General features: G+C 46.9%; 1 protein-coding gene across 4 annotated transcripts; it reads right to left on the bottom strand.

Annotated features, from left to right (window-relative positions):
- Nucleotides 1-44,675: 44,675 nt before the first annotated feature.
- Nucleotides 44,676-67,196, bottom strand: nup35 (nucleoporin 35). Of its 4 annotated transcripts, none has more exons than XM_072477711.1 (9): nt 67,047-67,196; nt 62,009-62,176; nt 61,278-61,405; nt 60,079-60,139; nt 57,412-57,553; nt 50,674-50,743; nt 47,630-47,758; nt 46,682-46,843; nt 44,676-46,588 (listed from the first exon to the last, which is right to left on the bottom strand). In XM_072477711.1, the coding sequence occupies exons 2-9, from the start codon at nt 62,163-62,165 to the stop codon at nt 46,511-46,513; spliced, it is 927 nt and encodes a 308-aa protein (XP_072333812.1). In that variant the 5' UTR covers nt 62,166-62,176; nt 67,047-67,196; the 3' UTR covers nt 44,676-46,510. The 4 variants fall into 4 exon arrangements, with proteins under 4 accessions (XP_072333812.1, XP_072333807.1, XP_072333802.1 ...); XM_072477706.1 differs by lacking the exon at nt 67,047-67,196 and adding an exon at nt 66,742-66,910; XM_072477701.1 differs by lacking the exon at nt 67,047-67,196 and adding an exon at nt 66,680-66,697.
- Nucleotides 67,197-72,089: the final 4,893 nt, after the last annotated feature.

Raw genomic sequence — 72,089 nt, 5'->3', positions numbered from 1 at the left:
TGGGATGTAGGCATTTCTGTCAAGGCCAGCATTTGTTGCCCATCCCTAATTTCCCTTGAACTGAGTGGCTTGAGAGGGCATTTCAGAGGACAGGCGAGAGTCAACTATATTGCTGTGGGTCAGATGTAGGCCAGACCAGATTAGTGACTAACTTGGTTTTTCGAACAATTGATGGCAGTTTTGTGGAATCATTAACTGCGATTATTTTATTGTAGATTTGTTAATTGAATTTAAATTTGATCAGCTGCCATGGTGGGATTTGAACCCAGAGCATTTGTCTGGGCCTCTGGATTGCTAGTCAAGTGATATTACCACTATACCATCATATTCCACTGTGTGAGGTTAAGGGAAGGCATTAGTTGAGTGTGCAGCTCTAAAATGTAAGCACTGATATCAAATCAGTATTAAATGCTGACTGGCTTCAGGATCTCACACGCTGAGGGCAGCACGGTGATGCAGTGGATTAGCCCTGCTGACTCGTGGCGCTGAGGTCCCAGGTTTGCTCCCGGTTCTGGGTCACTGTATGTGTGGAGTTTGCACATTCTCCCTGTGTTTGCGTGAGTTTCGCCCCCACAACCCAAAGATGTGTAGGTGGATTGGCCACACTAAATTGCCCCTTAATTGGAAAAAATGAATTGGGTACTCTATATTTATTTTAAAAAAGGATCTCACACACTGCATACTTTCAACAAACACTGACTGTGCACATGCAAATGACCTCAGCAAAATGGCTTTTGGTATAATCTGCCATTTTGGACCTCAAAGGCCACCCACAGCCACCAAAAAGTCCCATTTTGTGACTTCAGTGTTTTCTTTTCTTCCTGCACTATTGTTCCGGCCTAGGGAGAAAATTATTCTATGAAAAGCCAATATTGTTTGTTAAGACCTTGTTAATAGGCCTTTAGTGAAAGGTGCAGTAATTATCCACTGAGGGAAATTAAAAAGACCAGGTGGGCGGGATTCTCCGACCCCCCGCCGGGTCGGTGAATCGCCGGGGGCTGGCGTGAATCCCGCCCCCGCCGGTAGCCGAGTTCTCCGGCACCGGATATTCGGCGGGGGAGGGAATCGTGCCGCGCTGGTCGGCGGGCAACCCCCGGCAATTCTCCGGCCCGCGATGGGCCGAGATCCCGCTGCTGGAATGCCTGTCCCGCTGGCGAGGATCAAACCACCTCTCTTACCGGCGGGACCTGGCGGCGCAGGCAGGCTCCGGGGTCCTGGGGGGGGCGCGGGACGATCTTGCTCCGGGGGGTGCCCCCACGGTGGCCTGGCCCGCGATCGGGGCCCACCGATCGGCGGGCGGGCCTGTGCCATTGGGGCACTCTTTTGCTTCCGCCTCGGCCACAGCATTTACCATGGCCAACGCGGAAGAGACACCCCGCTGCGCATGGATGACGTCAGCAGCCGCTGACGCTCCCGCGCATGCGCGGACTCGCGCCGGCTGGCAAAGTCCTTTCGGCCCTGGCTGCCATGGCGCCAAAGGCCTTCCACGCCAGCCGGGGGAGCAGAAACCACTCCGCCGCGGGCCTAGCCCCTTAAGACGCCTAAAGGTCCGCACCTTTGGGGCGGCCCAACGCCGGAGTGGTTCCTGCCACTCTATCCCGCCGGGACCCCCCGCCCCGCCGGGTAGGGGAGAATCCCGCCCCCAGGTCTGAATCAGTTCACTAAGCTGGAGTTAATTTGACAATGAAGCTGCTAAACTCTTTGACGGAGTATATGTTCAATAAGGATTTTTCTGCAATTATTACATTAATTTTATTCCGCTGACAGTGGGAGAAGATGGCCAAGGATTTTCTGGTCCCTTCAGAAATGAAGCACTGATATCACCAACTGCTATCAAATGTTTAGAAAGTCTACTGCATTGAGTTCAGTGGCATTCATTAAGTTGAGCAATGTTGCGTTCTATTGTATTTTCAGTTGAGAGCAGTGAATTACTGAGAAGTGTGAACAAATTATTCAGCTTTACATTCAGTCTCCTTCATGAGACAAACAAAACTGACTCCCAAATAAATTATTATATGTACAGGAAATATAAAAACTAGGAGCAGGAGTAGGCCATTCGGCCCTTTGAGAGCCAACAACAACTAGCAAATTAATACAAATCAGTTCAAACTGTTAGCTTTTACAACTTAAAATGTATTCTACTTTTCTTCTAATTTCAAAATTTATTAAGACAATTCCACACAAAAAAGGACAAGTTGGACATGCATGAGATGCTGATGTGGCCATCAGCAACAGCAAAATTATATATCGTCACAATCTCTCAACTTATGTCCTGGCACATCACCGCATTCCTCGCTTAACATCAAGAAAGAGACTGACACTGGTTCAATTTGGATTGCAGAATGGTGTGCCAAGGAAAGCACAGGGCTTGCTTTGGAGTGACATGACAGCTCAAAGAGTCGAAAGGGTCTGAATTCTGAATACCAAAAGCAATACGTTATAGACAGAGCTAAACAACATCACAACCAAATTTTCAGGAAAAAGTTCTGTAGCCCTAACATATACAGTGCAAAATGGTGCCAGGCATTCATGAAGAGGTTGGTTTCATAAACATTCCCATCCACAAACATTGTAGAATGGGAGTAGCAATGCCTCGGGAACACCATCACCTCTGAAATCCTCAACAGCCTGATTTGGACATATGTTGCTATAGTTCTTTCATCATTACGAGGTCGATAACTTGCAAATTCCTACTGAACATCACTGTGGCAGCATCACCGCCAACACTTTAAGGAGCAGGCCCACCACAATTTTCTCAAGGCAATTAGCATTGGTAATAAAATAAAGCCCTACCAGCATCGTCACATTCCAAAACAATCTTTTCAAAATTGGTTCTAATGTCATGGATGTATAAATTAGTAATTCAAAATCTCGAAACTGCTGGATCAGCAAAATGGTTGTATAATATTTCTGCAGAATTTCAAAAGGTTTATTCTCACTCAAGCTAGATTAACAACATTGTTCATTACTTGACAATTTAACTTGCTGTTAGACCACTTGAAACATCAGTTGAGTGTCCTGATTGGCACTATTTATGTCATTATGTCTAACAAAACCCTACAGTACAAAAGGACTCAGCAGGAAACTGAAGTAATTAGCATTTCCGTTGATTGCCAGTAAGATAAATAGAAAGTACCAGGAAGGACGCTCAGATATCTAACAGGAGGCAGTATTCTCCAAATGTCCTCCAGGGTATTTAGGATTCGCTGAACAGGTAAATGGATAAAAAAAATAGTCAGAGAAAGTTATAAGCAGCTGCAAAATCAAAAACACAAAATTCCAAAAACACTCCGCAGGACAGTCAGCAATTTTGTCGAGAACAGACAAGTTAATGTTTTACGTATGGACTCAGCATCCAGAATAGAAAGACATTGCAGAGAATCCTCATTTAAAAAGCAACACAACGAAAAGAAGCGGCAAAACATAAACACACTACATTGGCCTTTAAAATCTTTAAATAAAAATTGGGTAACAGCCTGCAGTAATAATAACATGATACATAATGGGAGCAATTCAAAACAGTGAGGGCATTTGCAAAAGGAAGAGACTCTACATAAAGCTGAGGCAATGGGGTGTAAGGTAAATAGAGAACGAAGCAGAATAAACCAGCAAAGCAGAGCACGCTCCGGAGGCTCAGAAGGCCCACCATCTTCAGTGAAGTGTACATTTAAGCAAAGACTCAGCTTCTCACAATTTATGATTGTTTTGTTAATTAATATTTTTGGTGATCCTTTGGTATTCATTTGAGTATTTTTTATCATACTAAATAAAATGATCATGACTGATAGGGTCTAAGCTCAAAAGTTGCATCCTCGTGATTAACATCCTGCCTCAGAGGATTTTTCTTTGTTCATTCATGGGATGTGGGCGTTACTGGCTGAGCCAGCATTTGTTGCCCATTCCTAATTGCCCTTGAACTGAGTGGTTTGCTCGGCCATTTCAGAGCCAACCGCATTGTTGTGGGTCTGGAGTCATTTGTAGGCCAAACCAGGAAAGGACGGCAGATTTCCATCCCTAAAGAACATTAGTGAACTAGATGGCTTTTTATGACAATTGACAATGGTTTCATGTTCATCATTAGTCTCTTCATTTTCGATTAATTCATGTTTCACCATCTGCCATGGTGGGATTCGAACACGAGTCTCTGGATCCTATGATATGATTGTATGATATGATCCCTGGATTACTAGTCCAGTGACAATACACCAGCCCCAGGATCATGATCGAGCAGCTGACTAGATTTATTTATACAAATCTTTCCCCTGAATCTGTCATTCCTTCACATTATTCAGAGTAAAGAATTAATACTGGCTCTGACCATCAGGAAATATTTGAATAGCTACCAGTATCAGGAATTTAGCAACCCTAAATTTGCAGAACTGAAATGTTACATTGTGTACACTACTCTGCATGATTTTTCTCACAGCTTCGAAACATAAACTTTGTTTCTGAATGTTTATTTTGTAATAAAATTGTAACTAAGAAAAGAAATATAAGTATTCATTTCCAATTAACTTATATTTACATGGTGCCTTTCATGTAATAACACATCCCAAGATGCTTCACAGGAGCATTCATAATTAAGCAAAATTTGACACTGAGCCATGAGGATTAGAATTTTAACATCAAAGTGTTGCCAGTCATGAGTGAATGTAAGTCAGCAAGCACAGGGGTGATAGGTCAGCAGAACATGGTATAAGGAAGGGCACAAGAAGCAGAGATTTTGATGACCTCAAGTTTATCAAGGTTAAAATGTAAGAATGTAACGAAAAAAAACAGAGTCCTGTTTTGAGCACGAATATCAGGGGGCGGGGTTCTCTGCTGGCTGATGGCGAAATCGAGGAATATGATTGGGCGGAGAATAGACTCCGATGCTAAAATCGCGGCGGGTCCCAATTTGACACTAAATCGCAATTCTCTGTCACCTCGACAGCAGCATCAATGGGGTCTGGAACATACGTACAGTACACAATTTGCATGTCATGAGCGGGGCCGATATTCTCCGGGGCCTCTGCGATGCTCCGCTTCCGATGGGCCAAGTTCCCAACGGTTCACTTGTGCTTTTAAAAATCGTGAAACCAAGTGGGGATTGAGTGGCTGGGGGACCTGTTTGTTGAGGGGAGCATTCCATGTTTGGAGGATTTGGAGGAGGAGTTTGAACTGCCAGGTGGGAATGGGTTTCGTTATCTGCAGGTGAGGGACTTTGTACAGAGGCAGGTTTCATCCTTTCTGCTTCTACTGCCCCAGGGGATACAGGATAATGTAGTTTTGAAAACGGGAGTGGGGGAGGGGAAGGTCTCGGAAATTTATGAAGAGCTTATGGAGTGAGAGGAAACCCAGATAGGGGAGGTAAAGCGTAAGTGGGAAGATGAGCTGGGTAAGGAGCTAGAGGCTGGTCTGTGGGAGGATGCCCTGAGTGGAGTCAACACGTCATCATCATGTGCCTAGTTCAGCCTGATACAATTTAAGGTGGTTCATCGGGCACACATGACGGTGGCCCAGCTGAGCAGGATTTTTGAACGGGTGGAGGACAGGTATGGGCGGTATGCGGGAGGGCCCGCAAATCATGTAACATGTTTTGGGCAAGTCCAAAGCTTAGGGGATTCTGGCAGTGATTTACTGATGTTATGTCTACGGTATTAAAGACAAGGGTGGCACCAAGTCCAGAGAAGGCGAATTTTGGAGCGTTGGAAGACCCGGGAGTCCAGGGGACAAGAGAGGCTGACGTTTTGGCCTTTGCCTCCTTTGTAGCCCGGAGACGGATCTTATTGGCGTGGAGGGACTTGAAGCCGCCAAAATCTGGGGTTTGGGTTCGTGACATGGCTGGGTTTCTCAGGCTTGAGAAAATCAAGTTCGCCCTGAGGGGATCGACAGTAGGGTTCGTCCGGAGGTGGCAGCCGTTTATCAACTTCTTCGGGGAAAATTATATTGTTAGCAGACACAATAAGGTGGGAGGTGGGGGGGTTAGGGAATGAGGGGGGTAGGGGGAGATTGTTTAGTTTCGGCGAGATCAGCAAGTGGAGGAGGAGGGACTGGGAACTGTGTGTGTAGGCCATGTTGGCTGGGTACGGTTGTTGGATGTTATTTACTGAATTATGTTTACATTTGTTATTGTTGTTATAAAATCATGAACGCCTTAATAAAATATTTTCAAGGAAAACATTGTGAAACCAGCGGAGTTGCTGCTGAGGGAGAGGGGGTATGGAAAGTCTCCAACATCGCCATAGTTTGCTGACAGTTGTGCTGTTGGCCAGGCGGCTTCTGCCGGGGTTGAGGTGAGTAGCGGGGGGTGAGCAGGAGATTGAGCTGTGGGGTCGGGGTAGACAGGCATGAAACACCATTGCAGCAGCCAGCAAGGCAGCCATGCAGCTGCACAAGGCACTAACAGCCCACTGTGTGCTTAGAACCACGGATCGCCTAGGTGTCCCTCCCAGGCCATCTCCCTAGGTACCCTCTGGCCCCAGCCAACCATCATGCTCCAGCACAACCAGTGTCATCTTGTTGGCTGGGATGAGTGTGTGTGGGGATCTATGTGTACATGCTTGTCCCGAGTGTCAATCATGGACCCGGCGGTCCAACACCATTTTTCATTGGAATCGATTGTGTTCCATATGGCGCCGGTGCTATCCCCATAACAGTAGCAGAATCGATCCAGGTTCAGCATCGGTTTTGCTGTCGTTAAAGTCCACAAATTCTGCATTGGCGTCAACACTTAGTCTCAGAAACAGGGAATCCTGCCCAGGGTATGTCTCAGAGCCCACAGCACCAAGAACGACCCCACTATTAAATGGGTCTTCATTTTTTTTGGAAGTGCCTCTGCAAGGAATGCCCCGCCGAGGTCGCACTTATCTTCAGTTCCTCCACTGACAAGATGAGTTCATCAGCGCAGGAAAAGATCAGGCGCCATTTTTAAATGCAGTCCTGATCTCTCAACATTCCCCCTCTGGTTCCCTCCCCCAGCACCTCAACTTACTTGTTAGGGGATCCTCAGATCCCACTTCATAAGGGCAGGGCACGCCCGGTCCATGATTATGCAGACCAGTGTTAAACAGCGCCCTGGCGAAATCTTCCAGGCACGGGCGTTTCATCCCGGACCTTGGGATACTCCAGCGTAGACATATTTCAGTGAAGCAAACTGGTCTCTTAAATATGCAAATTAGACCCCGCCCAGTGAGGGCGAGATCTGGATTGCGACATCTTGTAAGATCTTATTAGATCTCGCGAGGCATCCCAAGCGTCGTAAATCCCATGAGAGGCCTCTTGCCAAGTTTAAAGGCCTCGTCGCATTACCAAGTTGAGTGAGACGAGGCAGTTCGATTGTGTCTGAAAAGTTTAAATGGCAAGAGTGTACTGGAATAGTCAATTCTGGAGATAACAAAGACGTGATGAGGTTTACAGCAGCTGAGGAAAGGGCAAGGACAGCAGATATTACACAGGTGGAAAAAGGCAGTCTTAATGATGGTGTGGGCATGTGGCCGGAAGCTGATAGTGGTGTTAGACATGACACCACATTTGCATTCAATCTGGTTCAGCCTCACACAGTTGTCAGGGTGAGGATGGAGTCTGAAGCTTGGGAGGGGGGTTTAGACCAGGGTTCAAAGGCAATGGGCTGGATTCTCCAATTTTTAGGCTCTGTCCGGAGGATCCATGGTGTTTTACGTAGGAAAAATCGGCGGCGCCCAGCACCGATCCTCCGACCGATGAGGGGCTAGCAGCCGCACCTGGTAAAATACCCGGCCTCCACAAAATTAACGGCCAGAGAATTGCCGAGTCCGTGGCCACGTATGTGCATGGCGATGACCTGCAGTGGTCACGCCATACAACATGGTGCAGGCCATGCACGGACCTAACCTGCCAGATAGTGCCCCGTTAAAGACCCCCTCGCCACCCCCTGGCCATCCCCCAGCCCTCACTGAAGCCCCCAAGGCCAGCAGCACGGCACCCGCCCAACTGTGGTGGCACTGGACACAATCTGCAGCCGCCACGCCAGGTTCCCAACCGCTAAGACCACACGTCAACTGCGCAGTCGGGAACTCGGCCCATCAGGGTGGAGCATCGGGGAGGGTCTTCAGGTGACGTCCTAAGGCCGTCCCAACGGCGTGCATTATGCGTCACGATGATGCCGTTTTGCAGGGGGCAGAGCATGTGCAACTGCGTAAAACAGGCACCGCCCCCAATTCAGTCGTAAAAATGAATTCTCTGCCCGGTTGGCAATTACGAAATCGGCCTCGGGAAACGGAAAATCCCGCCCAATGACTTCCGTCTTCCCAATATTTAATTGAAGGAACTGGATGTCAGATCAGCAGTCGCATAATTTAGTCACAATGAAAGAGCCGAGAAGGGTGACAGTGAGGTAGGGCTGGATGCCATCAGCGTACATGTGAAAACTAACACTACACCTTCAAATGGTGTTGCCAAGGGATACATGTAGATGACAAATAGGAGATGGCCAAGGATAGGATTGGTGTCCCTATAGGACACCAAATGTAATTGTGCAGGAAGAAGAGAAGCCATGGCAAGTGATTTTCTGGCCATGATTAGATAGATAAGAATGGAACTAGATAAGAGCAGTCCCACCCAACTGGACAACAGTGGAAGTCATTGAGGAGAATGTTGTGATCAACCGTGTCAAAGGTTACCAACAGGTTGATAAGGAGGGACAGTCTGTAATACCTCTCTCCTGGGGCTGAGTACTTAGGCCCCAATTGGGTTAAGCACAGAGACAGATGGGTGTGGAATTTCATGTTACTGGTTGGGTCGCTTGTTCCCTGGCTCCATTCTGCCTTTGCCATTTTCCCAGAGGTGGAATTGAAATAAGGTTTCTAGTTGGCCTCCAGGACGGGGAGCCAATGGGGACCAATGTAGCTACCTGGTGATGACAAGGTCATTGCCCTACATTTGGGCAGCACGGTAGCATTGTGGATAGCACAATTGCTTCACAGCTCCAGGGTCCCAGGTTCAATTCCGGCTTGGGTCACTGTCTGTGCGGAGTCTGCACATCCTCCCCGTGTGTGCGTGGGTTCCCTCCGGGTGCTCCGGTTTCCTCCCACAGTCCAAAGATGTGCAGGTTAGGTGGATTGGCCATGATAAATTGCCCTTAGTGTTGGGTGGGGGTTACTGAGTTATGGGGATAGGGTGGAGGTGTTGACCTTGGGTAGGGTGCTCTTTCCAAGAGCCGGTGCAGACTCGATGGGCCGAATGGCCTCCTTCTGCACTGTAAATTCTATGATAATCGATGATGACAAATCATGGTTTCCTGCATAGCAGGCAGGCTTTAAGGCCTTGCTGCCTGATCATCTCTCTAACTGCAGCCATAGACTGCCTGTGGAGAGGGTGCCTCTCCAAAACAGTGGACTGGCTGTACAGTCTATTTTTTTATTTTAAATGAAAAAATATTGAAGTGAGGGAACCTCCATCTTGGGTACCCTCTCTCTCTCACTTACTCTGAAAGGCCAGCTTCTGTTTCTTCCAAGCTGGAGGGATTCCTATTGTGCAATATGTCTTTTAGAGATATCAACGTAACACCACTGTCATGATATTCAAACACACATCTCAACACACATCATGATAGACAGACCAACAGACCAATTAGCACACATAACACGACAGCCAATCACAGACAAGAGCAGTCACAGTATAAGACAAGAAACACGACACCTGCTGGCCAGTCCATCTGGAGACAGGACACGGCCAGGACCTCATTAACAAGACACTCACACAGTCACCACGTGCTGAGTACCAAGTCAGATGTGTAAATAACTAGTTGGAATAAAACTGCGTTGTACCAATCGCAACCGTGTTGGTTCGTCTGTACCTCAGAGCACCCAACACCACATGGTACCAGTGAGTGAATCGATACTTACGGGCAAATCTGCCATCCTGAGCCATGGACACCCACAACAAACCGCAGCCGTTGCAAGTCGCTGGGAACCTGGGCACCAATTGGAAGCTCTTCAAGCAGCGATTCGAACTGTTCATGCGAGCCAACGAAAAACAGGGCGCCTCGGACGAAACAAAGATTGCCATGCTCCTCACTACCGCAGGTCAGCACGCCATCGATGTATACAACTCCTTGGTGTTCGCGGAAGGCGAGAACAAATCTAAATATGACACGGTCTTCCTTAAGCTCGACCAGCACTTCAACGTTGAGGTCAATGAAAGCTTTGAGAGGTATATCTTTCATCAGCGCCTACAAGGTAAGGATGAGCTCTTTCAGTCCTTCCTGACGCACCTCCGCATACCCGCGCAGTCCTGCGGTTACGGCACCACCTCTGAGTCCATGATCCGGGACCAGATCGTTTTTGGCGTTGCCTCCTGTGGCTTATGCCAGCAGCTTCTAAAAATTAAAGGCCTGACCTTAGCTTCTGCAGTTGAAGCCTGTGTCCTGCATGAAAATGCGACCAGCCGCTACGCCCAATTTCAGGCGACCGAACCGGCACGGAGGGGGTCCCAAGCGATCGAATCGGCAAGCCAGGCCGCCCACGAGGCCGAACGCATCCAGGCAATCGAGTTTCTCCCGGCTCGCGGCCCGGACGAGGGCGGCCGTTTCGCACGCTTTTTGAGGCCTCCCGCATTTGTGCGCGCCAAAACCTACGGCAACACTGAGGGACGTGCTGCGCAGGCGCCACCGACGCAAGACCGAACTGCGCATGCGCAGTGGCGTAGCGAACGCCATGACGTCATGACGTGCGGTAACTGTGGAGCTGCACATTTAAAAGGGGAATGTCCTGCAAAAACCCGACAATGCCTACGCTGTGGCAAGATGGGCCACTACGCTGCCTACTGTCGAGTGGCTCAACCTGTGGATCTTCCACATCTCCGACAACCTCGCAGACACGTGCGGACCATCCAGCCTCCACATCACAACATCCAAACCGACGACACAGATGACCAAGACGCCTTCCGGGTTGCGGTCATTGATGTGAACCGGGTCAACACCATCAATCCGGCCGATGAATGGAGTGCCACCCTGACGGTCAACCGATCGCCGATCACTTTCCGCCTGGACACTGGCGCCTCCGCCAACCTCATAGCATGGTCAGCATTCTATGCCATGAAGGTCAGACCACCAATCCAGCCATCCCGGTGCAAGATGGTGGACTACAACGGGAACGTTATCCCGGCCATGGGATCCTGCCAGCTCCAGGTGACACACACGGCCACACTCTCGTTCGAGATAGTTGGCTCATCGAAGGGCTCCCTGCTGGGCGCACAGGCATGTAAGGCTCTCCACCTTGTGCAACAAATTCTCTCTCTCTCTCCAGACGGCACGTCTGACTTCCCGGATGCAGAGTTCAACGCACAGCTCCAATCGCTCCTGGCCCACAACCAGGAGGCATTCGAAGGCATGGGAACACTGCCATACACCTACCGAATTCGCCTCAAACCGGACGCCATCCCGGTCGTTCACGCACCTCGCAGGGTTCCTGCGCCACTTAAAGACCGCCTCAAGCTGCAGCTGCAGGATCTCCAGGACCAAGGGGTCCTATCCAGGGTCACGGAGCCCACGCCATGGGTCAGCTCCATGGTGTGTGTCAAGAGGCCCTCTGGCGAGCTCCGCATCTGTATAGACCCCAAAGACCTCAATAATAACATTATGCGGGAACATTATCCCATACCCAAACGGGAGGAGATCACCAGTGAAATGGCCCAAGCAAAGATATTCATGAAACTGGATGCTTCTAAAGGATTTTGGCAGATCCAACTGGACCCGTCCAGCCGAAAGCTATGTACCTTCAACACCCCTTTCGGCAGATTCTGCTATAACCGGATGCCATTTGGCATCATCTCGGCATCCGAGGTCTTCCACAGAATCATGGAGCAGATGATGGAAGGCATCGAAGGGGTGCGCGTATATGTGGACGATGTCATCATCTGGTCCACCACACCGCAGGAGCACATACATCGTCTCCAGCGCGTTTTTGCCCGCATACGGGAAAACGGCCTGCGCCTCAACCGAGCCAAGTGCGCCTTTGGTCAGACCGAATTGAAGTTCCTGGGGGACCATATCTCCCGGTCAGGGGTCCGTCCGGATGCAGACAAGGTGAGCGCCATCACAGCCATGCCGCAGCCGGCCGACAAGAAGGCTGTCCTACGCTTCCTTGGAATGGTCAACTTCCTAGGGAAATTCATTCCCAACCTTGCCTCCCACACAACGACTCTGTGCCACCTCGTTAAAAAATTTACAGAGTTCCAGTGGCAACACACACACCAGCTGGAATGGGAGGAGCTCAAACGCAAACGCACCACGGCACCAGTGTTGGCGTTCTTCGACATGTCTCGTCCCACCAAAATCTCAACTGATGCCAGCCAATCCGGCATTGGAGCAGTGCTCCTGCAGAGGGATGACACGTCGTCATGGGCCCCGGTTGCCTATGCATCGCGGGCCATGACCCCCACAGAGCAGCGCTACGCGCAAATCGAAAAAGAATGCCTGGGCTTGCTAACCGGTTTAGACAAGTTCCACGATTACGTCTATGGTCTTCCACGGTTCACAGTCGAAACTGACCACCGCCCCCTGGCCAGCATAATAAACAAGGACCTGAACGAGATGGCCCCTCGCCTCCAGCGCATCCTACTTAAACTCAGGAGGTACGACTTCCAACTGGTCTATACTCCAGGGAAGGACCTCATCGTGGCGGATGCCCTATCCAGAGCAGTGAGCACGCCGCCAGATGCGGAGGGGTTCGTATGTCAGGTCGAGGCACAGGTGGCCTTGACAGTGGCAAATCTGCCGGCTGATGACTCCAGTCTGGCCCGCATCCGCCGAGAGACAGCGGCCGACACCCTTTTACAGCAAGTGATGCGCCACATGATGGGAGGATGGCTCAAAGGGCAGTGCCCGCAGCTCTATAATGTACGAGACGACCTAGCCATCATTGATGTGATCCTTCTGAAGCTGGACCGGATTGTGATTCCGCACAGTATGCGCCAGCTGGTTCGCGATCAAATACACGAAGGCCACTTGGGGGTCGAGAAGTGCAGACGGAGGGCCCGAGGGGCGGTATACTGGCCGGGCATCAGTGACGATATTGCCAACATGGTGATCAACTGTACAACCTGCCAAAGGTTTCAGCCGGCGCAACCTCCTGAGACGCTTCTGCCTCATGAGCTGGTGACGTCTCCCTGGGCGAAGGTGGGTGTCGACCTATTTCACGCGCTTGGCATGGACTATGTTATCATAGTAGACTACTTCTCCAATTACCCAGAAGTCATACGCCTGCACGATCTCACGTCGTCTGTTGTCATCAGGGCCTGCAAAGACACCTTTGCTCGCCACGGCATTCCGATGACTGTCATGTCGGACAATGGGCCCTGTTTTGCCAGCCAGGAATGGTCGTCCTTTGCGGCCTCGTATGGCTTCACACACGTGACGTCCAGCCTTCTGCATCCCCAGTCCAATGGAAAGACGGAGAAGGGCGTTTACATTGCCAAGCGGCTCCTCTGCAAGGCTGCTGCTGCCAGATCGGACTTCTACCTCGCCCTGCTGGTCTATCGCTCGGCCCCACTAGCCACGGGTCTCTCGCCTGCACAGCTGCTGATGGGTTGCGCCCTCAGAACCACTGTGCCTTCCATCCTGGCACCAACAATAGACCATGCTCCGGTACTGCATAGGATGCAACTGCAGCACGATCGAAGAAGAGATCATACGACACAAGGGCAACTGATCTTCCCTCCCTGGCCCCTGGAGACAACGTCCGCATTCACCTACCAGACGGTGGCTGGTCAGCACCTGCCGAAGTTCTCCGACGCGTGGCTCCCCGCTCGTTCCTGGTACGCATGCCGGATGGATCCGTGCGTAGGCGCAATCGCCGAGCCCTTCGCCTACTTCCACGCTCGCAACGGAACCATACACAGACGCCATGTCCTCCACTGGTTCCTGATAGCGACTTTGTGGAGCTGCCATATATCATGCCCCTTCTGTCGCCACCCGTGGCCAGGCTCGCACCTCAGCCGGTGGTTCTCGACCCACCCTTGAGGCGGTCAACCCGAATTCGTCGCCCACCTACTAGACTGGACTTATGAGACTGTTCACACGTCACATTTTAGTAACTACTGTATTGTAACATGTCACTGTTTTATCGTTCCAGGCCTCGTTTGATCGGTCCAAATTTCAACGTTCTTCTTCTTTTGTTATGGTACAACCTCGTTAGCATGTCACACCTGACATCGCCACTTGTATATAGTTACGCCACATGTACATGCTGTAAATATCACGCACACACACCTTTAGCTGCACTCAGGACACATTATTTATAACCACGTAGGCACATAATCTTGTAAAAAAGGGGGATGTCATGATATTCAAACACACATCACAACACACACATCATGATAGACAGACCAACAGACCAATTAGCACACATAACACGACAGCCAATCACAGACAAGAGCAGACACAGTATAAGACAAGAAACACGACACCTGCTGGCCAGTCCATCTGGAGACAGGACAAGGCCAGGACCTCATTAACAAGACACTCACACAGTCACCACGTGCTGAGTACCAAGTCAGATGTGTAAATAACTAGTTGGAATAAAACTGCGTTGTACCAATCGCAACCGTGTTGGTTCGTCTGTACCTCAGAGCACCCAACACCACAACCACTAGAAGGAAAATGTGTCATGTGATGCAGTCATGGTTTCACTTACATAGAATCCATACAGCGCAGAAGGCCCATCGAGCCTGCACCAAATCTCCGATCCCGTGGGAGGAAACCGCAGCACCTGGAGGAAATCAACGGAGACAAGGGGGGAAAGTGCAAACTCCACACAGACAGTAACCCAAGGCAGGAAATCCAAGAAGGGCAGAAGGAAGTTTTATGTGCAAAAGTGAGGCATTCCCAGTGAACCCAAGTGGGGAGGGGCAGAGCTGGAGGGGCTCCCGTTTAAAACGGCCCAGAACAGATTCCGTTACCTGAGGATCCAGAGACTGGACACAGATCCACAAGTGGAACCTGACCAGCCTGGTGGAGGAAGTAAAAAAGGACCTACAAAGGTGGGGCTCATTCCCACTCTCCCTGGTGAGGAGAGTGCAGACAATCAAGATGAACGTACTGCCGAGGTTCCTCTTTCCTCTTTAGATCCATACCGATCTTCATCCCCAAGGCCTTTTTCCAAAATATAAACTGTCTAATCATGGCGTTTGTGCAGAAGGGGGGGTGGTTAAGAAGCCAAGAATTCCCAAACCGACACTGCAAAGAAGGAAAATCAAAGGGGGCTTGGCTTTACCGAACCTACAATGCAACCACTGGGCAGCAACGGCAGAAAGAGGGAGGGGATGGGTACACGAACCCGGCACAGAGTGGGTACCGATGGCGGGGGCCTCCTGTAAAGGAATCGACCCTCCGGGCCCTGACTACAGCAGCACTCCCATCCCCCTCAACAAGATACACAACGAGGCCAGTGGTAGCGGCCACACTGAGAACATGGGCCCAATTGAGACAACACTTTGGGCTAACTAAAATAACCCTCATGGCCCCCATCTGCGGCAATCACAAATTCCCCCCAGCCACGCTAGACACCACCTTCAAAAGATAGAGGCGGGACGGGGCAAGGACGGGATGGCCAGAGACTTTTAAGTAGGGCACAGACTGGCGACATTGGACGAACTGATGAGAAGGTGGAAACTAACAAAAGGACAGGAAATGAGACACCTCCAAATAAAACACTTCCGACGCAAGGAGACAGTGGGTACCCCGAGCCTCCAGAAAAAATACTATTAGAGGTCCTGATAGGCTCAAGCAGCAAGGAGGGAGGATTATGTGGGAAAATCTACAGTCACTGGACAGAGTTCGAACACCACTGGATGAGAGCGGACAAAAATGGGAAAACGAACTGGGGACAGAGGTAGGGTGGGGACTCTAGAGCGAGGCACTGAGCAGGGCCAACTCCACCTCCTCCTGCGCAAGGCTCAGCCTCATGCAGCTCAAAGTGATGCACAGAGCGCACCTGACCAGAACCCGAATGAGCAAGTTCTTCCCGGAGGTGGAGGACAAATGTGAACGGTGCCAGAGGGGCCCAGCTAACCACACCCACATGTTCTGGGTTTATCCCAAACTTGCTGGGTTCTGGACAACCTTCTCCGAGGCATTGTCCAAGGTTGTGGGGGTGAGGGTGAAGCCATGCCCAATTGTGGCAATCTTCGGGGTATCGGTGCAGCCAGAGTTACACATGGGGAATGGGGCCAATGCCCCAGCTTTCACTTCTCTAATCGCACGCCGAAAAATCCTGCTCAGCTGGCGATCAGCAGCACCGCTCACAGCTGCAGACTGCTCGCTGACCTTTTGGAATTTCTTCACCTGGAGAAGATCAAGTATGCCATCCGAGGGTCGGAGGAAGGCTTCCTAGATACATGGGCGCAGTTCGTCAGTCTGTCCAAAAACCTGTTCAAGGCCAGCAACGAGGAGTAAGTTAAGAATAAAAAAAAACAAGATAGATGAGGAACCAAAGGAATGCGCAACCCGGGGGGTGGGGGGGGGAGAAGACGGAAGGAAGGTGTGAAAGCCACAAAAGAGGAGAAGAGGAGAGGGGGTAAACATAAAAGCAAAGCACAGCCAAAGCCAAGGGGGAGGGGTGGGGGGGGAGTATGGAAGGGGGGGCAAGGGGGGGCAGGAGGGGTGAAGGAGACGGGAGGGACCATAGACCGAACCAGAGGGCGGCGAAATGTATTTACGGTCAACTAAAAGGACAGGGTAAACTTGTCTGCACAATAAAGTAAGTTAACGCGGGTAAGAAAAATGTGATGTATATGAGAGGTTGAATAAACTCGGTTTGTTCTCACTGGAACGAAGGAGGTTGAGGGGTGACCTGATAGAGGTCTACAAAATTATGCGGGGCATAGACAGAGTGGATAGTCAGAGGCTTTTCCCCGGGGTAGAGGGGTCAATTACTAGGGGGCATAGGTTTAAAGTGTGAGGGGCAAGGTTTAGAGGAGAGGTACGAGGCAGGTTTTTTACACAGAGGGTAGTGGGTGCCTGGAACTCGCTGCCGGAGGAAGTGGTGGAAGCAGGGACGATAGTGATGTTTAAGGGGCATCTTGACAAATACACGAATAGGATGGGAATAGAGGGATACGGACCCCGGAAGTGTAGAAGATTTTAGTTTAGATGGGCAGCATGGTCGGCGCAGGCTTGGAGGGCTGAAGGGCCTGGTCCTGTGCTGTTACTTTTCTTTGTTCTTTGTTATATATAAAATTGTTTGTAAATATGCAAAATGCAAAACTGATTATACAGCAGACATTTAGAAACACAAAAACCTGATAGTAAATGGGAAATAGATAGGAGACAATGGGGGGAATCCAGAGTTCACGCTTGGTAGATAACACTGACGTAGGTAGGTATGAGCAGCTTGGAGCATTGATGGACTGTTTCTTGAGTTTAGAGACAGATGTGGTGACGTGTAGTATTATCAGTAAATTATCAGAGGAAGCACTGCTGAAGGGCAGTGTAGTGGGCATGTAGATCCATAAAATGTACCGAATTTGACAATGGGATGTTACCAAAGTTGGAGGTCACCATAAATCCATAAATGGAGATCTTTACTTCGGCTGAAGGCAAAAGAGTTTCTGATCAGGGACAGGATGAAGCGCAGTAAAACCAGTATCATCAGTGACCAATCACAGGCTCAGCAGGAGATTGGAGTCTCTCAGTGACAGCAGTGGGAGGGGGGGGGGGGGTCAGGGGCGGGGGCGGGGTGTCTGTAAACTCATCAAAGTTGCATTAAGACACAGAGATGGAACCACAGATCAGGGACAGAAGCTGAGTATTATGGTGCAGCCAATGTAGCCAAGTGCAGAAGGGTAGTCTTGAGATCTAGAGTTGTCAAGGAATTTGGAAGCCAAATGCATAGATCGAGATTGTTACCAGATCTTTTGCAGAAGTCACAAAGTATAAGAGAACAGTAGATCAGAGACAGGAGCTGGGCCTTATTTCAATATAGTTCAGTGTAGGCGTGTGGCCAGAGAAGTCCAGGAATTTGAAACTCATAAGAAAAGTCTACGTTATTAACTTAGTTTCTGTAAAATACTAACTCAGGCTATGGAGTTTAAAACAGGGAATTGACTGGTTAATAGATCAGTGACATTAGCTTTCTGGCAGTTCCAGAGATCAAAAGCAATCATGAAAGGTTCCTATCTGGAGACATTGACTCAGCAATGCTGATATTCGCAGCATGGCTATGAAATTGGGTCACAAGCAGACAGAAAGAGGATTACAAAGAGTAACACAGTAAATTATTGGAGAGAATTCTCAGGGACAGGATTTATACCCATTTGGAAACAAATGGACTCATTAGCGTTAAACAGCATGGTTTTGTGAAGGAGAGGTTGTGCCTCACTAACTTGATCGAGTTTTTTGAGGAGGTGAGAAAGATGATTGATGAGGGAAGGGCGGGGGATGGTGTTTAAATGGACTTCAGTAAAGTCTTTGACAAGGTGCCTCATGGCAGACTGGTACAAAAGATGAAGTCACACAGGATCAGAGCTGAGGTGGCAAGATGGATACAGATCTGGCTCAGCCACAGAAGGCAGAGGGTAGCAGAAGAAGGGTGTATTTTTGAATGGAAGGTTTTGACTAGTGGTGTTCCACAGGGATAGGTGCTGAGGCCTCTGTTGTTTGTAGTGTACATAACCACACCAAGGTTGGTGGAGTGGCAGATAATATTGAGGATTGTCAGAGGATACAGCAGGACATAGATAGGTTGGAGACTTGGGCAGAGAAATGGCAAATGGAGTTTAATCTGGACAAATGTGACGTAATGCATTTTGGTAGGTCTAACATATAGGGGAAATATACAGTAAATGGCAAAACTCTTAGGAATATAGAAAGTCAGAGAGATATGGGTGTACAGGTCCATAGATTTTTGAAAGTGGCAACACAAGTGGACAAGGTAGTCAAGAAATCATACAGAATGCTTGCCTTCATTGGACGGGGCATCGAATATAAAAACTAGCAAATCGTGCAACAGTTGTATAGAACCTTGGTATGGCCACACTGGTCGCCACGCTACCAGAAGGATGTGGAGGCTTTGGAGAGGGTGCAGAGGAGGTTTACCAGGATGTTGCCTCGTCCGGAGAGTGTAGCTATGTGGAGAGGCTGAATAGACTCAGACTGTTTTCATTAGAAAGACGGAGTTTGAGGGGTGACCTGATAGAGGTCTACAAGGTTATGAGGGACATGGATAGAGTGGATCGGCAGGCACTCTTTCCCAGGGTGGAGGGGTCAGTCACTAGGGGCCACAGGGTTAAGGTCCGTGGGGCAAATTTTAGAGCAGATGTGCGAGGGCAGGATTTTTACACAGAGGGTGGTGAGTGCTTGGAAGGCGTTGCCAGAGGAGGTTGTGGAAGCAGATACATTAACGGCGTCCAAAAGGCAGCTCAACAAATACATGGATAGGATGGGTATCGAGGGATACGGCACTTGGAAGTGCTGAGGGTTTTGGCCAAGGGTGGGATCATGACCAGTACAGGCTTGGAGGGCTGAAGGACCTGTTTCTGTGCTGTATTGTTCTTTGTATTAATTTGAATATAGCCTTTTTATAACACTCTTTGAAACTGCGTTGTATCTGAGGTTATTCACTTTGGTCCTAAGCATAAAACAGTAATTTCTTTTTTAAGTGTGAATTTTTAAGTGTAAATGTTCAGAGGGACTGCATGTCTGACGAGAGGTCATAACCTGAAATGTTAACTCTGTTTTTCTCTCGCCAGATACTGCTAGTGCGGCACACAGTGGTTAGCACTGCTGCCTCATAGGGCCAGGGACCCGGGTTCGATTCTGACCTCGGGTGACTGTCTGTGTGGAGTATGCACATTCTCCTCATGTCTGCATCGGTTTCCTCGGGCACTCCGGTTTCCTCCCATAATCCAAAAATGTGCAGGTTAGGTGGATGGGCTATGCTAAATTGCCCTTAGGGTGGAGTTGCAGGAATAGGGTGGGGGATTGGGCCTAGGTAGGGTGGTCTTTTGAAGGATTGATACGGACTAGATGGACCGAATGGCCTCCTTCTGCACAGTACGAATTCTATGACCTGTTGAATATATTCTGCTTTTTGCCGTTTATATTTCAGGAGACTTGGGTGTACTTATACAAAGAACACAGAAAATTAGCATGCAAGTACAGCATCTAATTGGGAAAACAAACTAACATATTGCATGGGTTTTGGAGTACAAGAAAATGAACTCCTGCTACATCCTAAAGAACTTTGATGAGACAATACCTGCCATACTGTGGACAGTTTTCTGTCTCCATGGGCGCGGTTCTCTGCTCCCGCGCCGTTTCAGAGAATCGCCTGGGTCGCCAAATTTTCCCGCGACGCTGGTCCGACGCCCTCCCGCGATTCGCGGAAGCGGCCAGATCGGCACAATCGCGTTTTGCGCGGCGCGGTCCAGTGAATCGCCCGAGACAGCCAAAATGGCGGTTCACCGGTACCCCCGCGATTCTCAGTGCCGGATGGGCCGAGCAAAAACGGCGGGTTCCCCCCGGGGCTGTCCACACCTGGTCGCTGCTGGCGGGAACAGCGCGGGAACGCTGGGGGGGGGCGGGGGGGGGGGGGGGCGGCCTGCGGGGGGGAAGGTGGGATCCTGCACTGGGGGGGGGGGGGCTCAAATGGGGTCTGGCCTGCGATCGGTGCCCACCGATTGTTGGGCCTGCCTCTCTGAAGGAGGACCTCCTTTCTTCCACAGCCCCGCAAGATCCATCGGACATCTTCTTGTGGGGGGGACTCGGGGAGGACGGCAACCATGCAGGCGCGGGTTGGTGCCAGTTATACGGCGCCGGCTGCGTCATGTATGCGGCACCGCCTTTATGCGGCGCCAAGGCCTGGCGCACGTAAATGATGCGCCGCCGTTCCCAGCCCATTTTCGGGCCCTGAATCGGTCGGGATAGGAGCCGTTTCGCTCCGTCGTGAACCTCGACGGCGTTCACGACGGCGCAAACACTCTGTCTCCATTTCAGAGAATCGCGCCCCATATCTCAGGGAGGAGATAATGGGCGGAATTCTCCCCCCCCCCCACGCCAGGTGGGAGAATCGCTCAGGCGCCGCGTGAGTCCCGCCACGCCGTCCCGACGCCCGCACGCAATTCTCCCACCCCCCCCAAACCGGCGCGCGCGAATCACGGCTGGACGCAGGGAGAATCGCCGCTTGCCGTTGGTAATGGGCGAGCGGCAATTCTCCGGCCCAGACGGGCCGAGCGGCCTGCCCAACACGACAGGTTCCCGCCGGCGCCATCCACACCTGGTTGCTGCCGGCGGGAACAGCACGGGAACGCTGGGGGGGGGGTGGCCTGTGGGGAGGCGAGGGGGGTTCCTGCACCGGGGAGGGAGCTCCGGTTTTCACTCCGGCGTCGGGACTTAGTCTCCCGATGGGAGAATTGCGTCTATAATCTCCCATGTTACTCTTCTTTTGGCCACTGGTATTTGACCTTTGACATCACTGGAGAAAGAAGCATTACAGATTCAGGGGAGACAGACAGCTGACATGATCAGAAGTGATGGTCAAGGATGTGGTAGTTTGTCAGACCCATTGTAAAATTGCAGTCATCATGGCTTGTAGATGAGGCAGTCATTCAACAAACTGACATCATGCAAGTATATTGATAAGACTTCCACTATTTAGCCTAAACTTCTAATATCTTTCCCTTTAAATTCCTTCTCAAATAAATCACAACATGGAGGTAATCAAGAGGTAAGAAGCAATTGAAATTGGGCAGTTGAAGTCTTCTACCTTCTATCCCTTATTCACCCATTCTCTCTTACCCACCAGTCCATTCAGGCGCTCTAGACAATTGTGCTGAGTGTGGTCACCAGATGTATTAGTGCATGACGTGCCAGTGGAATTTGGCAGTGGAGATGCCGCAAAGTCAGCCAGCCCTGGTCCAGAGCCTCAGAACTCATATCTCAAAGATCCTGCTTCATAAAGATTGAGGACTGCACTTATGTGCAAGAGTACCTGGGACAGGTGACTTCCAGGTGCGGCAATGCGGAGCTAAGCCGCGCGATTCGGCAGCTCTCGCTACCACGGACCTTCGGGCTCGCTAGAGGAGCCCAAAAGGAACTTTTTTTGACAAAAACCCGTGGGGAAGGGAAGAGAGAGGTCCCCCTCCAACGCCTATGAAACGGACCCGAAGTGCAACGTCCAGAAAAGCGGCACTGGAGCAACGGGAGAAGCGAGGTAAAAAAAAAATGTTGGCAGCCAGGAACAAAGGGGAGCTGCAGGAGTTCATCAAGCGCTGCTTCGAGGAGCAGCGTGAGGAGATGCGCAAGGAGATGCTGGCGCCTATGCTTTCGGCAATTGAAGGACTCGGGATCACCCAGAAGGCCCACGAGGTTAAGGTCCAGGAGGTAGAGAAAAGAGTCAGCCAGAACGAGGACGAGCTCTTGGGCCTGGCGGTGAGAGTGGAGCAGCACGAGGCGCTACACAAGAGGTGGGCGGGAAGACTCAAAGACCTGGAGAACAGGTCGAGGAGAAAGAATCTGCGGATCCTGGGTCTCCCTGAAGGAGTGGAGGGGGCTGATGCCAGGGCATACACGAGCACGATGCTTGGGGTGATGATGGGCGCGGAGGCTCCTTCGAGGTCGCTGGAGTTGGACGGGGCACACCGGGTGCTGGCGAGGAAGCCCCAGGCAAATGAGCCGCCAAGAACGATGGTGGTGAGGTTTCACCGGTTCACGGACAGAGAGTTGGTCCTGAAATGGGCCAAGAAGGAGCGGAGCAGTAAGTGGGACAATGCAGAGATCCGAATATACCCGGACTGGAGCACGGAGGTGGCAAAGCGGAGAGTGGGTTTCAACCGGGCCAAAGCGGTGTTGCACCGGAAAGGAGTGAAATTCGGAATGCTGCAGCCAGCGCGGCTGTGGGTCACATTCAAGGGCCAACACTATTACTTCGAAATGCCTGAAGAGGCGTGGATCTTTATACAAACCGATATGTAATGGTGAGCGGTAGGCTGCAAGGGACATGGGTGGTGTTGATAAACGTATACGCCCCGAACTGGGATGATGCAGGATTCATGAAGCGCATGTTGGGGCGCATTCCGGACCTGGAGAAAGGAGGCCTGATAATGGGAGGGGACTTCAATAGTGTTGGATCCAGCACTGGACCGCTCCACATCAAGGACTGGAAAGAGGCCGGCGGCGGCCAAGGTACCTAGGGGGTTTATGGATCAGATGGGGGGAGTGGACCCATGGCGGTTTGCAAGGCCGCAGGCCAGGGAATTTTCTTTCTTTTCCCATGTACACAAAGCCTACTCCCGGATAGATTTTTTTGTTCTGGGCAGGGCGCTCATCCCGAGGGTGGAGGGGACGGAGTATTCGGCCATAGCCATTTCGGACCATGCCCCGCACTGGGTGGAACTGGAGCTGGGAGAGGAGAGGGACCAACACCCACTGTGGCGGCTGGATGTGGGACTGCTAGCGGACGAGGTGGTGTGTGGGAAGGTGAGGGGGTGTATCGAAAGGTACTTGGAGGCCAACGACAACGGGGAGGTGCGGGTAGGGGTGGTATGGGAGGCGTTGAAGGCGGTGATCAGGGGAGAGCTAATCTCCATTAGGACTCATAGGGCGAAGACAGGGGGCATGGAAAGGGAGAGGTTAGTGGGGGAGATTTTGAGAGTGGACAGGAGATACGCAGAGGCCCCGGAGGAAAGATTACTTGGGGAAAGACGACGGAGTTTGACCTGTTGACTACAGGGAAGGCGGAGACACAGTGGAGGAAAGCGCAGGGGGCGACCTACGAGTATGGGGAAAAGGCTAGTCGGATGCTGGCACACCAGCTCCGTAAAAGGATGGCAGCGAGGGAAATAGGGGGAGTCAAAGATGGAAGGGGAGCCACGTTTCGGAGTGCGACGAAAATAAACGAGGTATTTAAGGCCTTCTATGAAAAGCTGTACAGATCCCAGCCCCCAGCGGGGGAAGAGGGGATGAGATGATTCTTAGGCCAACTGAGATTCCCGAGGGTAGAGGAGCAAGAGGTGGCTGGTTTGGGGGCACCAATTGGGTTGGAGGAGCTGAGCAAGGGTTTGGGGAGCATGCAGACGGGGAAGGCCCCGGGACCGGACGGGTTCCCGGTGGAGTTCTACAGGAAATACGTAGACCTGTTGGCCCCGCTACTAGTGAGGACCTTTAATGAGGCAAGAGAGGAGGGGACCCTACCTCCGACAATGTCGGAAGCGACAATTTCTTTGATCCGAAAGCGGGACAAGGACCCACTGCAATGTGGATCGTACAGGCCGATCTCGCTCCTTAATGTGGATGCAAAGTTGCTGGCAAAAGTGCTGGCCACGAGGATCGAGGACTGTGTCCCGGGGTGATTCACGAGGACCAAACAGGATTTGTAAAGGGCAGGCAGCTAAACACCAATGTGCTTTGTGATTAAACGTGATAATGATGCCATCGGTGGAGGGAGAGGCGGAGATAGTGGCAGCTATGGACGCGGAGAAGGCCTTTGACCGAGTAGAGTGGGAGTACCTCTGGGAGGTGCTGCGTAGCTTTGGGTTCGGGGGAGGGTTTATCAGTTGGGTGAAGCTCCTTTACAGAGCCCCGGTGGCGAGTGTAGTGACGAACCGGCGGAGGTCGGAGTACTTTCGACTGTACCGAGGGACGAGGCAGGGGTGCCCCCTGTTGTTCGCATTGGCGATCGAACCATTGGCCATGTCATTGAGGGAGTCTAATAAATGGAGGGGGGTGGTCCGAGGGGGAGAAGAGCATCGGGTGTCACAATATGCGGATGACCTGTTGCTGTACGTGGCGGATCCAATGGAGGGGGTGGTGGAGGTCATGCAAGCTCTGAGGGAGTTTAGGGAGTTTTCGGGCTATAAGCTCAATGTAGGGAAGAGTGAGCTCTTTGTATTACAGGTGGGGGACCAAGAAAGAGGGATAGGGGACCTACCGCTGAGGAGGGCAGAGGGGAGCTTTCGGTATCTGGGGATCCAGATAGCCAGGAGTTGGGGGGCCCTACATAAACTGAATCTGACGAGGTTGGTGGAGCAAATGGAGGAGGATTTCAAAAGATGGGACACGTTACCGCTCTCGCTGGCGAGTAGAGTGCAGTCGGTCAAAATGGTGGTCCTTCCGAGGTTCTTGTTTGTGTTTCAGTGCCTTCCCATCGTGATCACTAAGGCCTTTTTTAAGAGAGTAGGTAGGAGCATTATGGGGTTTGTGTGGGCGAATATGACCCCGAGGGTAAGGAGAGGGTTCCTGGAACGCAGTAGGGACTGAGGAGGGTTGGCGCTGCCAAACCTGGGGAGCTACTACTGGGCATTAAATGTGGCGATGAACCGCAAGTGGGTTATGGAGGGAGAGGGGGCGGCATGGAAGAGGATGGAGATGGCGTCCTGTAAAGGAACGAGCCTGGGGGCGTTGGTGACGGCACCATTGCCGCTCTCACCGACAAAGTATACCACGAGCCCGGTGGTGGCGGCAACGCTAAGGATCTGGGGCCAGTGGAGATGGCACAGGGGTGCAAATGGTCCCCAATCAGGGGTAACCATCGGTTTGTCCCGGGGAAGGTGTTCCAGAGCTAGCATCGGGCGGGGATCAGAAGAATGGGGGGACCTGTTCATTGATGGAACGTTTGCGAGCCTAGGGGCACTGGAGAAGTTTGAGTTACCCCCGGGAAATGCCTTTAGATATATGCAGATGAGGGTTTTTGTGAGGCGACAGGTGAGGGAATTCCCATTGCTCCCGGCACAAGAAATTCAAGACAGAGTGATCTCGGGTGTATGGGTCGGGGAGGACAAGGTGTCGGAAATACACCAGGAGATGAAAGAAGAAGGGGAAGCGCTCGTAGAAGAGTTGAAGGGTAAATGGGAGGAGGAGCTGGGGGAGGAGATCGAGGAGGGTCTGTGGGCTGATGCCCTAGGTAGGGTTAATTCCTCCTCCTCGTGTGCCAGGCTCAGCCTGATACAATTTAAGGTGGTTCACAGAGCTCACCTGACGGGGCGAGGTTGAGCAGGTTCTTTGGGGTAGAGGACAGATGTGGAAGGTGCTCAGGGAGCCCGGCGAACCATGTCCATATGTTTTGGTCATGCCCGGCACTGGAGGGGTTCTGGAGAGGAGTGGTGGGAGCAATATCTCAGGTGGTGAAAGTCCGGGTCAAGCCAAGCTGGGGGCTAGCAATATTTGGAGTAGTGGACGAGCCAGGAGTGCAGGAGGCGAAAGAGGCCGGCATTCTGGCCTTTGCATCCCTAGTAGCCCGGCGAAGGATCTTGCTAATGTAGAAGGAGGCGAAGCCCCCCAGCGTGGAGGCCTGGATAAACGATATGGCTGGGTTCATAAAGTTGGAGAGGATTAAGTTTGCCTTGAGAGGGTCTGCGCAGGGGTTCTACAGGCGGTGGCAACCGCTCCTAGACTGTCTCGCGGAGCGTTAGAGGAAGATCGGTCAGCAGCAGCAGCAACCTGGGGGGGGGGGGGGGGGGGGGGGGGGCGTCCTGGGAGGGTTGGGGGGGGGGGGTGGGAAGGGGGACTGCCTGGGAGGGTGGATGAGCAAGAGATAACATGAAGGGTTGGGGAAACTGGCACATATGGGAGAGAGCCAGTGTACAAAACCATGTAAATATATCATTTTGCCATGTATATATCTTGCTCTGCGCGATTTCTCGTTATTTTGTTACGGGGGGGGGTGGGGGCGGGGGGGGTGGCGGTTATTGTTTGTAAGTGAGAAAAATCGTGTTAAAAAACTTCAATAAATATATATATTTTTTTAAAAGAGTACCTGGGACAGGTGGATGAGTTTGAGATGGTTTCCAGTGATTTTTTTTTTCCTTTCACGTGGCATGGGTGTCAGTGCAAAGGCTAGAATTTGATGTCCATCTCAAATTGTCTTGGAGAAGATGATGGTGAGTCACCTTCCTAAACCACTTAACCGTGATAGATTCAAATGCAGCACCACCTGGAACATGGGATAGTTCAGAGGCCACTGCACTTGTACCTTCTAACTGAGAAGTCCCTAGACCCGTTACGGATTCCATAGGGAGGTATTAACAAGTGGGCTTCAACCTTTAGATGACCGTTTGAGAAAATGTAAGCAATCGCCCGAGTCTACATGTTCTGAATGTAATCATTCGTTCTATGTTTGCATCGATCAATGGGTCCAAAAACATTTACCTAATTTGCCTAAACAACACATGTCTAAAAATTTCTAGGGGGCCATTTAACATTCCGAAAAAGGGGAACCTCTAATTGTCTCTAACTAGACTACACTCATGCTGCCATTTAACAATCAAATAGCTTATCTTACAATACAAAAAATATCCGATAGCAGCATCACATTTCTTCCTATCACTAACATTCATACACAGAAAATAAACTTTATTAACAAAACAACCGCAGAATGTATTAAAGAGAGAGGTTCAGAAAGAGTGTGGGGTTTGCTGGAGTCCGAGGAAGGGGGCTCTAAATGTATATATTGGAGGGCGGACGGCTCTCCTTCTCCACTTCTGCAATCTAATTGTCTGAATGACACTGTACAATATGGTTATCACTAGTGTAGGACAGTGAATACCACTTGACGAGGTTCACACAGCATGTGGGGGTATCGGTGGCTGGGTGTGTGTGCGGTGTAGTGTCCGGGCTGGGGGCGTTGTGTTGGGTGGTCGTGTTCGGGGCCTGTGTGGTGAGGGGGGTAGAGGTAGGTAACGCGCGCAGCTGGGCTGTTCCAGCGACGATCATGATGCCGATCATCAGGGTCGTCTTCATATTATTCGGCTTTCCCTCGCCGCCGAGTATCTTCGTATCTTCCTGGGGGCACAAGCATAGTATCTGTTATAATCGTGTTGTTTAACATTTCGTATGTCCGTCTGTGTCTCCTTAACATCAGTTTTCCCATTATAATCGTCACCATATGTGACTCCCTCATTTTTTTTTTTTTAAAACAACCATTTGTGGAGACAAGACATCCCAAAACATTCTGTGTCACAGCAAGAGCACTCTCGCAGCCTGTGGTTGATGAGCTGAGTGGGCGGACAATTTCTCCGTCCTCTGCAAACTTGTTTTTTCAACCAAGTGTTTCTTACATGTAAATACTATGTGGGGGAACAGCAACCGCAGGGTTGCTGGGGAGGGCAAAAGTAGTGGCAAAGAGCCTTCTTTGAACCACAGGACTAGAAAAGAACAAAAAATGAGTTTCGAAAACAAGCATCCGAATGGGGTGGTGCGTATGATCCGCGGCAGGGCAAGAATGGGTGAGATCCCCGGGCAGGTTGGTGATCAGTGCCATTGCACCACTACCTGAGCTTGGCTGACCAGATGTATAGGGGGTCCCCAGGCAGGGCAGGGATCAGTGTCATTACTCCACTGCCTGAGTGACCTTCCAAGAGCGGTAAGAATTTGTAACTATATGGGCTCCAGACAAACCTGTTTTACTAACTGTCATGTGGCGTCAGATGAGTAATTATGGCTGCACCAAGAACTTTGGTGTGAGGCCGAAAGAATAAACTGTATCAAGAAATTCAGTGAGATCGACACAAATAGTCACACGAAGAACAAAAATTCAGCATTTACAAATAACAAATTAAAGAAAGAAAAAAGGCGGGCAGGCTCCATCAGGGTACAGGACACCGTAAATCTCCATTGGTTCCTGACTCTCATCATCTGGACACCTCAAGATTCCATTTCAAAAAGATTTGCAAAGGGGTTACCATGGTGGGAGTCAGACTCGGAGTTGTCACCATCTCCCGGGTACCAAACTCTTTCCTGGAGTTTGCGTGCTAACGCGGCGTGTGCCGATGTGGGGTCCATCTCGTCAAGCGACAGGAATTGTCGCGGTGCCAGTGCTTCATGGTCCGTAGGGAGGTTGCAAAGCGGGTGTCGCTATCGTCGGGAGGCGGGTCAGGTTCCGGTGTGGGCAAATAAATCGTTTCAAAGAGGCCGAGCATATCGTGGTCGTGGTCTCTGGGCCTGTAGTGTCTGGGGCCTGTTTCGTGTGATCTCTGTTCGGGTCTCAGGGGCTTCAGTAGTGCTGTCGCTGTCGCTAGCAGCCGAATCAAGCGTCAGGGTGAAATTTGATTCTGGGGGGGGAAGGTCAAGGTAGTGTCCGTGGACGTGCTGCAGCTGTTGCTGGGGGTGGGGGAACTCGGGTTGTCAGTGGGCGGGTCCTCTGTCTGCCATCGCCAATGAGAGGTGGTGCGAGTGGCTGCACTGCGTTCCATAAACCTTGAGCTGATTTACATGGAACCATCCTGATTTTCCGTTTGGAAAAGTGATTTTATAAACCGAGGGGCTTACTTTGTCTGAAATTGAATAGGGTCCTGCAAATTTAGGGGAGAGGAATGAGCTAGGGTTGTATAAGGTGATCATTACCTGCTATACGACTGTATACTCTGTCGGGTGTACTGTTTTATCAAAGCAGGCCTTACTCTGCTTTCGTTTCGCGCCTAGTCGAACAGCTGCAGCGAGCTGTGCTGCTTTAATATTCTCTAACATGTGCTGGACTGCTTTCTCATGGGTACGGGCGGTGGCTGCGGGGCTGGCCAAATCAAGTCTGAATAAGTATTCAGTACCCTTCATGGATCGTCCAGTCATGAGGGTATGGGGGATATATCCTGTAGAGTTTAACACTGTGTTCCTAATAAACATCAGTGTGAATGGGAGCACTGTGTCCCATGTTGTATTGTGCTGTTGCACCATTTTCCTAAGTGTGGCCTTTAGCGTCCGATTCATGTGCTCCACAATGCCGCTGGACTGCGGGTGATAGGCAATGTGGAACTTTTGTTTAATGCCAAATATCGTCATTACATTTTTCATGACCCTTCCCGTAAAGTGGGAACCTTGGTCCGATTCAATACTACGGGGGAGTCCCCAACTTGTAAAAATCTGTTCTGTTAAGATCTTTACGGTGGCCTTGGCTGTGTTTGTTCTCAATGGGAACGCTTCGACCCATTTCGTAAATGTGTCTTATCACCACTAACACATACTTGTATCCATTTCTGCAGGAGGGGAGGGGACCAATATAATCCAATTGGAGGTTTGTCCACGGGCCATTTACAGGGCGGGTGTGTCGTAGCTAGGTGATCGATAATGGGGTGGTGTACACAAAATTGGGTTGTCCTTCCGTGGTAACCCTGCGCTGCGTGGTAATGGGGTTCATTGGGTTGGGTGCTGCCTGTGCAGTCGGTGGTGCGGGTGCTTTTCTTTTCGGAGCCTGGGGGGCTCTATTTTGATTCTCGGTCTTGCTTACGTACCGTTGGGCCGTTTCACTGAGTTCCTGCCAATCGGGGCTGTCTTCCTGGTCTAGCTGTGGGCCAAAGGTGTCTCTAAACCCATTTTGAACTGATAGCAGGGATTGCAACCTTGCAATTTGCTGCCTGCATTTGGCAACGTCCACCGAACTCTGTCTCTGTTCCGTGGTGGAACTGTGGAGTGCTCGGAGGGCTGCCTTTAGGTCCTCGCACTGTTTCTTTAGCTGCTGTACCTGATTCTCTGTCTCTTCTCTTACCAGTACAGCACGCTGTGTGTCCTGGTAGGCCTTATCACATTGGATTTGGAAGCTGCTAAGGTGGGCGAGACAGGATTGATGTGCCCTCTTGACTTCATCCATTTCCTTGTCCTTCGCTGCTAACTGCTCCCGGAGCTGTACATTTAATTTCTCGCTTTCACTTAAATCTCCCTCTCTACTTTTCCCCTTCTCCTCAAGCTGCTTGCGGAGCATCCTCACGACCCCCTCTGTGCCTCGCAATTGTGCCAGACAGGACACGATTGCCATCGGCTTACGAACCTTAGTCACACTCTTCTTATGGATCTCGGTTAGGCTGTCCCACCAGGTCTGTCCTATGCTGCCAGGACCTGTCTCTTCATTCGTGCCAAACTCAGACCATAGGGGCCATCCTTTCCCCTTCGGTATTTCCTGATCTCTTCTTCCCAAATGGGACACTGTTCTGATCTATTGGTCGCTGCGACCTCGGGCTCTTGTGGATGCATAAGGCGTTCCATTGCCTTCATGGCCATCCCTACAAATACTTCTGACTCTTAACGGAAATTTGAAACAAGGGGGAATAAAGCGGTGGTGCAAACACAGGTATGGCTTAAGTTATTTTCTGGTTTACGCAACTCCCGAAAGTTTCACGCAACAGAATTTATCGAGTTTACCTTATATCCCTTTGTTAATACGCATGCAAATGACACACTTCCGAATTCTGGAGGTTTGATCGATACTGGTTTCGCTTGTGGTTTCTTTTACTTTGCCAATTTGGATTCTAATTCAAATGCTTTTGTGGGTTCTCTCGGAGTGACACTGTCATTTCTGGGCCGAGTCCCACCAGAGTCATCAATATCTGTTGCCGATTCTTTTTCTACTTGGTCGTTTCTGTGGCTCTGTTCCAATTAGGGCAATCAGTGAATTAGCCTTTCTTTCTATGCTATCTATGTACGAATGCTTAGAATCGCCAGGTATCGAATGATATCACCACAAGTTTCAACCGGCTATCGATCAAAGAGCCAAACACCAGCTAGTTAGTTCAAGGGTACTTTATTTACACACAATTAGTCATGCAACATAAACACTACTAGTTAACTACACCTATCAGCTAAGACAACCTGTACTTAACTTCAGGCACCCAGCTTAGGTGAACTTGGACTCGCTTCTGGTATTGCTACAATTGGCGATGACCGTGACCAGGGTACCAAGGTCAAAAGAGAGCAAAATATGGTGAACTCTTCTTCTTATACTCGGGGGGTTTTCGCGTTCTTTTGGGTGGTCCTTCGATTTGGGCCTTACTAATTGGGTGATCCCTGATCACTCTGTTCAATTCCTTAGCCAATAAGTTGGCGGGGATCTCGATGGCTGGGCGTGTCCCAAGCGGTCACTGACCCCGTTGTTTGAGTTTCCTTTGAACAGGGAGTGGCGCCGAAATGTCTGGGACTGTCCTGGTTGCTTGAGTACCAGTCCTGTTTTGGGGAATATGGGCCATCAAATGCTAATCAGCCTGATTAACATGCTAATGGGACGGAGTTTCGATACCATCTGGACTTTTGCTGATAAATATGCATTTCAGGCTCTGAGCCTGCCTGATTCTTGACTTGTCCATTTTACCCGCCAGGCTTTGCGAGTTCCTCTGCACCTAGTTGGAAGTGGCCATCCCAGATGGCTACACTGGTTGGTGCACAGGAGCATCAAATCGGACGGCAGGAAACTGACAGGGCAACCTCTGGTCCGGGTAAATGGCAGATAGACTCCAGCCCCTCAGACCCCACTTGAAAGTTTTATTTAAAGTTTTTAAAACTGGGACGTTTATTGGTTCCGGCTCGTTTTGCTATGCGTGCCAATTGTTAGAGGTGATTTAATTGGAGCCCGATTCCCGGAACAGCCTCCCCGAACAGGCGCCGGAATGTGGCGACTCGGGGCTTTTCACAGTAACTTCATTTGAAGCTGACTTGTGACAATAAGCGATTTTCATTTCAAATTTAGTCAAAGAGATTGCTGGTTTCAGTGGGACTGTTGTTCTTCCCACCCACTCAGATGAGCTGGTTACCTGTCACATTCGGTAAATATTAACCACTCTGGCCATGATGTGTACCACAATTGTACAGTTTAATCACATAGTGTCTGGTTGGATTCAAAGATGCACAATATTTATTTGTTATTTTGGTAGAAACCAATTGCATAATCAGATTTTGTATGATATGTTTGTTCGTTAGAAAATGAAAATCTTTCAATAAATATATATATAATAAATTGAAGGGCGAGTGTCTGTTGGTGACGATGTGGGCGGCACGGTAGCACAGTGGTTAGCACGGGTGCTTTACAGCACCAGGGTTCCAGGTTTGATTCCTGCTTGGGTCACTGTCTGTGCGGAATCTGCATGTTCTCACTGTGTCTGCATGGGTTTTCTCCGAGTGCTCCACTCCCACAAGTGCCGAAAGACATGCTTGTTAGGTAATTTGGACATTCTGAATTCTCCTTCGTCTGTACCTGAACAGGCGGCGGAGCGTGGCGACTAGAGGATTTTCACAGTAACTTCATTGCAGTGTTAATGTAAGCCTACTTGTGACAATAATAAAGAATATTATTAAATACTGTAAGTTTCCTTCATGCGTGCAAGGTAACATTGCCCATGGTGTTATCTAAATGTCATTCATAAGTGGTTTTGGATATTTAAAATTAAGAATATAACAGGTGCACCAGCAAATCTAACCCGAGCTGTGGGTCGCAATGTTAATGTGTAAAGTTTACTGAAAACAAACAGATTTAACAATTTATAAAGATGGTGCTGGTCTGCCATCTGGTGGAGAAGATATATGGTATCTTGGTAAATAAAATAACATCCAGGCTCCACTGTCAATCATCAGTTTAAACCTTGTTGAAACATAGTGGATAATTCTACAAGGCTGCTCTCCCAGAATCTCAGGTCAGCGATAAAAACTATTTCTACTAATCATTAAGCACAACCAACGCAAAAGGGCTACAATTGTTTTTAAACTCTGTTTCCAGATGTGATAATTCTACGAGGGCAGCATTTATTGCCCTGAGAAGGTGGAGGTGGGCCTTCCTCTTGCACTGCTGCACTCCATTGCATTTTAAAATGGTAGTAAATTCCAGATATGCATCAATCAATAATGAACAGACAATAATATGGTCAAGTCAGCATAGTGTGTGATTTGGAGAGGAATCTTAATTGATGGCATTCTCACACCATTGCTCTCTTAGAACATAGAGAGCAGAAGGAGAGAGCAGAAGGAGGCCATTCGGCCCATCGAGTCTGCACCGACCCACTTAAGCCCTCACTTCCATCCTACCCCTGTAACCCAATAACCCCATCTAACCTTTTTGGTCACTAAGGGCAATTTATCATGGCCAATCCACCTTACGTGCACGTCATTGGACTGTGGGAGGAAACCAGAGCACCCAGAGGAAACCCACGCAGACACGGGGAGTATGTGCAGACTCTGCACAGACAGTGACCCAGCAGGGAATCAAACCTGGGACCCTGGCGCTGTGAAGCCACAGTGCTAACACTTGTGCTACCGTGCTGCCCAAATGGGTGTGCCGTTCTTTGTTGTGAAGGTAGAAGGGGAGAGAGGAACTATCAAAGTAACCTTACTGCGTTGCTGCAGCGCATCCTGCAGATTAAACATTCATCAGTCACAACAGTGAATATTGGCCCTGGTGCCAAGTGCTCCAATGAAGAAAACCTTTTTGTTTTGATCGACAAAACAGAGAATCCCATCAGCGGAGAATTCAGCCCATAGTCTCCCAGATGGAGAATCCTGACCTATTTTCTGGTGCCAAGTATGGAAATATATTCCTGCTGTGGCGATCGGTTCAAAAAAATCTGCATATTTAAGAAATTAATTTAGACATGATGATTGAAAAAAACCTATTAAAATATATTGACAAATAGTTATGAACTTTTGTGTCACAAGGCAATGATGGGTGCCAGATCTCAGGGGGGTGAAATTCAATCTATTGCCCATTCTGCAAGTTTTCTAAGGTATCCTTGTAATTTTTTTGCATCTCAGTATTGACTAGTAACTTTGGAAATTGATGTTCATGGATGTGAACCACATAGGTTCCTAAAATTCTCCCCATTGTCCTGGAAGATTCAGGTGCATGCATTTGGATGGGAATTCTGCTATCCTGGTGATGCCACCTGCATTTTCCTTTTGGGTGTCCAGGTACTTCTCAGCAGAGAAGAGAACATCTGACATTTCCCAGTACGCACTGAATCAGAGCATTCAGGAGGTCAGAGAAGCCATCTATTCCAAATGAGGGCAGTACATTGACTTTTCCCGCAGGAGGGACAAGCAGGATGAAAGGGCATGTAGCTTCACCGGGATAGATTCTGCTCCTCATTCCGCATCCTTTACACATCCTTTACTCTGGGATTCTCAGTGACGTTTTCAGATTTGCCTATCTGTCCCCAATTATGTAATCTCCTGTAACTACTACCCCAACTACTCTTGGGGTCAAGGTCTGAACAGCACCGCCCCCCCGCCCCCAGCTGCCATAACTTCCAAAGATCTCCATAGGCATGTACCTGAAGCCTCCTGCAATTCCTGCCTCTTCCTACTCTAACAGATGGCTACCCATCTTCTATGCTGAACCTTTACTGTCTGAGGGGCGAGACGATGTTGAGTCCAATTTTTCGGTGCTTGGCTGTTGACTGCTCAACATGCTGTGTGCTGGCGAGGTCCCAGGTTCGATCCCGGCTCCGTCCGTTGGAGTTTGCACATTCACCCTATGTTTGCATGGGTTTCGTCCCCACAACCCAAAGATGTGCAGGGTAGGTGGATTGGCCACGCTAGCCAATTTAGCCCCTTAAATTGGAAAAAATGAATTGGGCACTCTAAATATTTTTTTTAAACAATGCTGTGTGCGGAGTCAAGCTGGTGGGAATGATTAGAGAGAGAGACCCAGAAACAAGCTGCAAATCTGAAAAAGATGTTCTAAAAGTAAAGTATTGTAATTAAGCCCCTGTTCACACATCAAATCTGGCGTGTCATCTTCACATATCTCCAAGGCATAAAAAAGTATTTGATGTTACAGATTTTGGACATTATGGTACTGATATTCATGACACATTTAGTTTACTCACAATAGCTTAATTATAACCAACTGATCACCATGGTGATCATTAAACAGCATATTACAGCTACTGCGGAATGTAAAGTAAAATGTGTTTGATTAATTTAAAGCAAATTACTGCAGATGCTGGAATCTGAAACAAAAACAGAAACGACTGGACAATCTCAGCAGCTCTGACAGCATCTGTGGAGAGAAAAGGGAGCTAACATTTTGAATCTGGATGATTCTTTGTCAAAGCTTTGACAAATAGCCATCCAGACTGGAAATATAAAAATGTTATCGTCTTCAACTTTAGGTGAAACATTACTTGATTTTATTCTTATACAAAAATAATAATAATAATAATAATAGCTTGTCACAAGTAGGCTTCAATGAAGTTACTGTGAAAAGCCCCTAATCGCCACATTCCGGCGCCTGTTCGGGGTATTGCAGAATTGTTACAACACAGGAGGAGGCCATTGTTCACCATGTCTGTGCTGGCTCTCTGTAGTATCAATTTTCCTCGTGCCACTCATCCACCTTTTCCCTGTGGCCCTGGACATTCTTCCTTTTCAGCTAACGATTCAATTCCTTTGAATGCCTCGATTGAACCTGCCTCCAACAGAATCTCAGGCAGCGCATTCCAGATCCAAACCACTTGCTGCGTGAAAGCGTTTTCCTCATTGTGTTATGATACCCTGGGCTAGTGCGCAGTCAATTCCAGTCTCAAATTAAAATTAACAAATAATTTTTAGAAAATACCCAAAGTCGTTGGTCACCCTATAAGTAGTCACCAGGTTTGTAAATATAAACACAATTAGTTTTTATTAATAAAAGTAACTATGAGTAAATGGGCAACAAATGCAACTGGTTAACTATTATCTAGTTCCTAACCCCCATTTTTAACTTGCCCCATCCTCTATACACATACACACACACACAAAGACAGACAAACAGAGGGGAAAGAGTTAGAGAGAAGAAATACGGCTTTTGGCCAATTTATTGGCCAGCAGCCAACCAATCAAACCGGATCTCTCGGGTGCCAGAAAGTCTAAATCCTGCTGTTCAAAGTCTAAATCTTCATAGCACAGTGTACTGTTTTGCAACTTGAAAAAAAATTAAAATTTAGAGTGCCCAATTCAATTTTTTTCCCAATTAAGGGGCAATTTAGCATGGCCAATCCACCTACCCTGCACATCTTTGGGATGTGGGGCTAGGCAAACATGGGGAGAATGTGCAAACTCCACACGGACAATGACCCAGAGCCGGGAGCGAACCTGGGACCTCGGCACCATGAGGCAGCAGGCGCACTGCTGCGCCACCGCGCTGACCTGTTTTGCAACTTTTGAGTGCCTCACTTCCTCTGTTCAACTTAAAGATACATATCCATGGATCAAAATGATGTCAACAAAGTAAAAGAAATGGGAAATAAATGAATCAACAGGAAGGGCCCTTACAATGGTGCCATTGGTTATTTTGCCAAATTCTGTGCCCTCTTGTTCTTGATCCTCCCACCATTAAGAACATTTTTGTCTATCTACTCTGACAAGATCCATCATAATTTTGAACACCTCAAATCTCCTCTCATCATTCGCCTTTTCATGGAAAGCAGTCCAATGTCTCTAATCACATAACTGAGGTTCCTCACCACCAGAACCATTCTAATGAATAGTTTCTGCACTTTCTCTCTATAGCCTTCACATCTGAAAATGTGGCACACAGAACTGGATTAAATATCTATAGAGACTGCTGCCTAAAAGGGTGTTTATTTGTGAGTCAAACCAATTAGACATTTTTTTAAATATATATATTTTTTTAAATGGAAATGCTCTGCAAGATCAATTGTAACTGTATAAATGTAATCTTGTGTAGTTAAGTTTTCTTTTCTTAAATTTACTATTTAAAACTTCAAAGTGTTATTGGAATTTGTGATTCCTGACTTCAGCACTTCTCATTCTAAAATACAAATCAAAAATTGTGATAGCTCGTCAACTTTTCCTTTGGAATTTGGTTAGCATGGCACTTACCCTTTGCTTTATCTAAACTATCCACCTCTCAGCCTTTAACATGCTCTTTAAACACTTTTTGGTCATCTGTCCCATTATCCCCTTGTGGCTCAGTGCCATTTAATTTTAAAATAAATAATATTTTTGTTAAACATTTACTTCAACTATTATCACAGCATTTACACGGACGCTTGCGTCTTCACTACCTTGTCCAATATGAAGTCATTAAAAAATTGACAGTCACTGACACCTGGTAAAGAGCTAGTCATTGATTTCAGGAAGCAGAGTGTCGTACACATCCCTGTCTGCATCAATGGTGCCGAGGTAGAGATGGTTGATAAGTTTCAAATTCTTAGGTGTGCACATCACAAACAATCTGTCCTGGTCCACCTACGTCAACGCTATGACCAAGAAAGCACAACAGCGCCTATGTGTCCTCAGGAAACTAAGGAAATTCAGCATGTCCACATTGACTAACCAACTTTTACAGATGCACCACAGAAAGCATGCTATCTGGCTGCATCACAGCCTTGTATGGCAACTGCTCAGCCCAAGACTGGAAGAAACTTCAGAGAGTCGTGAACACCGCCTAGTCCATCACACCAACCCGCCTCCCATCCATTGATTCCATCTACACCTCCCGCTGCCTGGGGAAAGTGGGCAGCAAAATCAAAGATCCCCCCCACCCAGCTTACTCACTCTTCCAACTTCTTCCATCGGGGAGGAGATACAAAAGGTCTGAGAACATGCACAGATTAAAAAACAGCTTCTTCCCTGCTGTTACCAGACTCCTAAACAACCCTCTTATGGACTGATCTGATCTCTTCACACATCTTTTCTACTGAGTAGTACTACACTCCTGTATGCTTCACCCAATGCCTGTGTCTATGTATTTACATTGTGTATTTAATGTTTGCCCTAATGTATTTTCTTTTTCATGTATGGAATGATCTGTCTGAACTGTACGCAGAACAATACTTTTCACTGTACCTCAGTACACGTGACAATAAACAAATCCAAATCCATCCTGTCAAATAAACCTCTCTTTTCCTGCTTTATCTCTGCCAGCATGATCTCTATTGCAGTTTCAAAATATTGGGCTTTAATCCAGACCAATCAATATGAAGTAAGATTTCTACTGTCAATCCCATCCCCCAGAACAAGTTGACTGATACTAGTGGGATCATGTGGGCACAAATCCAATATATCTCATGGACTTTGTTGTAGAATTTACAGCTGTGAAAGATTATTAGATTTAGGTGGCACAGTGGTTAGCACTGTTGCCTCAACGCCAGGGACCCGGGTTTGATTATGTCCTCGGGGAACCTTCTGTGTCGAGTTTGCACATTCTTCCCGTGTCTGCATGTGTTTCCTCCAGGTGCTCCGCTTTCCTCCTACAGTCCAAAGATGTGCAGGTTAGGTGGATTGGATATGCTACATTGTCCCTGGGTGGGGTTACAAGAATAGGGTCTGGGATTGGGTTTAGATTAGGGTGCTCTTTCGGAGGGTCGGTGCAGACTCTATCTCCACTGTAGGAATTCTATAATTATTCTATGATGATCAAATAAATTACCTCAAAGCACCACCTGGTGGCCAAAACCTTTCAACTACATGCAGACTTGATCAGGTATTTTTTAATGGGGATAGGGAGGGGGTAATTCAATGCACTCAATGGGAAAACCCCAATATAGCACACCTAGAGGTAATTACAAAATATTGGTATTGAAGTGTTCAACGGGAACAGGACATACTGTTGAATAATAATGTTAGTATCACAAGTCGGCTTACATTAACACTGCAATGAAGTTACTGTGAAAATCCCCTAGTCACCACACTCCGGCGCTTGTTTGGGTATTCAGAATTCAGAATGTCCAATTTACCTAACAAGCACGTCTTTCGGGACTCTGGGAGGAAACCGGAGTGCCCAGAGAAAACCCACAGACACGGAGAGAACGTGCAGACTCCGCCCAGACAGTGACTCAAGCCGGGAATCGTGGACAAGTTGTAATGGCACCTTGGGGCATGGGGGGCAGGTCTCCCAAGCCATTGCAGACCCCCAGGTGGTTGGGGACAGAGGAAGGGCAGGGTGGCACTGTGGCACTCCCACTGGCACCTGTGCACCACCAGCCTGATACATTGGTACTGCTACCCTGGCACTGCCAGGGTGACCAGGTGCCCGTGACAAGAGTCAGGCCCAGGGTGCTTTACCCTTATAACAGGTGGGGGGGGGCTTGAGTACCCTGGAAGAGGTACATTGGGTGAAGTGAGGGGGCCGGGAGGCCACGGTGGGTTCACTGAGCGGTCGAAAGTTTGGGGCTGCCTTTAAAAATGGCACCCCAATCTGCAAATAGCCAATATGATAAAGTACAGCCTCGACGGGGGGGGTTCCTCGCCATGGCCAAAATAAATGGCAAAGTGGTGTACAATTCTGGGATTCTTATTTTAGGATGGATGTTAAGATTGCAGAGAAGATGAATAGGTTCACTAAGATGATACTAGAGACGAGAGGCAAAGGAAAGCCAGGTTCTATTCATTACTGGAGAAGATCAGACATATGTTCAAAATGGAGAAGTTTGGATAAAGTATTTGAAAAATATCTTTCACTTGTTGGTGAGTTAATCACTAAAAGAATGGAATGGGAGTTTAAGAGAATGTGTCTATGTAGATGTTTGTGGAACTTGCAAAAATATGTAAGTTATCAAAGTGCAGAAATCTTTGAAGAAATAAGAGGAATCAGAAATGACAGTGCTCCGGACTTTTTTTCAAATATCCAGCACATGCATAATAGTTAAATTGCCTCCTATGATTTCATGTACATCCTGGTTGGTTGTTATTTTGGAAACAAGTCTCAGAAATCATAATTTCAGCATTTTGTTCACATGCAGATGAAAAATAAACTAACGTTTAGACCTTAATGACTGCAATATGCAATTTATATTTTACACTATCCTTTCTGCAGCTTAGCACAAATCTTTACATTTGACACCATCTGTATGCATTTGTCAGGGAGAGAAACTCATTTAACTCTGCTTTCGGTTCTCGGGTGCTGGCATGACATTTTCCGCAGGTATCAACCAGTCACCATATTGTTCTCAGATCTCAGTGCAGTATCAGCAACTTGCTAATTTTTAAGTGCCATACATTTTAATGCAAAGACCAAAAGTTTTAAAATAAGCATTAAAATGTAAAACCTTTGCCATACAATCAAAATATGATATCAGTGCTGCACTGGGGGAGTTGCTAACAGTGAATATAAAACAATGCTCCAGATTCTAGGCTCCTAGTTTGATCACGGGTTGTAGCCAGTGGACTATTTTGCGAATATTCATTCACTTTGGAGTATCTTGAACACAATTACAGGTGAATTGCTTTAAATTCCTAAATGAAATGAATTAAACACCAATTCTTGGTGTATGAACTGCAATCCTGTCCCATTGACTCCTTTGTGCAGCAGCATCACATGGAAGGAAATTACTTCGGCAGGGAGAGGGGAAAGGTTATGAAATAGTCTGTTTCAATTTGTTTTACTGTCAGTCCACTGACATGCAGCACACCACTGTGTTATGAAAATCTCGAACTCTCTAAATTAGTGTTTTTCACAACTTTTTTTCCAGGGACCCATTTTTACAAACCGGCCAACATTCGGGACCAACGCCGACGGAACTTCGGGACCCACGGCGGCCGAACTTCACGACCCACGCTGGTCGACCTTGGCGACCCACGCCAACCGACCTTGGCGACCCACGTCGCCCAACATTCGCGACCCACCATTTTCTCTTACCTTTAATGCGAACGGTGCGCCTGCTTGGTCCTCACGATCTCACTCCAATAAGGTTCACAGGAGAGTGTGGATTTCTACCTCAGTTCGTAAACTCTCCCCTGTTGACTGATCATTACAGTAACGCTTCAAGCTGATGAAGTCCACCGTCATTGGGATTGACCGGTCACTGTTTCCATTCAATGCTTTAATGTAGTCTAAAAGGTCAGCAAAAAACTTATAGACACTCTTCAGTACACAGAGGGTGACGATGTGATGATTTCCCATGGCTTTCATTATATCCCTTACCAAATGTTCAGTCTGTCCATGATTAAACCATGAGGAATATATACTCTCTCCAGGTCATTACAGTAATGTTTAGGGATGCAAAACAGATCGATCATAGCCTTGTTCATCATCGGTGATCACCAGTCAGCCACCGTGATCACACTTTGACACTGGGTTTAGGTCCCAACACTCCCGGGCCACATGCGCACTGATGACCGGACATGCATGTGCAGTGCGGCCGCCTTTTTTTAGCTGGTCGCAGCCGGCATTGTTAAAAGCCGGCTGCTGCGCCTGTTGCGCGTGAATTCCTGCGATCGGGAACGCCGCAATGGCTGGCTCTGCAACCTTCCCGCCACCCGCCAGCAGGTCACGACCCCCACTTTGAAAATGCTTGCTCTAAATGATTTAACTCAGGCCATGCAGCAGAATACAACGATAAGGGTTTGGCTGCAGTCAGGTCCTCATATACAATATATTGCTCATCTTTCCTTACATAAAACTTTGTCCCCCCTCCTCCATCTTTCCTTACATAAAACTTTGTCCCCCTCCTCCATCTTTCCTTACATAACACTTTGTCCCCCTCCTCCATCTTTCCTTACATAACACTCTGTCCCCCCTCCTCCATCTTTCCTTACATAACACTTTGTCCCCCCCTCCTCCATCTTTCCTTACATAACACTTTGTCCCCCCTCCTCCATCTTTCCTTACATAACACTTTGTCCCCCTCCTCCATCTTTCCGTACAAAACACTTCTTCCCCTTCCTCCGCCCCCCAAATAGTTATGGATAATCGTCACCTCCTTACCTCATATGCTGAACGCAGCAAAATATAAATCAAGACTTTATTCACCTCTGAAAAAACACTTTATTTTTTATAAATGTTGGCGACGTTGCACTCACATTTTTAAAATTGCTTTTGGCATCCAATGTCGTTATCAACCATACCAAGAGTGGTAAACTATAATAAGGTCAACGACCGGTGTGGCTTAATCCACATTTCAGAAGGTCCTTTTCAGACTAACCTGCTATGGCCTTACACTGCAGCCAGTGGCTTCTCATTCCAAAAGTACCTCCCTGCCCTCCCCTCCCAACAGCTAGCAAGGAAGCCATCAAATAAAACATGTTAATGGGACAGGCGTAATACAAGCAGAATTTGAAAATTATTAACTGCATCCCCAAGAGTGTAGCAGGTGTATAAATGTTAGCCTCATGTTGGGAGTTATGTAGATTGATTCTGAATAATCAGAGTTGTCATTGGAACACTAACCAGTATTTCTGGAATCTGCATTTACTGAGCTTAACTTCTCACTAACTTTGGTTATACACCAATCGGTTTCTTTCTGCACATTGTGAATGAACTGTAAGTGGGCTTTAATGCGAGATGCTTCAGCAGGATTGGACAGGCTGAGTGGCACATGCATGGCAGATGCAGTATAATGTGGGTAAATGTGAGATTACCCACTTTGGTAGTAAAAATAGGAAGACATTATTATTTGAATGGGTGTAAATTGAGACAGGTAGATACTCGGCAGGACCTTGTTGTACTTGTGCATCAGTTGTTGAAAGCACATAGGTACAGCAGGCAGTAAAGAAAGGAAATGGTATGTCGGCCTTCATAGCGAGAGGATTTGCATATAGGAATAAAGATATTTTACTGCAATTGTAGAGGGCATCGGTGAGGCCACACCTGGAGTATAGTGTGCAGTTTTGGAGTCCTTAGCTGAGGAAGGATGTTCTTGCTATGGAGGGAGTGCAGCGAAAGTTCACCAGGCTGATTCCTGGGATGATGGGACCTTCATAAATCGGGTTAGGATTATATTCATTGGAGTTAGAAGAGTGAGAGGGGATCTCATAGAAACTTTAAAAATTCTAACAGGATTGGGCAGGATAGATTCAGAAAGAATGTTCCCGATGGTGGGGGAGTCCAGAACTAGGGGTCATAAGTTTGAGGATAAGGGGTAAACCTTTTAGGACTGAGGTGAGGAGAAATTTCAGAGTGGTGAATCTGTGAAATTCCCCACCACAGCTCCGACAAGATCTAATCACCCCTGACCAGCTCTCTCAGAAGCATCATGCAGGAACCAATCACGGACTACTGTCAGCCAGAAGACTGATCTGGCCAACACACAGGTTGCCAGCCAGCCAATCAAACCCACTTCCACCAAACCTGGTTCTTATGATTCTCTCGACGCCAACGAGTCTGTTTTCTCTTCTCCAGAAAACAAATCATGGAACACACTGTCCTGACTAGCAGGTTACCTCAGCACAAGTCTACTACTTAAAGACACATTCAGGTTCTGAGTTCACGGACCAAAAATAATAAAATAAAACAAAACGAGAACAAAAAGATATCAAAAAGGACAGACTCACCAACAACAAATGTGAGGAGCCCTGGGACATTTGTGTCACCAAGACAAGATCACCAGCCCAGCTGGGCAGACTTGACTATTTCAATACACTCCTGAGGTAACTCAAAACTCTGCTACCCCTGCCTTAACTCGCAATAAGTCCCATTCAAGTCCCTGTATTAGAGGAACTACATTGACATCCAATCAAGCAACCTCGTAATTTTAGAAGTCTCATCCTTGTTTTCAAATCTCTCCATAACCTCACCCCTCGAAATTTATAATCTCATGTCGCCCTCAACCCTTCAAGGTACTGCAAGTTCCTCTTGTCTCATCTACTCTTAACTGTGAGCATCCCAGTTTGAATGACCAACGGTGGCCACATCTTCAGTTGCCCAAGCTATGGAACATCCTTGTTGCCTTTTTATCTCTTTCCTCCTTTAACATACTCCTTAAAACCTACATCTTTAACCTAGTTTTGGTCATCTGACTGAATATCTCCTTGTGTAACTCAGTGTCATATTTTATTTTATTAAGTTCCCGTGAAGCTTTAGGACATTTTACTATGCTAACGGTCTTTACAAATTGTTGTGTTTCTACTCAACTCACAAATGAACAGATTCTAGCAGAATTCACAATAAAGGCTACATGCGTGAAGCCTCCCTGCCACTTAATCCACCTTTCAAGGGGCACTGAAGTCAATTGTTCTACCTATACTGTCCAGCAAAGATCTGCTAACCACATAACAGGAGTGAGGCTGGAAGCATAATGAGTAAAGAAACAAACAGCACTGCAATAATTCACAATTTATATCAAATTTATAAAACATTTGGAAACTGAAGTCATAAATATATGCAAAACTGAATTTTAAAGCTTCGGTTACAATATAGTTATGCAAATGCATTTCCCTCTGCCCAGCCCTGTGAAACGTAGGGTAGAACAATTTTCCACAAATTACTTGTAGAAAAAAGTCATTTTTCTAACCCCATCCAAATATACATATTGATGAAATCTATATCATGTATCTGCTAACCAACCCCCCCCACCCCCAAGAGTTACAACAATACAGAAAGATATCCCAGTGAATAATTTAAGTATTTAAATATATAAATGATACACTAGAGCATTTAGAAACCAACTTAGCAATATTTTAACAGTGCTCCCATTACCATGCATACCATAATTTGAATAACTGACATAGCACTGGAAATTTGCACCCAAATATTTAATCTTATGAACAGATTCAAAAACAGCTTCTTTCCCCGCTGTTACCAGACTCCTAAATGACCCTCGTATGGATTGACCCGATTAATACTACACTCCTGTATGCTTCACCCGATGCCGGTGTCTATGTATTTACATTGTGAACCTTGTTGCCCTATTACGTACTTTCATTTTATTTTATTTTCATGTACTAAATGATCTGTTTGAGCTGCTCACAGAAAAATACTTTTCACTGAACCTCGGTACACGTGACAATGAACAAAACAGATCTGATCTTATGCACTCAGAAGCATTTACTTCTTTGCATTTCCACATGGTCTGTGATTCATTCTCTACAATAGATTTGACATCATATAAATTTGCGGAGGGGGAATCTTAACATTGACTTACACCTTGAAATAAAATTGCTGGCCAGACTACAACTGGTGGAACATGACCACTTGACGCATTCAGCTTTATTTTCAAATGTGGTAGCGTTTCCATGATACCATTTTTTTATATGCAAAAGTATTTTCTTAATTTGTGACTGCTACTGGACGTTTTCTGAAACAGATTTTTAGAATAAAAAGAATAGATGGTTCTATAAATGCACACAATTCTGTAAAATCCCCGAAAGTTAGAATTTCATACACAAACTTCATTATCTATCTGCAAATCCTGTTACACAATATCATATTTGCTTTTAGAAAAATATCAATTCTTAAAAACTTGTTTTACAAAACAATGGTCACCAGAAATTATTAATAACACATGGGAATATGCAATTATAGGGTTCAACTTTAAAATTTGCAACTTTTTAGCGTTAAAAGAAAATCAGATTAACCTCCAGTAATTTTATCAGTTTGAAGCAAAACCATCAGTTCATATAGGAAAAATAAATTTGAGGAAAGCATATCATTTATACTACACATGGTCTTGGACTTTCCTAAGGTGTACAAAGATAATTTATTTTCCTTGATAATGTAGATTAAAATACAATTGAAGATGTCAGGGACATATTTCAGTTCAGAGAAATAAAGAACATGATCAGAAAAGTATATCGCCCCACCCTAAAACATTTTCATGAAATGCATGCACCAAAAAATTTAAGGCAACAATTTGACATTTTAACATTGGTTACCAACTTCATGTGGCAACTCACCCTTGTAATGACACTTCCTGTAAACTTATGCATGAAGTCAAATTTTAAAGTGCAAACTATTTACAATTTACCTGTTCTTGATAAATGCACCCCCTTGTCTCAACAAAAGTGGTTATACAACTAACCAACTGTATTAGTGGAGTTTTTGTGTTGTTAATTACTAGAGCAGTCTGCGCAATTGCATATTAAGTGTTTATCTGCAATTGGGAGTATTCAAAAACAAAATCCATACTCCAAAATCCAACTGCCTTATCAGGAGCACTACCAACCAAACATGTACTCCATGGCTTTGGAAACAAGACTCTCATCTTTTCTAGGTGTCTGTCTGTCTGAAACCACCTAAAATGAAAAAAAAGGTATTATTAGCGATTTTAGCTCGAACTACACATCAAATTAAATACCACCACCAACTTCCAGTTTTTCCACATTTACCTGATAGTCACTGCTAGAAGCTTTGTACGCTGCAGCCAGAGGTCTCATTGAAGTTGTTCTAGGTGTGCTTGGCGACTGTATAGGTGTACCCAGAGTGTTGATTGGAGGAGTGAAGACGCAAAAGTGTGTTCCACAACCTCGATCAGCTGTCTCCATAACACTCTGCATAACAAGAAAAGCCAAGTACTCGTCTCCATCTTCTATCCTCGTTTCTGTTTATCTTCAAAATTGAACCATTAAAATGTAGGCATTTTCTCCCCTCACCAACTACCAGGATACTACAAGGTGATTAAGAAATTTTACTCCTTTCGTGCCAGCAAGGAAGGGGCTGGGATTGGCACGTTAAAATATTTTTCTGTCAAAAGTAAAACATTTTTCTGTCCAAAAATCTCTAAACAATATTCAAGAATGTCATGAGGTAGTTTTTGATTTTTCCTTTTTTTCCCCTTCATCGCCTGAACATTTTTTCACCTTTTACTTACATGACGTATAACAGTGACGGCAAGAAAACTAGGAAACCCCCAACCCAAGCAATACGATGCACTCTGAACTACTGCCTTTAATTCCTTTAAGAAAACGAATTCCAAAGTAATCAGCAGACTGTTATTGACAAATGCTTAAGTCAAGAATATAATTTGTGTTCTCGGTTCCATTTTAATTGACGAGGTATTTCATTATCCAACAATGACACTTGCATATATTTAGGGCCCGCAACATTATAAATCCACCCAAGACATTTCAGAGAACTATCAAGTAAAACTTGACATCAAGCCAGAGATATTTGGATAGGCAATCAAAGGACTGACCAAAGTATACATTCAGTGTACCAGCAGCGTTTTCCACAAGGTCTCTTCACCTTGGGTTTCATCAATAAACTGTCTGAAAACAAGAGAGACTTGAGTTTAAATTTTCAGAGTTGAAACAAGACCACCAATTTCAACAACCCACCTTATCGATGCATGGCTTCACTCCAACCATGATAGCTTCTCCAAAAATCTTTCCATCTTTACTTAAAGCTTTCTTAGCCTGGAGTTTAGACTGATACTGAATATGCATCCAGTTCCCATTGTTTGACATCTGTGTAATATTCCAGCAAAGAAAAAGTCAGGTTTAGGTATAATTTTATTTATTTTTTAAAAATGGAACAAGATAACTGTAGATTGTCAGACAGGCAACAATATGTCATAAATAAATTAGAAGCCTACCCAGCAAAACAAAAAGATTTATGAACCAAAACATGTGAAAGTAACACCATGTCAAGCTGTATATTGAACAGGATAGCTCATTTGTTTTGTGCCATTATATACATAAGGCTAGGGGAAATCTAATTGGGAACATTTATCATAAATTGGGATCCAGTTTTGGAAAGCCTTACATTTCCAATACCTGAAAGACCTGGGCTGCATTGTTGTGTCAAAGTACGTAGACTGAATAATGATTTTGTCTGGACTGAATCTAATGTAATCAAATGCTGAAGTTCTCTTGTTTCTATCATGGAATCAAAACTGTATCATCTTTAATTTCCGGATCATAGCACTATAATCATTTAATTGAATGGGGGCAGTCTATTGGGTGAACAGATGTATTTGGAGAGGGGAGGCAACCCATATGAACAGAAAAGACTTTTGGTGGTCTGTACAGTGAAACTTAGCAATGACTAAAGCACTGATCCAGAAATTATTCAATTGAGTGGGAGTGCATTGGTTGAATGCTTTACTTTTGGAAGGGAATGAACGAGGATTGGAAGGCAGAGGAGGGCGAAGGGACTTTATAATAACATGAAAGACAACCGAAGCAGAAGTGGAAAGGAAGCATAAATGTAGTGGATTTGTTATTGCCAATCATATTTTTTAAATGTAGAATTTGACAGCCTCACAAAAGGATATTAAAAAAGGCCTTCTCCCCACAAGTACGGGACAAAAACTAGTCAGCAACAAAGATTAATATTTCACATTTTAGTGTTTTACTTAACTAATTTCTAAGGACTACAATATTAAATTATAAATATTGGCTTCTGTCAATGTCAGAATCAGCATTATTGCACAGAGAAACAGCATTTAATTTAAAAATTCAAGGAAATTACATTTTCTGCTGAGACCAGCAGCTCTTTGGCTTCCTGTCCTCATTGTCAGAGGAAAGAAAACAGATTGTTTGCCAATGTGGGGCACTGAGCAACACATTCACGTTCACGGCAAAGCTCTTTAAAGTGACTGTAAAATGCACAAACATTCGCTGAATTTTTCAATGGGTAAAATGTCTATAGCTTCAGCCTGGATCATGTGAATGAAAACAGTGTTGCAGTCCATTCCGATTAAGCTCACGTTATGTTCAGTTCATTGAATAAGGGCACCCAATTTATTAACTGAATCCACAAGGAATGTTTTCCAAACACGAATCCAGTTTCTAAACAGAAATTATCAATAATGCCAAGCATCCACACATTAAATTGCTTACACATGTGCGTCCGTATGTAGGATGAGAAGGGCTAATTACATTGGGTCTCTGGGCTTGTTGGGCGGGGAGGGTAGAGGCTAACATGAGTTTTCCATCATCAGGGGATAGGGAGTTTGGCTGCCACCTACATCAGTTCACAAAGTACCATTTTTATAAAGTGCTTTAAAACACAGATTTCCATATTTATATATGTTGGTCTACAATATGCAAACTTCAATCATTATATATTGAATGTCACTATGCTTGTTTATTGTGGTTTTGCTTTTGCTGGCAACAGGGATCGAATTGGTTACATTTCAGGGGCGGGATTCTCCGCAATCGGCGCGATGTCCGCCGACCGGCACCAAAAACAGCGTGAATCAGTCCGGCATCGCACCGCCCCAAAGGTGCTGAATTCTCAGCATCTTGAGCGGCCGAGCCCTCACCTCGAGGGGCTAGGCCTGCGCCGGACTGATTTCCGCCCCGCCAGCTGGAAAGGCCTTTGGTGCCCCGCCAACTGGCGCGGAAATGACTTTGCCGTGCGGCGCATGCGCGGGAGCGTCATCGGCCGCTCACGACATCCCCGCGCATGCCCAGTGGAGGGGGTCTCTTCCGCCTCCGCCATAGTGGAGACCATGGCGAAGGCGGAAGGAAAAGAGTGCCCCCACGGCACAGGCCCGCCCGTGGATCGGTGTGCCCCGATCGCGGGCCAGGCCACCGTGGGAGCAGCCCCCGGGACCAGATCGCCCCACGCCCCCCCCCCACCAGGACCCCGGAGCCCGCCCGCGCCGCCTTGTCCCGCCGGTAAGAGAGGTGGTTTGATTCTCGCCGGCGGGACAGGCATTCCAGCAGCGGGACTTCGGCCCATCGCGGGCTGGAGAATCGCCGGGGGGTGGGGGGCCCGCCAGCCGGCGCGGCGCGATTCCCACCCCCGCCGAATATCCGGTGCCGGAGAATTCGGCAACCGGCAGGGGCGGGATTCACGCCAGCCCCCAGCGATTCTCCAACCAGGCGGGGGGGGGGTTGGAGAATCCCGCCCCAGGTGTTAAAATGGGGTCGCATTGGAAAATAGTTTGGGAAGCAATGGACGAGTGCACACCAATTGAACTATTTCAGCATGGTTATTTTAAAGTCATTTTCAGTGATTTAAAATCAGGTCACTCACAGACGGTGGACAAGACTGAATTTCAGCTGCATTAATAAAATCACCATGTTGCCACTTAAATAAAAGTTTTTTTTAAATGCAAGGCGAGTAAAACAATTCTCCATTATGCTGGTTCATGGGAGATATATCTATGATTACACAAATATGTTTGGCAGAAACTTGAACCATAAAACTTCAATTTAGAATGTCAGTGCAATTGCACTCCGTTTGCTGCCTGCACCCAAGGTGGAATGTCTATGCCGTTTCAGAATCAAAAGCACCTAGAGTCCATGGAAAAGTTCATTCAGATGATATTTATCCATAACATTCAAGCAATAAATAGGAAAAATACACTATTCCAAACAGCAATAGAATCACAGCAACTGGAAAGCTTTATCGATTTGCAAAACCTTACCACGTGTTTTAAAATGTTTCCATATTGTGCAAACTGCAGGAGGATGTATGAAGCAGATGCTGGCGGAAACCTGCAATGAGATTTTTCTTAGCTTAATTAATCTTATCCCCAATGTCAGTGAATAACACTTCAGACTGGAAGTTAAAACCACATGTTCAGGCACTAACAAGGAGTAAGTTCTTGTAGGAGCAGGAAACAACTTCTAGCCACTAGTATGCGTCTTTTTAAAAACAAATACCTGAGATTTTCTTCTTTCAGTCATATATATACTGCACACAGGCAGGTGGTCTGCTTCCAATACCACATCAAGCCAGATGTTCAGTCTCCACCCGACACTTGGCAATGTAGCAAAGATTAGAAGCTAGTTAGTGAATGTAAAGATTATACAACCTACTATTGTAATAGCACCACACATGCTATGTCAATCTTTAGCTGGATTCTAGTTAGCACTTAAGTGACAATTCTGAAAGGACCAGATATTTCTTAGTCACCAATCTGCTATTTATAAGTCCAGAGTATCAGATTTTCTAATTCAACATTCCAGAGTTAGAACACTGCTGAAATTACAAGCCTCAAATTTAAATGGATGAATCCTTGGTGAAAAGTAAGGGTCAGCGTGATTCTCTCACAAAATAATTAGGAGACAGGTTAACCATTAATAGAAAGCTTCACTGAAAATGTAGTTAAAAAGCTGCAACTTAAGGCACAGTTGAAAGTATAATTCTGTTGCAGTGACTTAGATAAGGATCATCAACAAATCTTTCACTTCTTCCACTCATTGTCCAAAGTGCTCTTCAGACAAGGTAGTTAAGCTAGTTAGTCAATTCTGCTAACGGATTATAAACTGATATCTAATCATGTAATTCACCCACATGTATTGAGTTGGCTCACCGCCAGTGGTCCACCAGTAAACCAGGAAACTGAAAATGCCGAATGCAATTGGATCTATCAGTAACCTAGGTATTCAACCGTAATAATTTACCGGTTCAAAATATTCCCAGCATAGGGCAGCATGTGGCACAGTGGTTAGCAGTGGGACTGGGGTGCTGAGGACCCGGGTTCGAATCCCAGCCCTGGGTCACTGTCCGTGTGGTGTTTGCACATTCTCCCCGTGTCTGTGTGGGTTTCACCCCCACAACCCAAAGGTAGGTGGATTGGCACGTTAAATTGCCCCTTAATTGGAAAAAAATAAATAATTGGGTACTCTAAATTTATAAAAACAAATATTCCTAGCAGCGAAGCCAGGAGACTATCTAACAAAGATTTATTTTATGAATTCAATGTAACCTGACCGTGGCATTAAGTGACAAAATAAAAAGACATAAACAGCTCAGCAGCAAAACTGAAGTCCATGGGAGAAAAGGGGCAATAACACTGACACACAAACACGCTAGGAGATAGAATTGTTCTGAATGGATGTTTTTCAATAATTCCCATAGAATAGAATCCCTAAGTGGAGAAGGAGGTCATTCGGCACATGGGGTCTGCACCAACCCTGCGAAAGGGAACTCACCTAAACCCACACCAATGCCCCCCTATCCCCACGAATTGATCATGGCCAATCTGCCTAACCTGCACATCTTTGGACTGTGGGAGGAAACCGGAGCACCTGGAGGAAACCCACGCAAGCACTGGGAAGAAAGTGCAGACTCTACACAGACAGTCACCCAAGGTCATAATCGAACCATTAGTTTGATGGGCAAATTATGTCCCTTCTCGACTGTACTATTCTTGAACAGAAATAGGTTTCAGTTTTAAATGTCACTGCAGACAATGTAATCTTAAAAAACATACTAGAGTAAGCTGAAAAAGACTGTTCTACACAAATTGGCATTCCTTATGAATTAGATTAATTGCTGCCAATGTAATTGCAATTCAATTCACCTAATATGTTGTGAAACCATGTTTTATATCAAAAAATGATTTTTGAATTTACCAGCTGGAAACCCCTAAAGGTTTTTTATAAAGTAAGGCTACATGCCAGTGATGTGAAATCAAAGATGGTTCAATATTTGAATCTCTGAACAGTTTACATGACAAAACCATTGAAATGGAGATAATCGATTGCAAAGCCACGCCAGGGAGAACAGACGTGAAGCTGTATGAATAGCAGTCCCTTTCCTGTCCTAGTAACAAAGCGTACAATCACCTGGGTGCTCAATGGAATGGATTCAAACCATTAGACAATCACATGGACAATGAGACTCCAGCTCAGTTGGGAATTCCCAGCCATGATCTAATCTCAGGATTACTCCCTGTGCCATGTGCCAGTCAGGCTAGAAATAGGAGAATAGTGCAGCTAAACCCGTGGCCAAACTGGTGGTGCAGGAGGGAGGGTTTCAGATTTTGGACCACTGAGATCTCTTCCAGGGCAGGTGGGACCTGTACAAGAAGGACCGGTTACATCGAAACTGGAGGGGGACTGATATCCTGGCTGGGAGGTTTGCTAGATTCACTCGGGAGGTTTTAAGCTAGTACGGCAGGGGGGTGGGACCCAGAATGTGAGCTTAGAAGGTGTAATAACTGAAAGGGGAAATAGAGAACCAAAATAAAACAACACCACCCTCAGGCAGAGCAAAAAAGGTGACAAGTGTGAAAAGGGAGGTGGGCAATGCAGCATTGAGGGTGTATCTAAATGCATGCAGTGTACGGAACAAGGTAAATGAGCTTGTTGCGCACATTGAAATTGGCCGGTACGATGTTGTGGGCATCACAGACGTGGCTGCAAGGGGATCAGGGCTGGAATCTAAATATACGTGTCCTATCGAAAGGACAGACAGATGGGCAAAGGGGGCGGGGTTGCATTGTCAGTAAGGAATTAAGATAAATCGATAGCAAGGAGCGATATAGAATCAGAAGGCATAGGATCTCTGTAGGTAGAGTTGAGGAATCGCAAAGGTAAAAAGACCCTGATGGGAGTTATGTACAGGCCCCCTAGCAGTAGTCAGGAGGTGGGGCAGAAAATAAAGTCAGGAGATAGAAAAGGAATGTAAAAAAGGCAATATTACAATAATCATTGGGGGCTTCAATTTGCAGGTGGACTGGGAAAATCAGGTTGGTAGTGGATCCCAAGAAAAGGAATTTGTGGAATGTGTAAGAGATGGTTTTTTGGAGCAGCTTGTGACAGAGCCTACTAGGGAATAGGCAATTCTGGATTTGATGTGTAATGAGGCAGTCTTGATTGGGGAACTTAAGGTGAAGGAACTCTTAGGGAGCAGTGACCATAATATGATAGAATTTACCCCTGCAGTTTGAGAGGGAGAAGCTGCAATCAGATGAAACAGTATTACAATTAAATAAGGGTAACTACAAAGGCATGAGGGAGGAGCTGGCCAGAGTTGATTGGAAAAGGAGCCCAGCAGGGAAGACAGTGGAACAGCAATGGTAGGAGTTTTTTGGGGGTTATTCAGGAGGCACAACAGAAATTCTTCGCAAGGAGGAGGAAACATGCTAAGGGGAGGAAAAGGCATCCAAGGCTGACTCGGGAAGTCAAGGACAGCATAAAAGCTAAAGAAAAAGCATGCAAAGTGGCAAGGATTAGTGGGAAGCCAGAGGATTGGGAAGCCTTTAAAAGCAAGCAGAGGACAACTAAAAAAGCAATATGGGGGGGGGGGGGGGGGAAAGAAGATGAAGTATGAGTGCAAGCTAGCTAGTAATATAAACGAAGATAGGAAGAGTTTTTTTCAATATATAAAAGGTAAGAGAGAGGCAAAAATAGTCATTGGACCACTGGAAAATTTGGCCGGAGAAGTAATAATAGAAAACAAAGAAATGGCAGACGAACGGAATCGTTACTTTGCATCAGTCTTCACGGTGGAAGACACCAGTGGGATGTCAGAGCTCCAGGAGAATCAGGGGGCAGAGGTGAGTTCAGTGACCATTACTAAGGAGAAGGTTCTGGGGAAACTGAAAGTGGATAAATCACCTGGAAAAGATGGACTACACCCCAGGGTTCTAAAAGAGATAGCTGAGGAGATTGTGGAGCATTGGTGATGATCTTTCAGGAATCACTGGAGGCAAGAAGGGTCCCAGAGGACTGGAAAGTGGCTAATGTAACACCACTGTTCAAGAAGGGAGGGAGGCAGAAGATGGGAAATTATAGGCCGGTTAGCCTGACTTCGGTCATTGATAAGATTTTAGAGTCCATTATTAAAGATGAGATCGCGGAGTACTTGGAAGTGCATGGTAAAATAAGACTGAGTCAGCACGGCTTCGTCAAGGGGAGGTCACGTCTGACAAATCTGTTACAGCTCTTTGAGGAAGTAACAAGGAAGTTCGACAAAGGAGAACCAGTGGACGTGACTTATTTAGATTTCCAGAAGGCCTTTAACAAGGTGCTGCATAAGAGACTGTTAAATAAGTTAAGAGCCCATGGTGTTACGGGTAAGATCCTGGCATGGATAGAGGATTGGCTGACTGGCAGAAGGCAGAGAGTGGGGATAAAGGGGTCTTTTTCAGGATGGCAGCGGTGAACCTCAGGGGTCACTGATGGGACCACAACTTTTCACAATATACATTAATGATCTGGAGGAAGGAACTGAAGGCACTGTTGCCAAGTTTGCAGATGAAACAAAGATCTGTAGAGGGGTAGGTAGTATTGAGGAAGCAGGCGGGCTGCAGAAGGACTGGGACAGGCTAGGGGAGTGGGCAAAGAAGTGGCAGATGGACTACAGTGTGGAAAAGTGTGAGGTTATGCACTTTGGAAGGCAAAATGGAGGCATAGACTATTTTCTAAATGGGAAGATGCTTAGGAAATCAGAAGCACAAAGGGACTTGGGAGTCCTTGTTCACGATTCTCTTAAGGTTAACGTGCAGGTTCAGTCGGCAGTTAGGAAAAGGCTATATAAGGCTCTGGTCAGACCCCATTTGGAGTATTGTGAGCAGTTTTGGGCCCGGTATCGAAGGAAGGATGTGCTGGCCTTGGAAAGGATCCAGAGGAGGTTCACAAGAACGATCCCTGGAATGAAGAGCTTGTCACAGAATCATAGAATTTACAGTGCAGAAGGAGGCCATTCGGCCCATCGAGTCTGCACTGGCCCTTGGAAAGAACACCCCACTTAAGCCCAAACCTCCGCCCCATACCCATAACCCAGCAACCCCACCCAACCCCTTTGGACACTAAGAGCAGTTTAGCATGACCAATGCACCTAACCTGCACGTCTTTGGACTGTGGAAGGAAACCGGAGCACCCAGAGGAAAACCACGCAGACACGTCGTATGAGAAATGGTTGAGGACTCTGGGTCTGTACTCGTTGGAGTTTAGGAGGAGGAGGGATCTTATTGAAACTTACAGAATACTGCGTGGCCTGGATGAAAATCGCTTGTCGCAAGTAGGCTTCAAATGAAGTTTTTGTGAAAAGCCCCTAGTCGCCACATTCCGGCGCATGTTCGGGGAGGCTGGTACGGGAATTGAACCGTGCTGCTGGCCTGTCTTGATTTGCTTTAAAAGCCAGCTATGTAGCCCAGTGTGCTAAACCAGCCAACCAGCTAAACCAACTAGAGTGGACGTGAAGAGAATATTTCCACTTGTCAGAAAAACTAGAAGCAGAGGACACAATCTCAGACTAAAGGGACGATCCTTTAAAACAGAGATGAGGAGGAATTTCTTCAGCCAGAGGGTGGTGAATCTGTGGAACTCTTTGCCGCAGAAGGCTGTGGAGGCCAAATCACTGAGTGTCGTCAAAACAGAGATAGATAGGTTTTTGATTAATAAGGGGATCAGAGGTTATGGAGCGAAGGCAGGAGAATGGGGATGAGAAAAATATCAGCCATGATTGAATGACGGAGCAGACTCGATGAGCCGAGTGGCCTAATTCTGCTCCTATGTCTTATGGCCTTATAATCAAGTTATAACTGGAATAACTCGCCATGACCATATGTGTGTCATTGGTCAGTTGGAGAGTGGGTCATATGACAAGTCAGTTACCCTGTTTCAGCAACTTTTTTTCCCTGCAGACCAGAACAAAAAACTGAAACAGTGAAGTGTCCCTCTCTCTCTATCCAACTTACAAGCTTTTTTGCTGCTGATTTTGACTATCCAGGTTCCGCGTAGAGGTTTTGAAAAGGTCTCAACCCCACAGTTGCTATCATCAGAGGAACAGACAAATGTGTATACATCTTTAAACCACCTTGACACTGACTCAGAAGTACCATGACTTCAGCCTGAAGCCAGCTAAGCCATATATCTTTTAACTTTACTTTATAAATTGTTTAAGCTATCCTCCCACATGCACACACACGCAAGTCACATTTTCTTTTAAAAATATTTTTCTTAAAACAAGGTTAGACAATAAAAAGGATTGTTTCTTCTTTTCAAAAAGCTCAAGAAAATCTGTGTGCCTTACACACCATGTAAACCGTTGAACACTCACTGAATTGGAAAACATAACCTCAATACCTTTTTCTAAAGAGGACCTGTTATGGTCAACTAAGAAGTGGAAAAAGATGAAATCCATTTGATTCCTCACTCAATTATAACATTTACATTTAATATTTCCAGCAAAAAATGAAGCAACCCCAGATTCAGAGCTATTTTAAGCCACAGTATGGCAACACCTGGAATGTCTTTGTATCCTTCAGAATTTGTAATGTCCAAAGTAATGTAATATACAGTTTGCACACACACTTGCACACTAAATTACATTTGATCGGGAACTAAAAGGTTGAACAATTTACTTCTAATCTGTATACCCAGACAAGCAGTCTACAATTCTAGGAAAGAATATAAATCATACAAACCCGAAAACTGTAATCCAAGTATCATCTAAATGATCATCTGAAGTGAGAGATTCTCCTTGCGTGTAGAAAGGATCCACCTGTGCAGGAGAAAGAGTGATTTTTCGGTGTTGGCCAATAGTGGTCGGACTAAATACGCTCGTACCTAAGGTAGAAAGGAAATGTTTACTATTCAAGTGCAACCTACAGAAGTAATTTTGTGTGCCTGTTGGCAAAACGACTTATTGTTGAACACAAATTTTAAATTAATGCATTTCTCCTTTATTCAGCAATAAACAAATTCGGGCTTTACTAGAAACAAGTATCACACCTATACACGGTAAATTTTGAAGGATTGGACTTTAGGTGTGTACAGGAAACCAGTTATCATCAGCATCTGATTTCCATCAGCATAATTTCTCCATTCATATAACATAACAGCGCAGTACAGGCCCTTCGACCCTCGATGTTGCGCTGACCTGTGAAACCACTCTGAAGCCCATCTACACTATTCCCTTATCGTCCACATGTCTATCCAATGACCATTTGAATGCCCTTAGTGTTGGCGAGTCCACTACTGTTGCAGGCAGGGCATTCCACGCCCTTTCTACTCTCGGAGTATAGAACCTACCTCTGACACCTGTCTTATATCTATCTCCCCTCAATTTAAAGCTATGTCCCCTCATGCTAGACATCACCATCCGAGGAAAAAGGCTCTCACTGTCCACCCTATCCAATCCTCTGATCATCTTGTATGCCTCAATTAAGTCACCTCTTAACCTTCTTCTCTCTAACGAAAACAGCCTCAAGTCCCTCAGCCTTTCCTCGCAAGATCTTCCCTCCATACCAGGCAACATTCTGGTAAATCTCCTCTGCACCCTTTCCATCAGAAATGGTTTTAAGACACTTGCCTTATGGTTATGATGGGAGATGTTGCAAACTAATATTAGGTTCAGAAATATACCTTTGTAAACTTAGTCATTAGGTTTGTCATTTTATCATTTTACAGCCAAAAATTAGCAACAGCACACACACAACCTAGAGGACATTTAATGAGCAGATACCATGTCACTAGTAGCAATGATATGAAACATTTGGCTGCAACATCTAATGGCATTAACAGGGATATCCATTTCCAACACCAGATTGTTCAATGCACCCCATTCACACAGCAGCCCTTTAGAAGTCTCCTGGCCCCAGTGTTGCCCTTATCCCAGGGCAGCTGCTTTGATTACTAACTACAAAGAACATGTAGGACCATGCTGCCCGACTAAACTACAATCTTCTACACTTCCTGGGTCCGTATCCTTCTATTCCCATCCTATTCATGTATTTGTCAAGATGCCCCTTAAATGTCACTATCGTCCCTGCTTCCACCACCTCCTCCGGTAGCGAGTTCCAGGCACCCACTACCCTCTGCGTAAAAAACTTGCCTCGTACATCTACTCTAAACCTTGCCCCTCTCACCTTAAACCTATGCCCCCTAGTAATTGACCCCTCTACCCTGGGGAAAAACCTCTGACTATCCACTCTGTCTATGCCCCTCATAATTTTGTATACCTCTATCAGGTCTCCCCTCAACCTCCTTCGTTCCAGTGAGAACAAACCGAGTTTATTCAACCGCTCCTCATAGCTAATGCCCTCCATACCAGGCAACATCCTGGTAAATCTCTTCTGCACCCTCTCTAAAGCCTCCACATCCTTCTGGTAGTGTGGCGACCAGAATTGAACACTATACTCCAAGTATGGCCTAACTAAGGTTCTATACAGCTGCAACATGACTTGCCAATTCTTATACTCAATGCCCCGGCCAATGAAGGTAAGCACACCGTATGCCTTCTTGACTACCTTCTCCACCTGTGTTGCCCCTTTCAATGACCTGTGGACCTGTACTCCTAGATCTCTCTGACTTTCAATACTCTTTGAGGGTTCTACCATTCACTGTATATTCCCTACCTGCATTAGACCTTCCAAAATGCATTACCTCACATGTGTCCGGATTAAACTCCATCTGCCATCTCTCCGCCCAAGTCTCCAAACAATCTAAATCCTGCTGTATCCTCCGACAGTCCTCATCGCTATCCGCAATTCCACCAACCTTTGTGTCAACTGCAAACTTACTAATCAGACCAGTTACATTTTCCTCCAAATCATTTATATATACTACAAAGAGCAACGGTCCCAGCACTGATCCCTGTGGAACACCACTGGTCACAGCCCTCCAATTAGAAAAGCATCCTTCCATTGCTACTCTCTGCCTTCTATGGCCTAGCCAGTTCTATTTAAATCCCTTAAAGAAATGGAGATCCTTGTTTTTCCAAATCCCTTTTCAAATGTCAGCTCTTTTGGGAATAGACTCACAAAAGATCAATTAGCAGAGAAGCAGTCTCACACTGGATATTCATTTTGCAACCAGCAGAAAAAGGCTATCTGCACACAAGGAACATGCCAGCAGTACTTTGAAGGCTGAAACTATTGCAAGGATCTTCTTGGAAGCCAAAGGTATAGAAAAGGCAAGTAATTTTTATCTTAATATATCAAAAATTCTCACTGTGAAAATTGTGAACGCTTTGATCATATATTGTTAGTGAAGAAACAAAATTTGATGAAGACCGAAACTTTGTAGGACCATGTTTTAATCAAAAAACTGCAAATGCCTCATTGAAGAACTACACCTGATAGTGCACATACCTGATCCAGGCGTTACTAAGTTATTTCCACAAAGAGGAGTTTGAACTTTTGAAAGATTACCCTGCAATTTAAAAAAGTCTAATGAGAAATTATTCTTAAATAAACTTATATTTAATTCACAGGCAATCATGATTCACACTTCTCGCAATTTTATACGTAGAACTACAAAGTGAAGTGGCGGGGAGGGGGGGGAAAGACACAATAAAGAAAGTGGAGTAATTCCTTGCAACATCCAGGTACATCATAGCATTGGAAAACAGCACTGCCAGAAATTTGGAAGCATGGTGCACATCCACCCAGCCGCATTAAATATATGGCATAAAGAATTTAGGCAAAATGAGGAAGAAACTACTTTTAAAAGAGTAGATTTGTGATCTTAAACACCATTACAAATGCGCAGCAAAATAACGTAGTGAATGACAGAATGACTGAAAAGTTGCAGAATTGCTCCAATATCTATCTAATTGTAGCCAGAGAATTACCTGCAATGACTTTCATTCTCATCCCCTCACCATTACCTGGCAAATTCCACTCTCTGGCCACTGACTCGAACTTGACTTCATTAAAACCTCTGCTGCTCGTGCCTTGACTCACACCAAATCCCGTTCGTCCACCCAACACCCCTTGCTCACTAACTTACATTGGATAGTGTACATTAAGCAATGCTACTTTAAAATTATCAGCCTGGTTTTCAAATCCCAGCACATTTCTTCAATTTCCTCCAGCCCCACAATCCTCCAAGATATCAGCACTCATCTAATTCTGGTCTTAGGCATCTTCAGTTTTAATCCTCCCCTACTGGTGACCATACTTTCAGCTGCTTGGATCCCCAACCCTCTGCACATCTCTACCTTGCTTTCTTCCTTTAAGAGGATCCTTAAACCTATCTCTTTGACCAAGCTTTTCTGCGATATTCCCTTTATAAATTAAATTGCAGAGTGCAGTCCTATAAATTGTTCGCAGCCATATGAACGAGCAAGATCTGTGAGGCATCTTCCAGGCTGCTACGCAGCTGCACCCACTCAGTTTAATGGGAACATTAGTCACCTGCCCTTAAGTGGCTGTCAAATTTCACTTTGCAGGGCTCCTATGAAGCATCCTGCTCTAAACTCCCCAGAAGCTATAGTCACATTCAATACAAGAGTGCAGAAATATTTTGCCCAGAAAAATCACCCTTGGGTTTGTATCTAGCTTCTTACCAGTTGTCGTGAATTTAAGGGTGAAAGACCAGCTCTTGAGCTTCCCAAATCATCATATAAACTACGAACTGGCGGTGCACCACACTTATCTTTTGGAGTGGGTACAACTGGTTGAGGAGGAGTGCCTCCTGAATTTGAGAGAAAGAAAATGAGATGTCTTTCATTTACAAGAAATGTTTACTACTGCAGATTTTATAACTCAAAAATTGAATAACTTAAAGCTATTATTCTTATTTATAAATATAAAAGAATAGACCCCACTGCAAAACAAAACTCAACAGACCCGACTTGAAATTGTATTACCGTATCCAACACCGCTTCCCAAAACCTGTGGGCTCCATCAGGTGCAAGACTCAAATGTAACTAAAGCCCAGAAGATTTAATGGAATATTTATTAAAAAAAACCTAGATCCAATCATTACTACTTAGCCATTCTAATGATTAATGCTAGATTGAAAATGTTGTGGATCATAGTGCCTAAGCAGTATATTATACAACCCTATGATAGCATGCAACTAGAAGTATCTCTTTTGTTTAACAGAGCAACATACAATAATAGTAACTACAAGACATGAGTTTGTTCATTGTTAATTTTTACATAAGTTAAATACCTGTTAAACATCTCAACATGAACCCACCCACTACCTGGTATATATTAAATAAAACCTAAAAAAAGAACTTTCCAAGTAAGACTAAGATGCTAGACTCAAAGTCAGCACAAACCCACTTACCTCCGAAGGGAGATCGCACATCTGTTATTCCTGCCAAATTGCCACAAAAGTTCCGTGGTTGAGGAGTTACAGGGGCTGGTAAATCTCCCATTAGGAAACCAGGTAAAAACTGAGCACCAGCACCTGGCTTAGGAGATGTTGGAGATCCCAATGCCATTGGTTCAGATCCTAAAATTAAAAATTAAATCACTGAGTGTGTGCGTGTGTGTATATATTCTTATAAAGACAGAAATTGACTCGTAAGAGACGATGCAGCAGGAAGATTAAGGAAATAGAGAAATGAAGGTGGTCAATGGTGTATAGGAAATGAATGGCAAATGAGAGGCCCGGCTAGCACAGGATAGAGGCAAGGAAAGGCTACTATGTGCCACAGGCCTGCCTTTGGACACAGCGCACATGATGATATAATAATTTCTTATTGTCACAATGAAGTTACTGGGAAAAGCCCCTAGTTGCTATGTCCCGGCACCTGTTCGGGGAGGCCGGTACGGGAATTGAACCCGCGCTGCTGGCCTTGTTCTGCATTACAAGCCAGTTGTTTAGCCCAGTGCTAAACCAGCCCCATATGCACACAACGTGAATTATTTATTAAAAAATTTTGGGAGGGTTGGTGTAAATAATATGAGACGGTCAGCCTGTGTGTGCATAGCTATAGTGAGAAAGGGAAATACGGTACTTGTCTGTATCAATGGACTGAAATCAAATCAAAAGTTGCAGATTGGGTGTGATCAGTATGATTCAAGTTACAAGAGATAGCAATTTGATTGTTCGTGTGAAAAGGAATTCAATTTACAAGAAATCTGTGCTTGTTTTATTTTGAGCTAACCCAATTGAAGTTAGGTCATGAGAATTACAAAAACTGATCTGCTATTGGGGAGAGGGAGGGAGGGGAAGAGCCAAAAGTTCATCTCCCAAAAACGTTAAAAAATAACCACAAGCAATGCCATGGGTAATCTTGAGAATAAGTAAAGAAATACAATTCTCTTGTAAGGTTAGATAGCTGACAAGTGTTCAAAACCTTCTTTTTGTAGATTGCTTCGAACAACATTTTTTCTTTCTCAGAATTTGTCACTTAGCAGTCACTGAAGTTGCAAATGTGAAAACGAGTCCAAATTGTGGCTCCAACGTACAAATTAATTTTACATAATTCATCCCAAAACACTAATTATAACTCCTTTGCTCCATCTTCAGTGCAAGCATCGACCTAACTTACTGCGTTCCCACATTTCCAGGGGCCAGTAATTAGTTAAATTATGACAGTCGCGAACAGTGCTGAATTCCATCGTTCATTACAATTCAGTCGAAAGAAAGCCCCCTGTATCAGAGGAGTGAACCCCGTGATGCAGATTAAAGTCTGAATACACCTACTGGCCCCGACTGATAGAGAAGGGATGTCTCCGTGTTGCAGCCACATGTTCGACTCATTAAGACCATCAGCGCTCTTTCTCTCCCCTTGTACACTCTTCGCCCATTTCCTGCACTCGTGTGCGTGTGTGTGGTGGGCAAGAAAGCATTAACCATTTGGTTCAGTTGACCTAATCTTGGGTGAAATCTCAATGCAGAGAGAACTCAGACCTCGATGGCATTAAACTGCTTTCGATTCAAATTCATTGCGAGAAGCTCAACAGGAAGTAGGTTTGGTCCCAGTAATATACCGCATGAAGTGCTTCCTCTTATTAGTTATATGTTTTGTAAAGGTTTTTTTTTTTAAAAAGAGCTGACCCTGCTTGGAGCTGAAAGACATCACATGCCCTGAACTTACTGTTGTAATTATTTGTGAACTGGTTTATGTTTCAGTAACAGTGCTGGTTGGCCACCCTCCCCCTGAACTGTTAATCTCCCAGACACATGGGGACACAGGAACCAATCTTTAACAAGACAGGAACCAGGAACCTTTCTCCTCCAGCCGCCTGATGTAAAATAGCAGCTGGGTCATCCTGAAGCAGCTGGTTAAATGTTAGAGAATTTGAACGTCCAGAGTCACGGCAGGTTATAATTCACATTATATAATCTGCTTCAATGTTGATTCGCAGCAATTTAAACTCTTCCCAAATCGAAATTCCAACTAAACAAAAATGGAGTCAACTCCAGGCACCGACTGTAGTCCTCACACCGCGTGCAGCGCAAATTTAAAACAAAATACCCTGATTACAACAAATGCAATTAATCCGCACTGTGGTCACTACTCCTGTCTCCTGTCTCCAGCTTGGATAGAGAGAGGAATAGTTAGAAGTGGGGAGCTGCCGACCTCCGCATTCACTCACTGCCCCACATCCTTGTGAGACTGCGGGGAGAAGCCACCATCATCTTAACATCGCCCGTTCCTCTGACTAAACACCCCCATACTCCCCTCCGAGACAGCCCACATCCATCCCCAGACCCACCGCCTCTCCATCCCCAGACCCATCCACCCCCCCCCATCCCCAGACCCATCCACCCCCCCCCCCATCACCAGATCCATCCACCCCCCCCCATCCCCAGATCCATCCCCCCCATCCCCAGATCCATCCACCCCCCCATCCCCAGACCCATCCACCCCCCCATCCCCAGACCCATCCACCCATCCCCAGACCCATCCACCCCCCCCCCCCACACACACACCCCCCATCCACCCCCAAAACACACACCCCATCCACCCCCAAACACACACACCCCATCCGTCCCCAAACACACACACCCCAACCCCCATCCGTCCACAAACACACTCACCCCAACCCCCATCCATCCGTCCCCACACACCCCATCCATCCCCAAACACACCCCCATCCATCCCCAAACACACCCACACCCCATCCGTCCCCAAACACACACACCCCATCCGTCCCCAAACACACACACACCATCCGTCCGTCCCCAAAAACACTCACCCCAACCCCCATCCATCCGTCCCCACACACCCTAACCCCCATCCATCCTTCCCCACACACCCCATCCATCCCCAAACACACCCCCATCCATCCATCCCCAAACACACCCACACCCCATCCATCCCCAAAGACACACACACGCACCCCATCCATCCATTCCCAAAGACACGCACGCACCCCATCCATCCATTCCCAGACACACACACACTCCATCCAAGCCCAAAGACACACACCCATCCATCCATCCCCAAAGACACACACACACTCCATCCATCCCCAAACACACACACTCCATCCATCCCCAAACACACACACACTCCATCCATCCCCAAACACACACACCCCATCCATCCCCAAACACACACACCCCATCCATCCCCAAACACACACACCCCATCCATCCCCAAACACACACACCCCATCCATCCCCAAACACACACACCCCATCCATCCATCCCCAAAGACACACACACGCACCTCATCCATCCATTCCCAAAGACACACACACTCCATCCATCCATCCCCAAAGGCACACACACACCCATCCATCCACAAACACACCCTCATCCATCCATCCCCAGACACACACCCCATCCATCCATTCCAAAAGACACACATGCACCCCATCCATCCATTACCACACATCCCATCCATCCATCCCCAAACACACACCCGATCCATCCATCCCCAAACACACACACGCACACCCCATCCATTTATCCACACACACACTCACACCTTCCATCCATCCCCACACACCCCATCCATCCATCCCCAAATACGCACACGCCCCATCCATCCATCCCCAAAGACACACACACACGCACCCCATCCATCCATCCCCACACACACACCCCATCCATCCATTCCCAAACACACACACCCCATCCATCCATCCCCAAACACACACCCCATCCATCCATCCATCCCCAAACACACACACCCCATCCATCCATCCCCAAACACACACACGAACACCCCATCCATTTACCCACAAACACACACCCCATCCATCCCCAAACACACACACTCCATCCATCCCCAAACACACACACCCCATCCATTTATCCCCAAACACACACTCACACCTTCCATCCATCCCCCCACACACACCCCATCCATCCATCCCCAAACACACCCCATCCATCCATCCCCAAATATGCACACCCCATCCATTCCCAAAGACACACACACACGCACTCCATCCATCCCCAAGGACACACACACGCACTCCATCCATCCCCAAAGACACACACACACGCACTCCATCCATCCATCCCCAAAGACACACACACACGCACACTCCACCATCCCCAAGGACACACACACTCCATCCATCCCCAAAGACACACACGCGCACTCCATCCATCCATCCCCAAGGACACACACACAGTCCATCCATCCCCAAAGACACACACGCACCCCATCCATCCATCCCCAAAGACACACACCCCATCCATCCATCCCCAAACACACACACACTCACACCTTCCATCCACCACCCCCCCACACACACACCCCATCCATCCATCCGCAAACACACACACCCCATCCATCCATCCCCAAATACGCACACACCCCATCCATCCATCCGTCCCCAAACACACACTCACCCCAACCCCATCCATCCTGTCCCACACACCCCAACCATCCTTCCCCACACCCCATCCATCCCCAAACACCCCCCCCCCCCCATCCATCCATCCCCAAACACACCCACACCCCAGCCCCAAACACACATCATTGAATCCCCCACATACCGAAGCCACGCTCAAAAATACCCTTTCCCCAAAGACATCCTTACTCCACAAACACCCCCTCCCCTGCCAGGAGGGGGAGCGTGCGCTCCGCGGAGTGGAATCTTGCCTTGGAATTCCATGACAATAGGTTCGAGAATGTGGGCGACACATGGACCTGGAGCAGCTCCGACCTGCCCCCGGCTCGGGCAGCAGCTCCTTCCCGACCCACCCCCGGCACCGGCAGCAGCTCCTTCCCGACCCACCCCCGGCTCGGGCAGCAGCTCCTTCCCGACCCACCCCCGGCACCGGCAGCAGCTCCTTCCCGACCCACCCCCGGCACCGGCAGCAGCTCCACCTCGCTGCACTTTCAAAAATGGCGGAAAATCTCCAATTGCAAGAGCGGAGCTGCACGATGGGAAGAGCGTCACTTACTTTACTCGGATGTATTTCCTTCCAAGGGCTGGGCTAGAAGAGACTTGCAACCTCGGCTTAACTGACGTTGTCAGTAGTTGTCTTGATTGTATGGGAAGCTTTTTCCTTGGTAATGTTCAACGGGTAAAATCTTACAGGAACTGCGCCCTACCTACTATTGCGGGGGGTAGAAATAACAACTGTCAACATATCGTAAATATAGGTGGCAGTATTTATAAACGAGCGACAAAATTGAAAGGGGTTGAAATGCTGTGCAAATGGTTTAGAATATGTGTTAAAGCGTGATGAGCATGGGACCACACCAGAAACATTCAAAAATGAGATATTTGTCCCATAAAGAACAACCCAGTTGACCCGCTTCCCACTCTGTCACCACCCTACATCTTCTTATTCTTAAATTCTCTCCAATTCACTTTTGAAGGTCACTATTCAATCAAGTACTACATTCCAAACGTTAACCACTCGTTGCAAAAAGCATCTTTATGTCACCTCTGGTTCTTTTGCCAACCCCCATAAATCTGTGTTCTCTGCCATTAAGAATAGTTCAAGTATTCTGTTGAACCCCCTCCTATTTAAATATCTCTGTCAACTCACTTCCTATAAGGAGAATAACCTCAGCTTTTTTCAATTGATCCACAAGACTAGTTTCTCATCCATGGAAGTTAATAGTAAATCCCTTCTGCACTTTTTCCCTCGCGATGAAAATAGCTCACTTGGGGGGCGGTGAGAGACCCTTGATTCGATTGGTTAGGTGGATGTGCGGGGGTTGGGTGGTCTGGTCAAACGTGCAATAGTTTTCTCTCACTTGAAGAGTTTGAGGGCCGATGTGGCGCAGGAGAGCCACTTGCAAGCAGGACCAGGTAAGGCTCCGTAAGGATTGGGTGAGTCAGTTCTAATTGGACTTTGAAAGCAGGGCCTAGGGGGGTGGAGAAGGTGGTGGTGGATCGGGGGGGGGGGGGGGGGCAAGATATGTCATAGTTACGGGGTCGTTGGAGGGTAAGTCGCTGGTTTTGGCAAATATATACACTCCAAATTGGGACGATGTGGCATTCATGAAGAGAATGGTGGCAACCTTTCCGGACATAGACACACACCAATTGATCTTGGAGGAGGGATTTGAATACAGTTTTGGATTTGAAAATGGATCGGTCTAAGCCAAAGTTGTTGACACCCTCCGGGGGAGCAAAGGTGCTGGCGGCGTTCATGAGGGAGATGTGGGGAGCAAATCTGTGGCGGTTTTTACACCCGGGAGGGGGCAAGGAATTTCACTGGTACATAATGTTTGCTTGCGGATCAATTTCTTTATAATGGAGAGATCTTTGTTGCCGGGAGATGAGGAAAGTGGAATATTCCCCGATTGTTATCTTGGATCATGTTCCACACCTGGTGGATGTGGCGATGGAGAGGGGATCAGCTCAACGGCCGGCATGGAGTTTGGATGTGGGGCTGTTGGCAGATCTGGGATTCTGTGTGAAGATGGCATGGGTGATTAATGAATATGTGGGATTTAATAAGAATAGGGAGGTTTCGGAGTCGCTGTTGTGGGAGGCCTTGAAGGCGGTGGTGAGAGGCGAGATAATCTTTATTAGTGTCACAAGTAGGCTTACATTAACACTATGAAAATCCCCTAGTCGCCACACTCCGGCGCCTATTCGGGTACACTGAGGGACAATTCAGAATGTCCAATTCACGTCTTTCGGGACTTGTAGGAAGAAACCAGAACAACCGGAGGAAACCCACGCAGACATGGGGAGACCGTGCAGGTTCCACACAGTGACCCAAGCCGGGAATTGAACCTGGAACCCTGGTGCTGTGAAGCAACAGTGCTAACCACTATGCCACCATGCCGCCCATTTAATCTCGCATAAGGCGCAGGTAGATAGGGAGGCAGGTTGGTGGATTAGATTTTAGAGGTAGATGACAAATACTCAGGAGGATCCCACCCCAGAGCCCTTGGCCAGCAGGAAGAGACTGCAGATTTAGTTTGACTTGTTATCCACTGATCAGGCAGTGCACCCTTGCGTCGCTCTCAGGGGGTAATGTACGAATATGGGGAGAAGGCCAGTCGTTTTCTGGCTGGCCAACTGCGGCTGCAAGCGGCCTCCTGAGAGACCATTCAGGTTCCGAATATGGGAGGTGGGTTAGTATCTGTGCTGGACAAAGTGAATGGGGTGTTTGAGGCATTTTATCAAAAATTGTATAAGTCGGAGCCACCTGTGGATGAGTCGGATATGGCAGAGTTTCTGGAGGGATTGGAATGTCCACCAATGGAGGACGATCGGGAAGGGTTGGAGGAACCACAAGTGTGAGGAGATTTGGACAGCTATAGGGAAAATGCAGACAGCCATGGCGAGGGTGGAATTTTGTAAAATGTTTGCTGACCAGCTGGTACTGTTGGTGGAGATGTTTGCGGATTCGGTAACATGGGGGTCTCTCCCGGAGAAGATGATAGGAACATAGGAATTAGGAGCAGAACTAGGCAATTCAGCCCTTCGAACCTGCTCCACCATTCAATCAGATTATGGCTGATCTCTTTCTGGTCTCAAATCCACCTCCACACCTGTTCCCATATCCCTTTAACCCGTTTTCTATTAGAAATATATCTATCTCCTTCTTGAACCCATTCAATGACTCTAATTCCACCGCACTATGGAGCAGCGAAATCCACAAATCCACCACCCTCTGTGAAAAGTAGTGCCTCCTTATCTCAGTACTAAATCTACCGCCTCTCAACCATTATCCGTGACCTCTTGTTCCAGATTGCCCCACAAGGGGGAACATTTGGTCTACGTTTACTTTATCAATCCCTTTTAGTATTTTATATACTTCTCATCCTTCTAAACTCCAGAGAGCCCAAACTGTTTAATCTCTCCTCATACGTCAACCCTTTCATCCCCGGAATCAATCTGGTGACCGTCCTCTGAACTGCCTCCAATGCCACCACATTCTTCCTCAAATAAGGAGACCGAAACTTGACACAATACTCCAGATGTGGTCTCACCAATACCCTATACAATTGCAACAACACTTCTCTACTTTTATATACCAATTTTCATTTAATTTTCAATCCTTCTGCAATAAACGCTAACATTTCATTTGCCTTTTTAACTACATGCTGTACCTGCACACTGACTTTCTGCGATTCATGAACAAAGACACCCAGATCCCTCTGCTCAGATGCATTTTGAATCTGCTTTCCATTTAGATAACTTGCCTTTCTATTTTTTCGGCCAAATTGGATAACCTCACACTTATCTACATTAAACTTCATCTGCCAAATCTTGCCCCAATCTCCGAGCCTATCGATATCCATCTGTAAAATTGTTATCTCCTCTTCACTGCCTGCTTTCCCACCTATTTTAGTATCACTCACAAATTTTGCTATGTCATACTCTGTCCCTAGTTACTAGCACGCCGCTAGTTACAGTTCGCCAGCCAAAGCCCTTTTATCCCAATCCTCTGCTTTCTGTCAGCCAATCATGAAATGAAACCCCATCATCAACCCCATCTAGTACTCTACCCCCAATCCCCTGTGATCCCACCTTCTGGATCAGTCTTTTATGTGGCACCTTGTCAAACGCCTTCTGGAAGTCTAGATACACCACATCCACAGGTTCCCCATTATCCACCTTGCTGGCTACGTCCTCAAAGATGGTACAGACATCCATTTCACTTCTATTAAAGAAAGATAAGGACCCGGTGGAGTGCAAGTCATACTTACCGATTTTCTTACTGAATGTGGACGCTAAGATCTTGGGCAAGGTACTGGCGCTTAGGTTGGAGGAGTGCCTCCCTCAGGTTGTGGAGGAAGATCAGGCAGGGTTTGTATAAGTTAGGCGTTTGTCTTCTAATGTGCGGCGGCTGTTAAATGTGGTACTCTCCCCATCGGAATAGGAGAACATGAGGTTATTGTGGGTTTGGATGCAGAGAAGGCTATTGATAGGGTGGATTGGGGCTATTTGTTTGCGGTGTTGGAACGGTTTGGGATAGGGCCCAAATTTGTGGCATGGATCCGGTTATTACATAAGGCGCCTATGACTAGTTTCTGCATGAACAACGTGAGTTCGAGATATTTTCAGCTACACGGGAACAGGCAGGAGTGCCTGGTGTTCCCTCCTTTTCGCTTTGGCGAATGAGCCTTTGGCCATTGCTTTGAGGAATTTGGATAAGTGGAGGGGGATAGTTGTGGGGGGGTAGAGCTCAGGGTGTGCCTGTATGCTGATGATCTTCTTTTGTATGTAACGGACACGTCCCCACAATCAGGGACATAATGGTTCTGTTGAAACAGTTTGGGGCGTTTTCAGGATATAAATTGAGAAAATGTCTTTTTCGGTTACTCCGCAGGGGAAGGGAGCCAAACTGGGGGCGTTGAGCTTCTGCTCAGCTTCTGGCTCTGATGTTCAGAAGGGAGGGTCAAAGCGCAGAAGAGCAATAGTAATAGGGGACTCTATAGTCAGGGGCACAGATAGGCGCTTCTGTGGACGTGAAAGAGACTCCAGGATGGTATGTTGCCTCCCTGGTGCCAGGGTCCAGGATGTCTCCGAATGGGTAGAAGGCATCCTGAAGGGGGGAGGGCAAACAGGCAGAGGTCGTTGTACATATTGGTACTAACGACATAGGCAGAAAAGGGCATGAGGTCCTGCAGCAGGAGTTCAGGGAGCTAGGCAGAAAGTTAAAAGACAGGACCTCTCGGGTTGTAATCTCGGGATTACTCCCTGTGCCACGTGCCAGTGAGGCTAGAAATAGGAAGATAGAGCAGCTAAACACGTGGCTAAACAGCTGGTGTAGGAGGGAGGGTTTCCGTTATCTGGACCACTGGGAGCTCTTCCGGGGCAGGTGTGACCTATATTAGGACGGGTTGCATCTAAACTGGAGAGGCATAAATATCCTGGCCGCGAGGTTTGCTAGTATCACACGGGAGGGTTTAAACTAGTATGGCAGGGGGGTGGGCACGGGAGCAATAGGTCAGAAGGTGAGAGCATTGAGGGAGAACTAGGGAATAGGGACAGTGTGGCTCTGAGGCAGAGCAGCAGGGAGACATTG

This window comes from Scyliorhinus torazame, chromosome 2, assembly GCF_047496885.1.
Source record: "Scyliorhinus torazame isolate Kashiwa2021f chromosome 2, sScyTor2.1, whole genome shotgun sequence".
Classification (NCBI taxonomy): domain Eukaryota; kingdom Metazoa; phylum Chordata; class Chondrichthyes; order Carcharhiniformes; family Scyliorhinidae; genus Scyliorhinus; species Scyliorhinus torazame.
The sequence above is the reverse complement of the archived record's forward strand: the minus strand, read 5'-3'. Positions and strand labels throughout refer to the sequence as shown.

Coding starts and splice junctions, on each gene's coding strand:
- nup35 (XM_072477704.1), bottom strand. CDS start 63,422: ATGTGGCTGCAACACGGAGACATCCCTTCTCTATCAGTCGGGGCCA. Junction 61,406..62,008: donor TGTGCGATCTCCCTTCGGAG/GTAAGTGGGTTT, acceptor TCTCAAATTCAG/GAGGCACTCCTCCTCAACCA. Junction 46,589..46,681: donor CTTCTAGCAGTGACTATCAG/GTAAATGTGGAA, acceptor TTTTCATTTTAG/GTGGTTTCAGACAGACAGAC.